The 64,632-nt window shown below is 48.2% G+C and overlaps 4 protein-coding genes and 1 non-coding gene across 21 annotated transcripts in view; 1 reads left to right on the forward strand and 4 right to left on the reverse strand.

Moving 5' to 3' along the window:
* Positions 1 to 2,895, reverse strand: part of igf2bp2a (insulin-like growth factor 2 mRNA binding protein 2a) — a 116,190-nt gene extending 113,295 nt beyond the window's left edge. For all 9 annotated transcript variants that reach the window (XM_056289239.1, XM_056289238.1, XM_056289237.1 and 6 more), the window contains exons 1-2: positions 2,721 to 2,895; positions 1,362 to 1,422 (exon numbers count right to left, since the gene is read on the reverse strand). In XM_056289239.1, coding sequence (XP_056145214.1) covers positions 1,362 to 1,422; positions 2,721 to 2,895 — 236 coding nt within the window. The remainder of the gene's footprint in view (positions 1 to 1,361; positions 1,423 to 2,720) is intronic.
* A 4,755-nt stretch (positions 2,896 to 7,650) lies between these two features.
* On the reverse strand, positions 7,651 to 12,372 carry tra2b (transformer 2 beta homolog). 7 transcript variants are annotated; one of them, XM_056289445.1, is made up of 10 exons: positions 12,180 to 12,368; positions 11,323 to 11,441; positions 10,908 to 11,131; positions 10,421 to 10,566; positions 9,916 to 10,078; positions 9,408 to 9,596; positions 9,193 to 9,308; positions 8,693 to 8,818; positions 8,463 to 8,536; positions 7,652 to 8,361 (listed from the first exon to the last, which is right to left on the reverse strand). In XM_056289445.1, the coding sequence occupies exons 4-10, from the start codon at positions 10,540 to 10,542 to the stop codon at positions 8,351 to 8,353; spliced, it is 801 nt and encodes a 266-aa protein (XP_056145420.1). In that variant the 5' UTR covers positions 10,543 to 10,566; positions 10,908 to 11,131; positions 11,323 to 11,441; positions 12,180 to 12,368; the 3' UTR covers positions 7,652 to 8,350. The 7 variants fall into 7 exon arrangements, with proteins under 7 accessions (XP_056145416.1, XP_056145420.1, XP_056145415.1 ...); XM_056289443.1 differs by having other exon boundaries at positions 7,653 to 8,361; positions 10,895 to 11,131; positions 12,180 to 12,367; XM_056289441.1 differs by lacking the exon at positions 10,908 to 11,131 and having other exon boundaries at positions 7,651 to 8,361; positions 8,463 to 8,533; positions 11,323 to 11,471; positions 12,180 to 12,372.
* Positions 12,373 to 29,789: 17,417 nt separating this feature from the next.
* On the reverse strand, positions 29,790 to 29,862 carry trnak-uuu (transfer RNA lysine (anticodon UUU)). The gene has a single exon. It is a non-coding gene; the product is annotated as a tRNA-Lys (tRNA).
* A 5,318-nt stretch (positions 29,863 to 35,180) lies between these two features.
* Positions 35,181 to 49,462, forward strand: ankzf1 (ankyrin repeat and zinc finger peptidyl tRNA hydrolase 1). Of its 3 annotated transcripts, none has more exons than XM_056288989.1 (16): positions 35,181 to 35,238; positions 41,437 to 41,593; positions 41,695 to 41,816; positions 45,874 to 45,976; positions 46,086 to 46,297; positions 46,417 to 46,526; positions 46,649 to 46,802; positions 46,892 to 47,111; positions 47,213 to 47,311; positions 47,523 to 47,717; positions 47,849 to 47,986; positions 48,117 to 48,426; positions 48,656 to 48,767; positions 48,859 to 49,026; positions 49,114 to 49,184; positions 49,323 to 49,462. In XM_056288989.1, exons 2-16 carry the CDS (start codon positions 41,467 to 41,469, stop codon positions 49,447 to 49,449), a joined length of 2,268 nt encoding a protein of 755 aa, XP_056144964.1. In that variant the 5' UTR covers positions 35,181 to 35,238; positions 41,437 to 41,466; the 3' UTR covers positions 49,450 to 49,462. The 3 variants fall into 3 exon arrangements, with proteins under 3 accessions (XP_056144964.1, XP_056144965.1, XP_056144966.1); XM_056288990.1 differs by having other exon boundaries at positions 47,547 to 47,717; XM_056288991.1 differs by having other exon boundaries at positions 47,550 to 47,717.
* Positions 49,463 to 49,516: 54 nt separating this feature from the next.
* Positions 49,517 to 57,375, reverse strand: glb1l (galactosidase, beta 1-like). The gene is made up of 16 exons (XM_056288992.1): positions 57,128 to 57,375; positions 55,978 to 56,147; positions 55,726 to 55,876; positions 54,747 to 54,807; positions 54,572 to 54,666; positions 53,797 to 53,977; positions 53,626 to 53,684; positions 52,544 to 52,665; positions 52,336 to 52,376; positions 52,079 to 52,197; positions 51,879 to 51,953; positions 51,646 to 51,735; positions 51,407 to 51,520; positions 51,027 to 51,158; positions 50,540 to 50,767; positions 49,517 to 50,278 (listed from the first exon to the last, which is right to left on the reverse strand). The coding sequence occupies exons 1-16, from the start codon at positions 57,191 to 57,193 to the stop codon at positions 50,075 to 50,077; spliced, it is 1,908 nt and encodes a 635-aa protein (XP_056144967.1). The 5' UTR covers positions 57,194 to 57,375; the 3' UTR covers positions 49,517 to 50,074.
* Positions 57,376 to 64,632: the final 7,257 nt, after the last annotated feature.

The following is a 64,632-nucleotide window of genomic DNA, read 5'->3' on the forward strand; positions in this document are numbered from 1 at the left end:
GGCGTATTAGCGCAGGTTCCCCTCATGTAAGGGCGCCGTGCAGCGCTGCAGCGCGCCGCGGGCCGCGGAGGAGCACTCCACTGGGCCGTGAGGGCAGCCATGATGAGGCAGGCTCTCCTAACGCTGCCGTGGCCTACGTGCGCAGTGCTGCGGGGAGTGGCGCAGGGCTTCAACCGTGTTGCGCCTGCACAGACCCACAGCGCACCTCGGCTTTTCCCGCAGAGCGCCTGCAGACGTCAGCAGCGTGCTCGCCGCGTCACGTCCGTGTCGCTGCGCCGTTACACAGACCACAGACAGCACAGCACGAGCGGCGGCGGGGGGTCACGTGTCCTCCATAAGGAGCCTGAATGTTTACCTTCTCGTCACGCATGTCGTCTTGTCTCCCTGACCCGGAAGGTAAACCCCCAGGCTGCAGGGCGCAAGAAGAACCCCAACTAATTAGCAGAGCTACAGCCTTGGGTTTAGGGCTCACTTCAACCTGCGTGCCCCAAATTACACGCCAGGGCAGAAAGTCATGTATTATTATTATTATTATCATCGTTATATTATCATTATCATTATTATTATTATTATCATTAAGGTGTGTGCAGATCGCTCGTTCATATAGAAATATCGAAAGACAAAACGGACAACGCTGGGTTGTGAATTTTGTTGTTTTTGTAGTTGTTGTCACCCCAGTGAATAGGTGACAACCTCCACCTCCCTTCCTCTCCTCCCTCCTCTCAACACTAGTTTCTCTTTCTCTCTCTCTCTCATACCACACACACACACACACACACACACACACACACACACCTACACATGTCCACACACCTACACATGTCCACACACCTACACATGTCCCCACGTGTACACATGTCCAGTGCAGGAAGCGCTAGCTTGAGTAGTATATGGCATCAGAGCTGCAGTAGCTGGCCGGCCATGCTCAGGTCGGTATGCAACGTGTCTCCGTCTGCTGCGCTGTCAGATGAAGACAGCTTCAACACGGGACGCTTCACTCGTGGTAAACTTTGCTGAGAAACACACGATGCATCACACCGGTCAGATGCAGGCCTGCTGTGGGCGCCATGTTAAAAATAGACCCGCTTTAATGCAAATCATGCGTTTTGGTCGACTATACGTGTGGTCTGCAGACGCAGAGGACGTCGTTATGACTTCCAAAAAAAATCACAATTAATCCCCAAGTTCATATCGCAGAGACAAACAAAACATTCACTTGCCAGTGGAGCAGCGGCTGAGCGCTGGCAGGGCGGAAGCCACCCATGCACAGCCTCAGCCCGCAGGGTCACAGGCCGCTAGCCTGCAGCTGCAGGACCAACATGTGTACCATCAAATGTATAGCAGATGTGTTCAGGGCCTACCTTAGCTTTTTGGGGACAGAGTAGTCTACTTCTATCAGCTTCCCGTGTAACTCAACTTTACCTGTGGGGGACGAGAGTGACATGGAGACATTAGCCCGGTCATGGCAGCGGAGACAAAGCGCGCACAGCGACAAGACATCCCCACACACGGCCTGCTCGGGGACCGGCCTGGAGGGAGGGAAGTCTCCCGCAACCTCACGGGGGTGGCTGGCGTTCAAACGTGCGACGCCGAAGAAGCGAGAGAGCAGCCCAACTTGAAGTCGACTACTCCGTGTGCCGCCGCCGCCGGGCGGGCGCGGCGGGCGGCGACGGGCGGCTAAAGTCCGTATGGACTCCCCCCCAGCGTCACTATGCTACACTTTGTGAGTCACATTACAGCAAATCGGCGCCAAAAGGCTGCTCGGCGTATGGCGGAGGGGAGCGGAGGGGAGCGGAGGGGCAGCCATGCTTCCCGCTCCCACCACGGCCCGGGAGCCGCGCCGACGCGAGAGGAGCCCGGCTCCCGGCCACAACGGCCGGTGGGCTTCACTTTCGGGCTCCCTGGTGTCGGCGGAGCCGCCACGGCCCGACGGAGGCGGCGGCGGCCCGGCGGCGGCGGCGGCGCGGCGGCGGGTGTCGGGGTTTCGTCAGCGCTCCGTGCGAGTGGCCTGGCGCAGCGCGGGTCGAGTCTCACCTCGTCCCCCCAGCTACCTGTTTATTAGCTCTTTCCTCCGGACCCCCGGCACCCACCTCCAAGACACCTCGTAAAAACATAGCCCGGCAGCACCGGAACACGGCCCCGACAAGTTTGTTCCGCTCACTTCGCTGCGTTCTGTTCAATAAAATCCGGATGAAAAATAAGTGAAAAATAATGATGCCTACCGAGCGGCGGCGGCGGCGGCGGCGGAGCATCCCATACATTCCGCGGCGGCGGGCGGGCGGGCGGCTCTGCGCGGACCCGCAGCATCGGAATCTCTCACTAATGACACCACCGCGACCCGTCCGCTCTGCCCGCCCGCCACGACACCCCTGCCCGGCTCCTATACACCTCATTTAGCCCGCTTTGTCGGCACCGGCACCGGCACCGGGACCGAGCTGAGCGTCAATCTCAAACTCTGGCACCGCCGGGCTCGCGGACCCAAACGCCGCGTCGCGAGCGAAATATCAACTGGTGTATGAAGTAAAAAAAAAAGCATCGATTTAATATTTCAGGTTTTCTCCCCCCCCCGTCCCCCCCCCCCGTCCCCCCGCCGGTGAGCGTTAGCGTGACCTGTCCGGCTCCGGAGTCGGTGTAGTGAATGTCTTGTCACTGCAGCAGCATCCACACAGACGGTCCCGCCGAGCCGCCGAGCCGCCGAGCGGGCGTCCGGAGCTACTCACCGGAGAGACTCTCAATAGCCTTTATGGCCCAGTTCTGGTCGGGGAAGTCTACAAAAGCATAGCCGGATTTCAGCAGGACCTGGTCGGCCACTGGCAGCTTCCTCTCGCCAAAGAGCTGCTTCAAGTCCTCGACGGTGACCGAAGGACTCAGGTTCCCAACATATAGTTTGTTCATGGTCTACAGCAAAACCTCGGTGCTGGTCTAGCAAACCTCTGGCAGGCAGGCAGGCAGGCAGGCAGGCAGGCAGGCAGGCGGTGTTCAGAGAAGTAGAAAATAATAACGCTCCTCAAGCAAAAAATAAAAAATAAAATAAAATAAAATAAAAAAACGAAATAGGGGAAAAGAAATCTGCTGGAAACAACAATCACCCCCCAGATGCAGGCTAGGCGACCCCCATGCAGCAGCAACTCTGCCCCTGGTCAAACTCTTTTAAACTGGGGCTGAAAAAAAAGTGTCGTACGACGCTGCTCCTGAGCCAGCAGGCGCCGCCTCTAAATAAAATCTCCCCTGAAAATATCAGAAAACCCAGCAGAAACCCGGCAGAAAAGCCACCCCGAAGAACAAATGTCTTTGGAGGTGCATGTGGGCCCGAGCTCTCGCGCTCTCGGTGCGGACAGAAAGTGGATCGGGGGGTTTGAAAGTGGCATGATGATCATTGGGTAAATTCGGCAAGGGCTGGGCCAGAGGAGGCAGAGGGGTTATTTCATCAAATCATAAGGGCCGTGCCTTGTGGGGCTCCGGGCTGCGGAATCAAAAGGCTACTGTCTGCTGCAAACACCGAGTCCCGTGCCGTCGTTGTCACTGTACTACTATGGATGTGGCTCTGCCCCCCCCTCCACCCCCCACCACCCCCCACGGTCCGGTCTGCCTCGCTGATTCTGGACGGAACCCTGATATAACACATGGCATGTTGGGAAGACATGGCTGGTGGCGGCTCCAGGATGACCACAGTCTCACTTCTGTGTTGGTTAATTGGCCCGACTGCGACGTTTCGTTTGGTGCCAGGCGGAGGAGGGGGGGGCGGAGGAGGAGGGGGGGTGACATTTGCCCCCTCGGCTGATCTCGGAAGTCGTCCACACAGATTAAAGGGGTGTTCGCCTTGCAGGAGGGGGAGCACCCGCACGCCGTGTCACCCATTTTGGCTTTGGACGTGTTCGTGGCACCGCAGGATGTTTCTCCTCCTCTGGGGGGGTCGGGAACGACCCGTGTCTTTCCTCCAAATCACGTGACCTCCATTGTAAGGAGAAACAAAACTAATTGAGCCTCCGGGTCCGGGCGACTGGGGGCAGACGGCTTCTGCGTGCAGCTGCACGGCGAGGGGGGGTGGGGGTGGTGGGGGGGTATAGTGATCGTCCATGATATGTGCTCTTCTAGTCGGAGGGTGGGGGTGGGGGTGGGGGTGTAGTGATCATACATGATATGTGCTCTCCTACTCCGCCTGGAAGCTAGTTGAGGGGAGGAGCCTTTCTGTGAGCAGCTTCCACACGCGACTCCCCTGCGCCCTGGTACGTTACTGCCACCCTGCTGCTGCTGAGAGCGGACTGCCCGCGGACTCCCGTCCCGGCTCCGGCTGCTTTACGTCACACGAGGGTCCGGCGCAGCCCGGTTTCCCAAACAGCCTCCCTTACCCTTCTGCTGACGGGCCACACGCACGAGTGGCCCGTCAGAACCCGCTCCGCTACGGCCCCGGTCCGGTCCGGTCGTGCCAGACTCGGCAGGTCCACATCATCTACACGTTTGGGTTAATGTGGCTCCTCACAAATGAAGGGAACAGTTGCGGCCCACACGCCCCCCGTCATCTGTTGACTCCTTCACATCCAGCCTGGACCACTGTTTTAGTCCTTTACGTGACGTCATACCGGAGTAGCCCGCTATCTGGGGGTTTAGTACTGAAATAGTTGTTTCACAAAGCTTTTTTTTTGGTCTTTTTTCTTCTGCAAGTTAATGCAACACAACACAGCGCCACCCTCCAGATGTGCTGCCATACACTATTTGATTTTTCATACCCGCTGACAGCAGGAAGTCTGGCACGTTTGGAAAGGAGGCCATGTTGAGGTCCACAGACATGAACCCCTGGCCAACCAACAGTCGTCATGCAGCGACAAAACAAAACAACAACACAAAAAACAAATTTGAATAAAACACACATAGGTCATAGCATTGTTGCACATAACGAGATTGGAAAACGAGACAAACAGGCTTCTGCAGACGCCAAGTCGTCACAGCTGCGCGTGTGTGTGGGGGGGGGGACGAGGGCCACTGCACCTTTAACTCTGCCCCAGATGTGCTGTTTCAAACACGGACTGAGCACGCGAGGGGCAGAAATAGCAGATATCTGACATAATGCAACTTCATTGATTGACTGATTGATTGATTGATTGATTGATTGATTGATTGATAATGTTCTCTGGATGTCTTCGTTTGGCTCGGTATTCAATATCCACGGTTTAACAGGATGTGAGCGCTTTGATTCTGAACCGTTAACAGTCCACATCTGTGTTTTTATCTTTACATCCCGTCTTTACAAACTCGTTCTCCCGTCACAATTTATAACGTTGCACTAAACTCTAGGTCTGTCAAACGTGGTCATTGGTGACCAGCAGGGGGCGATGTTGTCCAGTACACCGCAAGACTCGGCGTGCAGCGGCTTGAAGTGTTCAGTGGTATTTAACAATTAACCATGAGATCCTTTCATCTTCGGGCTTTTATTAATATCAGTAAATATGCATAAAGCGGTGTCGTGCTCGTGTAGCCCCCCTGAGGCGAGCCTCTGTGAGCGGCCAGAGTTGGAGACATGGCTTCGTGTCCACGGTGACGATGATGATGGTGTCCACTGGAATATGCAAACCCGTCATGTGGATCCACGAGAAGATCTACTGATGATGTGGACATTTATCTGTCATGTAGATCCACGAGAAGATCTACTGATGATGTAGACACTTATCTGTCACGTAGACCCATGAGAAGATCTACTGATGATGTGGACACTTATCCGTCATGTGGATCTATGAGAAGATCTACTGATGATGTAGACATTTACCCGTCATGTAGATCCACGAGAAGATCTACTGATGATGTGGACATTTATTTCATGTAGATCCATGAGAAGATCTACTGATGATGTGGACATTTATTTCATGTAGATCCATGAGAAGATCTACTGATGATGTAGACACTTATCCGTCATGTGGATCCATGAGAAGATCTACCGATGATGTGGACATTTATCCGTCATGTGGATCCACGAGAAGATCTACCGATGATGTGGACATTTATCCGTCATGTGGATCCATGAGAAGATCTACCGATGATGTGGACATTTACCCGTCATGTAGATCCACGAGAAGATCTACCGATGATGTAGACACTTATCCATCATGTGGATCCATGAGAAGATCTACTGATGATGTAGACACGTATCTGTCATGTGGATCCACGAGAAGATCTACTGATGATGTAGACACTTATCTGTCACGTAGACCCATGAGAAGATCTACTGATGATGTAGACACTTATCCGTCATGTGGATCCATGAGAAGATCTACTGATGATGTGGACATTTACCCGTCATGTAGATCCATGAGAAGATCTACTGATGATGTGGACATTTACCCGTCATGTGGATCCATGAGAAGATCTACTGATGATGTAGACACTTATCCGTCATGTAGATCCATGAGAAGATCTACTGATGATGTGGACATTTACCCGTCATGTAGATCCATGAGAAGATCTACTGATGATGTGGACATTTACCCGTCATGTGGATCCATGAGAAGATCTACTGATGATGTAGACACTTATCCGTCATGTAGATCCACGAGAAGATCTACCGATGATGTGGACATTTACCCGTCATGTAGATCCACGAGAAGATCTACCGATGATGTGGACATTTACCCGTCATGTAGATCCACGAGAAGATCTACTGATGATGTAGACACTTATCCGTCATGTGGATCCATGAGAAGATCTACTGATGATGTAGACACTTATCTGTCATGTGGATCCATGAGAAAAACTGCTGATGATGTGGACATTTACCCGTCATGTAGATCCATGAGAAGATCTACTGATGATGTAGACAATGACCCATCATGTAGATCCATGAGAAGATCTACTGATGATGTAGACATTTACCCGTCATGTGGATCCATGAGAAGATCTACTGATGATGTAGACACTTATCTGTCATGTGGATCCATGAGAAGATCTACTGATGTGGACATTTACCCGTCATGTGGATCCATGAGAAGATCTACTGATGATATGGACATTTATCAGTCATGTGGATCCATGAGAAGATCTACTGATGATGTGGACATTTACCCGTCATGTAGATCCACGAGAAGATCTACCGATGATGTGGACACTTATCTGTCATGTGGATCCATGAGAAGATCTACCGATGATGTGGACATTTATCTGTCATGTGGATCCATGAGAAGATCTACTGATGATGTGGACATTTACCCGTCATGTGGATCCATGAGAAGATCTACTGATGATGTGGACATTTACCCGTCATGTGGATCCATGAGAAGATCTACTGATGATGTGGACATTTACCCGTCATGTAGATCCACGAGAAGATCTACCGATGATGTGGACACTTATCTGTCATGTGGATCCATGAGAAGATCTACCGATGATGTGGACATTTATCCGTCATGTGGATCCATGAGAAGATCTACTGATGATGTGGACACTTATCTGTCATGTGGATCCATGAGAAGATCTACTGATGATGTGGACATTTATCGTGGGGGAAGTAACACATTACAGTCGCATAGGACATATTAAAACGACTGAGTCATTTGAGAAGCACCACATAAAACCAGTTCTCTCTATATTAAGTTAAAATGATCAGTGTTTATTTATTGTTTTAAACTGTAGCTCATCTTCTGCATTGCATTTGTTGCTTTTCATGTTTTAAACGGAGTTTAACAAACTGGTGGCACAGGAGTGAGCTTTTAACTCAAATGTTGCAAAATTCGGTAAAAACATCTAATGGAGGGGTAACCATGTAACATCTGACAGACTGCCAAGGGAACTGTAAATGTACGCAACATGCCAGGATAACATGCCGGGATAAATATATATGCGCTCATTTTAGCAACAGCAGTCCTCAGAGATAAAAGTACATTTTAATCATATTCAGACTCACAAATATCCTCAAAAACAAAATTGTCATATGAACAACACATGCCTAAAGCCAATTCAGATTGGGGAAGTACAGGGATCTTGTCTAATATATATATATATATATTAAAAAAAAACTGAACTAAGAAATTACTTGGATTAATGTAAAAACAACATGACAAGGACACAAGTCATTATGTGGAAAAACATGTTCCTTTAATAACTAAACAAGATGGAGAAAAGGGAACCATTCTCACTCGAACAAAGTTTGCATAAAAAAACAAGTATGGTTTGTGTGTTCCATATACGTATAATTAAAGTTGAAATCATGTCCACCGACACAGCTTTACAGTTCACTTTGGAAAATGATTACACAAAAAGTAACATCACCTAAAAAAGATCAATCAAAAACAACCACATATCCTAATTTTCAGAACGATTTAACCATGTACATGGGTGGATGGGGGCGGAAACTTGACATTGGTGTTCAGTAACGACCTGCAGAACAAAACGCATAGTTACTCGGGGAAACTTAGCAATACAGCCAGTTGAGATTCAAAAGAACTGTTTAAAATATTTACACTCAAATTCATACTTACGGGGAGAATAAGAACGGGATCGGGAGCGGGATCTGTAAGCCCCCCCTCTGTAGTATGGTGAAGGGGATCGTCTTCTGAAACAAAGGAGAATGTAAAGTTTATACGGTTACATCAGTCCAACTGAGGTAATGTCGGTCTAATTAGCATGAGCAGGGGTTCAAACTAAAAAGAGCAGAGTAGCCATGTCACCCACACTAATCCCTCAGTTTATCAGACAGAGTGACACTGACCTGTATGATCTGTTGTAGTAGTCCCTGTCATCGTAGCGATCATAGCCACCTCTGTCATACCCACGATCATAACCACGGTCATAGTCTCGAGAATAGCGGCGTGGACCACTTGGACCACCTCCACCACTAGATTGGAACAATGATGATGCAAGATTAGACCCACGGTTTAAGGTTCTTTCATTCAAAAAGTTTTAGGAGGTTTTAACAAGTGAGAAAATTCTGTTTATCAAAAAAATAAAATCCCAGGTCACCATCCACATTTGATGATGGCATTCTTTGTGTAATTTTCAACTTTTCAGGATGATCCTGCTTTTTAATTACCAATTTTGGGGGCTCACCAAGTAATTTGAACTAAATAATAATGCTAGCCATATGCCAGATCCTCTAAGCAAACAGTATTTTGGATAGATTCCAGAGAGCGGAAAATAGTATCTTCTTAAAAAAAAAAATGTCATTGTAGTTATTTTGTCACTTTACACACACATTTTCAGAGGACTTACTACGTGGGCCTGCCCATGTAGATTCCAGGGGTCGGGGTATGAGGCCTTTTTGTGATGGAGAAGTCCACCCTGATTCTGCGACCATCCAGCTCCATGCCATTGGCTCGCTCTTTGGCCTGACAATGAACATATATACCCATTACCTTTGCAAACTGGAAAATTGGAACTCCATGTTTCATATTTGTGGAACATGAGCCAAATTACAAGTCTTGTACCTCTTTGGCATCTTCTCTGGTCTCAAAGTAGACAAAAGCAAAGCCTCGGGAACGCCTGGATTGCTGGTCATACACTATGCACACATCTGAAAGGGGGCCATACTTGGAAAAGACTTCTCTTAGATCCCTCTCTGTGGTGTACAAGCTAAGGCCAAAAACTCCCAAGCAACAGTTTGGGTCTGGATTTGCCTGCAATTTAGAACATGACAGGTGATCTATTTTTCCCACTGATTAAAAAGAAAAAGAAAAAAAAAGACAACATACTTTCAACTGCCAACAACAAAATGCTTGCTTTGTTTTCACCATTAACATTCTGGAGACCATAAACTTTTGCCAAGCTGTGTGTCTTGGGTCTCATCTTTCAACAACTATTCAATAATTGGCAATAAGAATTTCTAAAATGAAAACTAAATGACTTTAAACAAATTAGCTTCTCATCTTTAAGTTCAATCACCAAGTCACAGCACCCAAAAATCTGTTTCTTTACTGACTAGGACAAAGTACATACACGGTTGCCAATGTGCCTACGGCGGTTGGACATGGGTGAGCGGCTATGGCTGCGTCGCCGACGGTCTCCACTATAGGACCGGCTGCGAGAGCGCCGACGGTTGGACCTAGAGCGGGAACGAGAGCGACTGTAGTGCCTGCGGGAACCGCGGTGTGAATGGGACCTGCACGGAAGAAATCAGTATTAGTGCTCTTTACCCTTCTCTGCAAGTTTGGCCTTGTATCTAGTCTCATTTGGAATGGAACATATTTTGCCAAAAGTAGCTTGGCGTAAACACACACACACACACACACACACACACACACACACACTCTAATGGCAATAACTGACTTTCAAACCAAATAAATCTTTGAGGATCATTAGAGCATAAGCATGTTGGTTAACAAGACCATTGTTCTGAGTGTAACTGAATGATTTACATTCATCTCCCAACTTTGATTTATGCACCTTGACAATGCTACAAGAATCCAAACGTCTTCTACCCCGCTAGTTAGCTCTTACTCACCCAGACTTGGACCTGGAGCGAGACCGGGATTTGGAGCGGGAGTGTCTCGAGCCCTCTTTGGAGTGGGCAGCTGAATGGGCTGGAGAGCGACTGGCTGACTTCCCCGAACCCCGTGGACTCATGCTCCTTGATGCAGAGCGTGACTCCTGAGTGAACCACACACACACCAACACACTTCTTGTCAGTCAGTGAACAATGAGACAAGGTGCAATTTGCCAATTAACTACAAATTTAAGAGTTAAGAGTTAGGCCTGTGAGGATTGGCGAACAGGAGGATAATTTAGAATTGCTGAGTTAGGAAAGAATATTGCTATTTTGACTAACCATGAATGGCATGACAGAAATGTAATCAAATAAGCCTAAACACAATAGTATATGATTATAAACTTGTCAGTTTCAATTATTTATGTTTAGATTTACAATGTACTCTGGAAAAAAAACATGCACGCATTTGACAAACAGACTAGAAATTACTTAGCGCAGTGACCTCATCCCCGATTACTTCCTTAACTTCATAACTTCAAAAAAATCTTCTTTCTTCAAATGTCTTAATTCTTCTTACTTCCCCCATCTCACACATTGCCCACACTTCTTCCCTCCTCATGTTATAGCATGCATTCACAAATTCAGCTTCACACATCTGAGCTTGATATTATTCAAAATAAACTTGACAAGAGACTTCTTCCGCATTTTTCTTCTTCCAACATTAACCTTAATGGAAAAGAAAGGATGAAGAATATATGACTACAATTATAACTGCACCCTCATTCAATTTTTAATGTTACTGTAATCTCATTACATGCATGGGAACATTTCAGATCACATAATTCAGAAAATAAGGATAAAATGCTAATGTGAGTAAACTTTATTTACAAATGCAGGAAAAATCAAACAGAACTTACATTTTTTTCCAATTCATTTTGGTTAAAAAGCAATTGAAAGTATGTCATTAGATTTGAAGCTGAAGGCCTCCATTAGTCTTGACTGACACAAGCGGCTGTTACCTGAGGAATTCGTCTGGCTTCCAATCGTAAGAAAATAACACTTCACTCTAAAATATAACATTGCATTTAAAGACAGCTAAAATAAAAATCTACATCTCAACGCATGATAGGATTCTGCAAGCTAATAAGCAAATCTTTAAGGACTTAGGAGGTGCCTTGTGACAACTGTCTGCATCGGGCCTCGTCTCTCCGCTCCGAGTAAAGGACGATCACAGCGGCTCGCTTGCTAGTTCACCTCACGCTAACATTAGCTAACGTCATTGAGTTGTGCCATCAATAACTCAATGTCTGCAGCCCCTTACTTTATCATGTACATCTGCAACAGGCACCATCAACAGATTAGTTTCTACTTTATAAGTTGGGTAATAAAAGCACTCAGATAAAAATGTAAATTAGCGAAGCGGTTCGTTCATTTTAATGAATAGACGGACGCTTTGGCCTTAGCTATGACGGTAACAAGCTAGCGGGCATTGCAACCAACGCTAGCTAGTTAAACGTGCAATCCCTGGCACTGGTGCCGGGCAACAGACAGCTTAACTGGTTTCTTTACTACGACTCGACATACTTAAACTGGCCGAGGCTAAATCTAACGTGAGCTAACTGGCGGTTCCAGCCTGAGCTGCTAGCTAGCCGGCTAACAAAAAGCTAAACCCAGCGGACGGAGCGTGGGAGCGCGCCTGGCTTAATTCAAACGGACAAAGAAAACTCGGCTGGACTGTGAAACCATAAGACGCCTCTGCTGAGTTCATACGTACCCGCTCGCCGTAACCTTTTTCGTTATCGCTCATGTCGTGTGACAATTAAATAAAGAAAACCGCTAACTTATATACGTTAGATAACCCGCTAACCAGCTAAGGCCCGACGACGTCCCGACAACGCGCAGCACGCGCCTGCACTAGAGCTTCCACCGCTTCGTCTTCTTCACTTTCTTTTTTGTCGTCGTTTTCTTCTTCGTTGTCGTCGTTTGCTGCTTCTTCGTTTTCTTCTTCTTCCGCTTCTTGCTCTTCTTCTTGTATCATGGTGCCTGGCATCAACCTTATCGGCGCATTACTGCCATCTTCTGCTCCGGAATGTGGATCAGACAATACGTTGAAATCCCTTCAAACACACGCTAGGGTGACCATACGTCCCGTTTCTCAGCCACTTCCAGGTGTCCCGACTTATTCTCACAAAGGGCCCTAAACGTCCCGTATTGACGTGCCCGGTGATTGGCATGGTTATTCTGTATGTGTGTTAGCAGCGTATACGCCCATTTCACGCCGCGGCCATCTTGGATTTTTAAAAACCAAGTGGTGGGGACTTGGCCACGCCCCCTTCTTACTCAATCGGAAATCAATGCAACCTGGGCAGAGACCGAAGAGGACTGTGCAGACACCGGCCATGGTGAGAGGAGTTGAGTTGGAGCCCGTTGCAGCTATACAGTATGAGGAAGTAACTGGACACTCGGTCTCCACTTGCGGTTTCGCCATCAACCCCAGCGCCCCACATTTGGGTGCCTCCCCTGACCGAAAGGTGGTGGATGACTCCGGTCAGCTTCAGGGACTGCTGGAAATCACGTGTCCTGATGTGGACAGCTTTGTGGAGTGCAAGCACCTTTCTCCAAGACCAGATGGATCTTTTGCTCTCAAACACAGCCATGGCTACTACATCAGATGATGGGACAAATGGGAATCACAGGGATGATGTGGTGGGACTTTTCTGTGAAGTGTCGAGATGACTACCACCTGGAGCGGAGCTATTGTGATGCGGAGGAATGGGAGAATATGAAAACTAAGCTGGATCTTTTCTTCTTCGAGTACTTTCTGCCTCTCCTGTGCCAGTGAGGAGAGACACACACACACTGGGCTGTATTCAAAGAAGCTGTTTAATCACAATAAAATAAAAAATAAGATACATTTCATTTTTATACTGTACATTCAATATTTATACATTAGATTGTCCCATCTACAATATTTTCATTCTTTGTCCTTTAACTTTAACAAAACTGTTGGTTCATTTTAAACTAAAATATGTTGGGTCAACTGTCATTCTGTTGTACCAATAAACTGGAACTGGCTACCAACTCAAATCACCAATTGTTTACTAAACTAAGATAGTGATTGCTCATCTCAAGGTGTGGGCTAAAAAATGGGACTGTACTGAAATGAAGTTAAATATGTTTCAATCTATCTAAGGTCTGTGTGCACTTTTTTCTTGTCAGCTGAATTTAACAAAGGTTTAAAACAGTGGTCCCTGAAAATTTGTTAGGAGAGCACACACAGTCCCCAGTTGGTTGACTGTTCCACTTAGTGAAAGGGGTATGACTCCATCAAAAATGTGGTACTCCTTTATGCGTCTTATTGACCGTTCGACGTGTATTCTCAAGCCAGCAATACTCTGTGTGTCTGTGAGCTCATCACAGCTTAACTGTCCACTTGGGCCTAAAAATGCAGGGATGACAAGTTTTACATCTATTTCATCGAGCAGGTCTTTGATAAGGAAGCCCTTATCGGCCATGACCTCATCACCTGACCTCTTAGTTATCTCCTTATCAGCAATACATCCTGTGTATAGATTACTTACCAGGCTAACTGACCCTGAGGGAGTGATCCCAATTAGGGATTTCAGTGTAGTGTTACTTTTATAATGGGAGTATGTCATGGTGTTCAAAACCTTCCAACTAGCTGTCTCGATGCGGATCTCTGTGCAGTCTAGTATCACTCTTGTGTTTGGGTAGAATTCCCTGAATACTGGTGGCATTAGCTCGTCTACTGCTCCTCTACTAGGCCATATTGGGAGGGTCCCTAACATAAAGAGCAAATAGTTGGCCCACGTCGTACAGTTCCTGCTGACTGTGGCCGGCGACACATTGAATCGTACAGATAAATCCAGAGCAAAAAAGCCCTGCCTCACCCGGCACAAGAACAGGAAAAACTGATCAATCAGTAATAATAATAATAGTAGTAATAATAGATAAATGCTCTGCATGGAAGCCAGACACAGAAATGGGTTCTAGGTTATGGCTGTTCCTTTGCATTTGAGTCCATCGCACCATGGACTCTGCAGTAGGCTGTAAAGCTAGGAAGAGGGTTTTGAGGGTGTGGTAATCCTTAAAACCAGTGTAAAACCTGATCAGATTGGGCCCACACTGGAAGCGTTCTAGACCAAAACGTTCACTTTTCAGCTTTTTATTTTCGTCCTCCAGGAAAGCGATGCGTTTCTTTACTGCGTCAAGCTGGTCTTCCACAGAAAGGGGCTTCACGTCGTAGTCATGATCAGGTAGAGTCGCCCAAACCTCACTGGACAAATGAGGATATGTCATACTTGTTGGAAGCAATATAAATCCACACATTTTCCTGTTATCAAGATGATGTGTCAGAACAGAGCTATCCACTATTGAAAGATTAGTGAATATATATATACATATATATATATATACAGATTTATCTCTTTCCCTTCTTTGATAGGAGTTGCAGGATGGTACACAGCAGTACGAAGTAAAAAGGAGGCGTGGCTAAATTCCCACCGCTTGTTTTTTTTACTCCAAGAAATGGGCGTATAATACCCGCTACAACCACCAAACGCTTTAGAACAGCCAGGTGTAATACCCGCTACAACCACCAAACGCTTTAGAACAGCCAGGTGTAATACCCGCTACAACCACCAAACGCTTTAGAACAGCCAGGTGTAATACCCGCTACAACCACCAAACGCTTTAGAACAGCCAGGTGTAATACCCGCTACAACCACCAAACGCTTTAGAACAGCCAGGTGTAATACCCGCTACAACCACCAAACGCTTTAGAACAGCCAGGTGTAATACCCGCTACAACCACCAAACGCTTTAGAACAGCCAGGTGTAATACCCGCTACAACCACCAACGCTTTAGAACAGCCAGGTGTAATACCCGCTACAACCACCAAATGTGTCCGTCCCACCTCGCGATGCCGTCGCTCTAAGCAACAACGGCCACGCGGATGCAGCATCGGAGGTTGCAGCAGTGTAAAAAAAAAAAAAAAAAGCAGTGTAGCGGACGTCACAGCAGTGTAGCGTGACGTCACAGCAGTGTAGCGCGACGTCACAGCAGTGTAGCGGACGTCACAGCAGTGTAGCGTGACGTCACAGCAGTGTAGCGGACGTCACAGCAGCGAGCATGTGTGTTGAGCGAAGGTCTTCAGAGACAGTTCACCTCCTCAGGAGCGACTCCTCCTCAGCAGCAGCGGAGAAGAGTAAGGCGTTTGCCAAACGCGTGGGGCTCGTTTTTCGATTGCTCGCGGAGGACGTACGGCTGTCACTCAACATCTAAAAAGCATCATCGTGTTTCGTGTTTCTGCCGCGGAGCCGCCGACAGACTGTGTGCTTGCTGGGTGGCAGCAGCGAGTGAGAGGAGGGTGAGGAAGGGTGAGGGAGGCTGAGGGAGGGTGAGGGAGGGTGAGAGGAGGGGTGAGGGAGGGTGAGGGAGGGTGAGAGGAGGGGTGAGGGAGGGTGAGGGAGGATGAGAGGAGGGGTGAGGGAGGGTGAGGGAGGGTGAGAGGAGGGGTGAGGGAGGGTGAGGGAGGATGAGAGGAGGGTGAGAGGAGGGTGAGGGAGGGTGAGAGGAGGGTGAGAGGAAGGTGAGGGAGGGTGAGGGAGGGTGAGAGGAGGCTGAGGGAGGGTGAGGGAGGGTGAGAGGAGGCTGAGGGAGGGTGAGGGAGGGTGAGAGGAGGGTGAGGGAGGGTGAGAGGAGGGTGAGAGGAAGGTGAGGGAGGGTGAGAGGAGGCTGAGGGAGGCTGAGGGAGGGTGAGAGGAGGCTGAGGGAGGGTGAGAGGAGGCTGAGGGAGGGTGAGGGAGGGTGAGAGGAGGCTGAGGGAGGCTGAGGGAGGGTGAGAGGAGGCTGAGGGAGGGTGAGGGAGGCTGAGGGAGGGTGAGGGAGGGTGAGGGAGGGTGAGAGGAGGCTGAGGGAGGGTGAGGGAGGGTGAGAGGAGGGTGAGAGGAGGCTGAGGGAGGGTGAGGGAGGGTGAGAGGGGGCTGAGGGAGGGTGAGGGAGGGTGAGAGGAGGGTGAGGGAGGGTGAGGGAGGGTGAGAGGAGGGTGAGGGAGGGTGAGAGGAGGGTGAGAGGAAGGTGAGGGAGGGTGAGAGGAGGCTGAGGGAGGCTGAGGGAGGGTGAGAGGAGGCTGAGGGAGGGTGAGAGGGGGTGAGGGAGGGTGAGGGAGGGTGACCCTCATCAGCGCGTCAGTCGCTGTTGGAGCGGGTTCGCAGCTGTAATGAAAAGGGCAGTAAACGCTCCTGTGTGAACCTGTCTCACCTCCTCTCAGTCCGGACACCCAGGGAGTTAAGGATGCTGTCATGCTGACAGTGCTGGATGCTGCTCTACAGCCTGTTGAACGTTAGCAAGACTTTAATGCCGGTGTTGGACGAAGAAGGAAGAGCTACATGAATCTGGGGTTAATATTGTGGGAATTGTAGTAGCCGCTATGTGTTGTAAATGGATTAGAGTTGGATACGTTATTTTTGATATATGTCCCGTAATCAGCCTCTGGCAATATGGTCACCCTAATACACACACACACACACACACACACACACACACACACACACACACACACACACACACACACACACACACCCTAAACGACATTTTATCCTCATGCTTTACAACCTATAAAATCCATATCACCCACCCTAGCACCATCAAAGACGGTTGAATCAGTTCATCTGGACTCAACGTTTATTGACAGATACGTCTCATCATCAACTAAGTGACCTCTTCAGTCTCACCTGACTGCAGGTGTCCCCACCCTTATAAACAATACAGTGACTGCAGGTGTCCCCACCCTTATAAACAATACAGTGGCTGCAGGTGTCCCCACCCTTATAAACAATACAGTGACTGCAGGTGTCCCCACCCTTATAAACAATACAGTGACTGCAGGTGTCCCCACCCTTATAAACAATACAGTGACTGCAGGTGTCCCCACCCTTATAAACAATACAGTGACTGCAGGTGTCCCCACCCTTATAAACAATACAGTGACTGCAGGTACCCCCACCCTTATAAACAATACAGTGACTGCAGGTGTCCCCACCCTTATAAACAATACAGTGACTGCAGGTGTCCCCACCCTTATAAACAATACAGTGACTGCAGGTGTCCCCACCCTTATAAACAATACAGTGACTGCAGGTACCCCCACCCTTATAAACAATACAGTGACTGCAGGTGTCCCCACCCTTATAAACAATACAGTGACTGCAGGTGTCCCCACCCTTATAAACAATACAGTGACTGCAGGTACCCCCACCCTTATAAACAATACAGTGACTGCAGGTGTCCCCACCCTTATAAACGATACAGTTGCATAACAACCCAAACCAACAACCAGTTCCATATGCAAATATGGGCCCATTAACTACAGTTTCAACGGCCATGTGTACTATTCACAGAGGATTTGGAAATGTTACAATCACAGCATCATGATATGGTGACAGAGGTTCTCTTAGCCTCGTTGGTTTGGGTCGTTATGCCTCTGTATTGTTTATAAGGGTGGGGACACCTGCAGTCAGGTGAGACTGAAGAAGTCACCTGGATGATGATGAAACGTATGTGTCACTAAACGTTGTGTCCAGATGAACTGATTCAACCTTCTTTGATTTTCTTACCTCGATTATTGAGCATGCATAGAGACCACCCTAGCACCCTTTCCCTGCTTATCCATCATATCCTATAAAAACCCCTGTATCCATTAAGAAATCTAAAAGTATTCTGATCTGTGCTCATGCTCAGTAAACCTTTTAATGTGACTTCCTGCACCCCTAATTCCCTCAGATTATTCCTCTTCATCTCTCTCTGTGTCCCACACTCCCTACAACTCAGAACTATATGTGCTCCACTGACTTCTGTTCCTGACATCCCTCACAAGAGCCTGTCTTGGGTTTCCCTAACATCACAGAATATTGAGAGAAACGTTTCATCACTCATCTAAGTGACCTCTTCAGTCTTCAGGAGGCAGTACTATAGGCAGAAGCATGGGTGGGCTATGGGTTCCCAGTTTCACCTATGGTTGCCGACTTGTATATCGGGGAAGTGGAAGAGGGCTCTGATGTCCTATCCAGGGACACCACCTAGCCATTGGTTCAGATTTGTGGACAGATTTGTGGATGACACCTGAACTCTGTAGACAACCACATCAAGTTCACCAGGGAGGATGTGAAAAATTACAGGTTGGCCTTCTTACACTGTGAAATTACAATTGATGATGGGGGACATTTGTTTGTCAATGTTTACCGTAAAACAGCACATACTGATGAGTACTTAAGGTCTGACTCTCATCATCCACTGGAGCACAAACTAGGAGTCATCAGGACACTGGACCACTCCATCAAACTGGGCACATTTGGGTCAAGTGCAGGTTAACCTGCCCTGTCTTTGCTGCCACAGGCTACACCCAACAGGGGAAACTGCAAGTCACCACAGAATCGCTGCAGATTTAGGTGGAATATGATGGACAGTAACACCAAGAAAAGGAAATGCAGCTACAACAAAGACTGGGAAACAACTTATGACTGGTTGAATTCCTAGAGAGGTTTTAGCTAAATTTGCCAAAGTTATTTTTCAGTTTAACACAGGGTGGGGGATACAACATGAAGTGACACGGGACATGTGAGTCTCACAGGAAACGTGCGACTCAAAAAGAGATGTGCCGATCTATGGACTCATACCTACTGAACCCAAAGATGATTGGCAGACAGATAAGGTAACAGCAGCGGACATAACTAGTGTTCACCACACTGTGCAGCACTCCCACTCATACAGCTCAGCAGACTGGCAGTAAGCTGGCACCGCTCATTTTTCCAGACTCGGACATGCAACAAAAAATGTCACGTTGTCGTACAAAAGTAAGTTCCTTGATCGAAATATATTACTTTTCTTTTTTGGATATACTACTCTGGGCTCACCCTTAATGTTATATACCCTTTTTTAAGCACCAGTAGTATACTTGAAAGAAGGGAAACCATGACTTGAATCCCATGTCAGCAACCTGTCTGTTGTGCTTTATTGTACACACTTTAGTCAGATTCAGTGTCGGTGAGAAGAAACAGTGTACTTTTAACAGTTATTGGGATAGAAAAAGGGAATACGTGGCTGCAAGCAGACTATCGCATAAGACCATAAGAACTGTGAGACTTCCTTTTATGCTTACTGTATTTACTGAGCATGGGAGTTGGGGAAGTTGCATTAAATAATATATATACTTAAGTCCTCCACATGCTGAAGGCCTAACCTGTAACCTGCGTAGTCTATTGTGTGCTACTGAATCAACCAGAGGGCATGCGTAGAGATGCTTTACAAGCTAAGGGGCAGAATAGAAATCTTTATTTTTTAATTTAGATAGGCATTATATCAAGATTTTGGACTACCTCTCAGCATTGGTAACGTGTCCCGCATTGTCCCACACAGACATACCCTTTGTCCCACATTTGGTTTGTTGGGATCTGGTCACCCTACCGAGCTGACAGCGTCCCCACCAACACAGCAGCCAGGGAAGGGGAGAAGTCCCACATTAAACAGGCCCTGGTTAAGTGTGGTTATCCCAACTGGGCGTTTGTCAAAGCCAGGAAGATCCCAAACAGTGCAGCAGCTGATCGAAGAGAGGAGAAGGACAACAGCTGTCTTATTAAGTGTAAACCAGCTGTGATTCTGTGTGTGGTGGGAGTGTCGGAACAGTTGAGATGCGTATTTTCCAAACACCGCGTCTCGGTTGCTTTCAAACCCCAAAACGCTGCACCAGAAGTTGGTCCATCCCAAGGATCAGGTCCCCCAGCACAAACAGCAATATAGTGTAGCTGTTAAGTGCCGGGAGGATTGCCGTGACTTGTACATCAGGGAAACTAAAGAGATGCTGGCCAAGAGGATGGCACAACACAGGAGAGCTACCACGTCAGGCCAGGACTCCACAGTCTGCACCATCCACAGGCCAGGACTCAACAGTCTACACCATCTACAGGCCAGGACTCCACAGTCTACACCATCTACAGGCCAGGACTCCACAGTCTACACCATCTACAGACCAGGACTCCACAATCTACACCATCTACAGACCAGGACTCCACAATCTACACCATCCACAGGCCAGGACTCCACAGTCTACACCCATCTACAGACCAGGACTCCATAATCTACACCATCTACAGACCAGGACTCCACAGTCTACACCATCTACAGACCAGGACTCCACAATCTACACCATCTACAGACCAGGACTCCACAGTCTACTCCATCCACAGGCCAGGACTCCACAGTCTACACCCATCTACAGACCAGAACTCCAGAGTCTACACCATCCACAGGCCAGGACTCCACAGTCTACACCATCTACAGGCCAGGACTTCACAGTCTACACCATCTATAGGCCAGAACTCCAGAGTCTACACCATCTACAGGCCAGGACTCCACAGTCTACACCATCTACAGGCCAGGACTCCACAGTCTACACCATCTATAGGTCAGAACTCCACAGTCTACACCATCTACAGACCAGGACTCCACAGTCTACACCATCTATAGGCCAGAACTCCAGAGTCTACACCATCTACAGGCCAGGACTCCAGAGTCTACACCATCTACAGACCAGGACTCCACAGTCTACACCACCTACAAGCCAGTGGCCACTCTTTCAGGGATGAGGATGTGCACATTCTTGATAGGGAGGAAGGCTGGTTTGAACGGGGAGTCAAAGAGGCCGTCTATGTGCAGAGGGAACAACCATCCCTGAACTGAGGGGGGAAGAGTACATCAGTCACCATCTTACAATGCTGTGATTGCAGCCATTCCCCAACCCTCTGTGAATAGTACACATGGCCATTGTAATTCTAGTTAATGGTCACACCCATATTTGCATATGAAACTGATTGTTGTTTTCATTCGTTATGCCACTGTATTGTTTATAAGGGTGGGGACACCTGCAGTCGGTGGAGACTGAAGAGGTCACTTATGTCCCATTACCGTAACAGAACCCCTCAGCGTAGCTAGTCTGTATTGATTCTGGTACCGCTCCAGTTTTTTTGGAACCTCGGCAAAGGTGGTACCAGAAAAGTGGTAGCAGTTACCATGATGCCGGTACTTTCCAGTAATGGAAAACGAAAAAGTGGAGTCGAGTTGAGCCGGTGCCATGTAGTGGAAAAGGGGCATTAGACGAGTGACGAAACGTTTCTCTCAATAAACATTGTGTCCAGATGAACTGATCCCACTTTCTTTGTTTGACTCTCTATTTCCTTTCTTTAAAGCCCTCTTTGCCAACTCATCCACCCTCTCATTCCCCCCTTACCCCTACATGTGCTGGAACCCACAGAAATGTTACCTGACCTCCCTGATTTGCTATTCTCGTGACTTACTGCGGGACTTCATATAGTGCATCTTGATGGCTGTTTGAATGAGAAGACCTTAAACTTGCTGAGGATGAATCTGAGCAGACAAACACCTCATCTGGTCTCGTTTCTTCCACCCATCGTAGTGCAACCAACACTCCCGACATCTCCACTGTGTAACAATGTCTTGTCATTCCTGTCACAGGTTTCTTAGCACCAGCTTCATAAACCTGTGTAAAATCGCTACACTCTTTCCATTACATGATAGTTGGACGCACTTACCTAATCAGGTTGATCTTTTTCTCCCCTCTTTACCTCTAACAAATACCAGTCTGTATCAGGCCACACAAGCTTCCATGGAGCCACCAGCGGATAAACTACTAAAGGGCTTATCCCCAGATCAAACACTCCAAATCCTTTACCATGTCATTCCCTACCCGACCAAAGGGATCCCTCTCACACCTCCCATTCACCCAGCACTCCTGCAGCACTCCTTCTGTAGGGGGAGGATTATTGTGTCCCTGCAAGTTAGCCCAGTTGTTTGCCATCAGTTGCATCTTTCCTGATTCCAACGGCCTTCCTACCATATCTACCTGCAGGGCAGGTGCTGGCGATGTTTTCAAAACCCCACCGCACGCTCTCTGCCTGTGGCTGAATCCACACCGTGTCCTTACAAGAGGGCTGGCTGCTGACGCATACGCCGCCCTGCCGTCATCCAGTACAGATCTCCTCCAGGCCACAGACCTTCTCTTCCGTGATGAGCAACTTGCTCCCCGTTCCCTACCGGTCAAACATCTCGTCACTTTATTACTTTTTTGCATTTTCCTGATATGTCTGCCCATGTTAACCGCGAATCAAGAAGAACCCCCAAATTAAATGTTTGAAGCAAGTCAAGCCAAACTTTATTTAAACAGGACATTTCATACGCGAGGCAACACAATGTGCTTTACATATAATGACAATACAATTGCAACTTAACCATAAAATTGCAAATGCAGGAAATAAATATGCATATCAGCAGGTGTTAGTGCAGAATATACAAATACCAAAAATATACAGAACAAACACACACGCCTGGACGGTCCTTTTCCTCTTTAGCCCAGAGGACACGACGTCCATGATTTCCAAAAACAATGTGAAATGTGGACTCGTCAGACCACAGCACACTTGTCCACTTGGCGTCAGTCCATCTCAGATGAGCTCGGCCCAGAGAAGCCGGTGGCGTTTCTGGGTGGTGTTGATATCTGGCTTTGGCTTTGCATGGTAGAGATGAAGATGATAAGATTTTCACTGGGAGTGATGAAGAAGGACAGGATTAGGAACGAGTATATTAGAGGGACAGCTCAGGTTGGATGGTCTGGAGACAAACCAACAAAAATCATGGGTAACTTGCACATCTGTGAAGGCAGCATTAATGCTGAAAGGTACACACAGGTTTTGGAGCAACATGTGCTGCCATCCAAGCGACGTCTTTTTCAGGGACGTCCCTGCTTATTTCAGCAAGACAATGCCAAGCCACATTCTGCACGTGTCCCACCAGCGGGGCTTCGTAGTAAAAGAGTGCGGGTACTGGACTGGCCTCTGCATCTTCCTCTGTCCCACCAGCCACCTGCATGTCCTCCCTCACCACCTCCATAAACCTCCTCTTTGGCCTTCCTCTTCTCCTCTTCCCTGGCAGCTCCATATTCAGCATCCTTCTCCCAGTATACCCAGCATCTCTCCTCCACACATGTCCAAACCATCTCAATCTTGTCTCTCTTGCTTTGTCTCCAAACCGTCCAACCTGAGCTGTCCCTCTAATATACTCGTTCCTAATCCTGTCCTTCTTCATCACTCCCAGTGAAAATCTTATCATCTTCATCTCTGCCACCTCCAGCTCCACCTCCTGTCTTTTCATCAGTGCCACTGTCTCCAAACCATATAACATAGCTGGTCTCACCACCATCTTGTAAACCTTCCCTTTAACTCTTGCTGGTACCCTTCTGTCACACATCACTCCTGACACTCTTCTCCACCCACTCCACCCTGCCTGCACTCTCTCCTCCACCTCTCTCCTGCACTCCCCATTACTTTGGACAGTTGACTCCAAGTATTTAAACTCATCCACCTTCGTACCTCCACTCCTTGCATCCTGACCATTCCACTGTCCTCCCTCTCATTCACTCATATGTATTCCGTCTTGCTCCTTCTGACTTTCATTCCTCTTCTCTCCAGTGCATACCTCCACCTCTCCAGGCTCTCCTCCACCTCCACCTGCACCCTGCTCTCACTACACGTCACAATGTCATTCAGCCACAAACATCATAGTCCACAGACACTCCTGCCTGATCTCGTCCGTCAACCTGTCCATCACCATTGCACACAAGAAAGAGCTAAGAGCCGATCCTTGATGTAATCCCACCTCCACCTTGAACCCATCTGTCATTCCAACCACACACCTCACCACTGTCTCACTTCCCTCATACATATCCTGCACCACTCCTACATACTTCTCTGCCACTCCCGACTTCCTCATACAATACCACACCTCCTCTCTCGGCACCCTGTCATAAGCTTTCTCTAAATCTACAAAGACACAATGTAACTCCTTCTGGCCTTCTCTATACTTCTCCATCAACATTCTCAAAGCAAACATCACATCTGTGGTGCTCTTTCCTGGCATGAAACCACACTGCTGCTGCTGATCATCACCTCTCCTCCTCTTAACCTAGCTTCTATTACTCTTTCCCATATCTTCATGCTGTGGCTGATCAACTTTATACCTCTGTAGTTGTTACAGTTCTGCACATCACCCTTGTTCTTGAATATTATTATTATTATTATTATTATTATATATAATATTGATCCACATTTTGCTCTGAAATGTAGTAGTAGATTTTGATCTGAAATATGCGGATCAATATTTTTCAATAAACAAAATAATTACCGACATATTTACATTACTTGCATAATAAAGAGCAGTTATACTGTACCACAAAAGAAGAAACAATGATAAATTCTCTCAGATACCTACCTGAGTATTTCCTCTTCAGCCTCACCTTTTCCTCATGCACATCAGTTGAATTCTGCACTCAAAAGGTGAATGTTAATATATGTTGTTTGCAACCAGAGCAAGACACAAACAAGGCACCACACGAGAGACCTTGTCTTGTCACTGACCTTGACAGGTAGGGAGCATGAAGGGGTCATGATTCCACATAAGACCAACAGCAGGATCCTGCTAGAAGGCGTTGCTTTGTGCTCAGGCTGCTGTTGAGGGTTTCTGCACCCTGTCTTCTTACCACAGCTCAGCTGCCAGGTAAACTTCCTCTCCACCAGCTCTATATACCCACCTCTGCTCCTGCGCTCTGTACCGACTGGGCACATGCTCTGCAGTGAACCACGATTAACAGCCCTTATCATCCAATGTATGCAATTCAAAATAACCCCATCGCTGATCCAGAACAGGTGGCCCCAATGCCGACCTCTGGTTATGCCCTGTACTTTACCGCAGGCAAGCTTCAGCACTTTCAGGGTGGGACACTTAAAAAAGTGTTTTACTCTCAGTTGTACTACACCTCAGCAGTTGCTATCCAGAGAATGACTGTCCGCCCAGTGTCACGGACCCATCAATTTGTGTCTGACTGAACCAGCAACCGGTCATCGTGTTACAAACTACCACTCCTGACAGCAATCCTACAGGTAAATATCTACAACACTCATCTTTTCCAATTCCAAATGTTATTTCCCTTCAAATGAAGGGGCCAGTTTCAAATGTCGTCTCCTAGATATGTAAAGGACTGAGAAATACTGGCATAATGAAAGCTATTACATATCTGGGTTGAGAGGGTTTACTGATATGGTGTATTATACGATTACTGGTTGCCCCGTTAATTAAGTCATCTTGGTGAATCTGAGTAACTACTTTGTCTCTCGACCGTCTTCTGTGTTTGCTGCAGAAGAAACACAGATTTATCTGCTCAATGAAACTTTATCGAGCGGTCTTTCCAAACAAATCAAATTGGCCTAGCACAGTTGATGTGCTCTGGATGAAGTCTTTTGTCAGTGCTCTGTGTGTGGCTTGACTTGTGTCATGCTTACAAACGCTGCCGGAGCCCCAACATTTTGGTTTTTGGTTTTGTTTTGTTTTTGTTTTGTTTTTGGTTTTTGCACAACCAAAGCTTATTTTGCTGTAAAATCCCAACTATCTTGTATTTCTGTGGTTTCCATGTTTTCCCCCTCAGGATCCTCAAACTTAAATAATGCACACCCCTTAACCCTCACTCCGAAGCCTTTGGAGCCCACCTCAAAAGTGAGGACCACGCTACACTTGAATATTCAGTTTATGCATTAACACGGGCAAAAAAAACCTTGAAATTGTTTTGATTGAAACGATTTGATGTGAATATGATTTGACACCAGTTTATTATCATTTTCAGCAGTTTCAGGTTGTCCCGTTGTCCTTGTAGTCACCTGAGAGAAAGAAACCAAACAGGAACAAGCAGGTAAGAGTGAGACTGACATCTCTAGTATGAGAAGCCTCTTTATGGTGATACTTTGTGCAACGCCATGTCAGTCGTCATCATCATGTTGTCAGTTCTCAGAGCATCTGTGATGTTGGATACCTACTGCACTTGTAAAGTCTGTTGATTTTCAGCGGGTCAGTAATGCTAGGAGTGGATGCCTTGCCCAGCTGAATGTTTCTGTTCTTAGGAACAATGGTTGGCTGCCCATCCTTGGAATAGGCATACCTAAGAATATAAGTCAAAATATTAGCATGCTTGAGTTAAATTAAGCAAGAATTTTGCAAAAAAAACCAGCTGAACTTCACGTTGGTGCTACTGCAAATAAAGAAAATAAAAAAATACGGCATGCACAAACAGACAAATGGAATTGTGAGAAACAGTAAGACAAATGTACTCAGCACGAGACCTGTTTTCAATACGTCATTCTGCTTGCCACACAAGGCCGGTTTTACCACCTTACAAGGTAATAATAATTCAGTGACGGGAAGCTAACGTTCCTCTTACTTACATTCCAAAGTGCATGATTGAGCCGTAGTCGTAGGGCAAATCCAGAGTGTCGGCCCTGAATTTTTCAAAGTTCCTCAAACGATCTGTTGGAATTAGACCAGTGCAGTAATTATCGTATTGTTCAACATCTGGAAAAGAAATTTCCTTTCAAAGAGAGTGGGGGCCGTTTATCCCTTTCTACCCCGGTTGATAATTACCCCGCCAAATGTTTTGCCTCATGATGGTGACATAATTAGCCCGGTCCGCCCGGGACTGCTCGTGCACAAAGCCCAGCGCATGCATGAGCTCATGGGAAGTCACTCCCGTCCAGATGCAGTGTGGGGACGCAAGGGATACGGTCTGTCTCCCACCACGCAAGCCAAGGTAGGACCAACACCTAAATGAAGACATCAACACAGAACGTACCACGTCAGCAGTTTCCATGAGTGACGCCACCTCACTGCCGTAGCAGCAAAACAAATGTTCTAGTATAATGATCTGGAACGATATCTTATGAGTAAATGGTGATTTTTTTCCCCCAAAACTTCAATTCCGTTGTATGCGTTGTTGGGAGGAAAAGCTATCTGATATTCATTACTCTGTATCTGAAGTATACATGGAAATAACATTCCACGCTCCTCCATGCCAGCAAAGTTATGCTTTTAGAATAAAGGATAAGTCCGAACCCTTCCAGTGCGGCCTCTCACCCGGACTTTGGCTGGATGTCAGTGTAGTCCCTCTGATGGGTCCACTGAACAAAACGAACACAGGTATCCTCTTCTATGTTCTCCATCCCTTCCTTCATCACTTTCTTCTCCTTGTCAGCTTTTCAATGGTGGAGAGACAGAGTGGGCAGGGGGAGACACGATAAATGGTCTTTATAGGCATCCTTTTGACTGAAGCAAGGAGCTGAACCTCAAGGATGGAAAAACACTAGACTTACTGTACTCAGGGGACAGTCGATATGCAATGTAGACATGTCCATCAACCGACTCGGACCACAGACAGCTCCTTGCAAAGCAGGCTTCTGTGCGTCTTCCAGTTGAAACAGCTATGGTCGCCCTCTCTGAGACTGGTGGTGCTATCTGTGATTCGGGTAGCTGAGGCAGGGAGCAAAGTTACATAGTGGATGGCGGACCCTTGATTCTCAACTGAGCTGCAGAATCAGATGACTTGGAATTAAATGCAAGCTGCTCACCTTGGATCTCATTGGCTTTAATGATTTCGTCCATCGTTGTCGTGTAACTCTGCTCAGCCTGCTCAGCTTGGGAAAAAAAACCCATTTGATTTCAGGGCTTCAGTTTCAACAATTACAGAGCTGTGTTTTGATATTTGACTATTTGTCGCACTGGATATTCATAAAATATGCTTTGCATTCCATGTAGTTGCAAACTGCAGTTACCTGGATAACCCCTGGGCTGATATCCTCGGGGGCTCCTTTTTGGATTGTGTCCATAATTCTGCACAAAAGAAAGAAAGAAAAGACAGTGATAAGATAAGAGTTTTGGCTTTATCTAAAACAGTTCTAAGCCCATGCATATGTACCTGTGCATGTGTGGAAAAACACTTGCAGCAGCAGCAGCAGTAGGTTGCAGCAGCAGGTTGCAGCAGCAGCAGCAGGTCGCAGCAGCAGCAGCAGCAGCAGGTCGCAGCAGCAGCAGCAGGTCGCAGCAGCAGCAGGTCGCAGCTGCAGGTCGCAGCAGCAGCAGGTCGCAGCAGCAGCAGCAGCAGCAGCAGTAGGTTGCAGCATCAGGTTGCAGCAGCAGCAGTAGGTTGCATCAGCAGCAGGTCGCAGCAGCAGGTTGCAGCAGCAGCAGCAGCAGGTCGCAGCAGCAGGTCGCAGCTGCAGGTCGCAGCAGCAGCAGCAGGTCGCAGCAGCAGCAGCAGGTCGCAGCAGCAGGTCGCAGCTGCAGGTCGCAGCAGCAGCAGCAGGTCGCAGCTGCAGGTCGCAGCAGCAGCAGCAGGTCGCAGCAGCAGGTCGCAGCAGCAGGTCGCAGCAGCAGGTTGCAGCAGCAGCAGCAGCAGCAGCAGGTCGCAGCAGCAGGTCGCAGCAGCAGGTCGCAGCAGCAGCAGGTCGCAGCAGCAGCAGGTCGCAGCAGCAGGTCGCAGCAGCAGGTTGCAGCAGCAGCAGCAGCAGGTCGCAGCAGCAGCAGCAGGTCGCAGCAGCAGCAGGTCGCAGCAGCAGCAGCAGCAGCAGCAGCAGCAGGTCGCAGCAGCAGGTCGCAGCAGCAGCAGGTCGCAGCAGCAGCAGCAGCAGCAGCAGCAGGTCGCAGCAGCAGGTTGCAGCAGCAGCAGCAGGTCGCAGCAGCAGCAGCAGCAGGTCGCAGCAGCAGCAGCAGGTCGCAGCAGCAGGTTGCAGCAGCAGCAGCAGCAGGTCGCAGCAGCAGCAGCAGCAGCAGGTCGCAGCAGCAGGTCGCAGCAGCAGCAGCAGCAGGTCGCAGCAGCAGCAGCAGGTCGCAGCAGCAGGTTGCAGCAGCAGCAGCAGCAGGTCGCAGCAGCAGCAGCAGCAGGTCGCAGCAGCAGCAGCAGCAGGTCGCAGCAGCAGCAGGTCGCAGCAGCAGCAGCAGGTCGCAGCAGCAGCAGCAGGTTGCAGCAGCAGCAGCAGCAGCAGCAGCAGCAGGGTGCACCGCTGCACCGCTGCACCGCTGCGTGTCCACGGTGCTGCCATTCATTACCTGTGCCATAGCTCGGCTCTATAGGTGCTCCCTGCCGCACTCCTCTGAAAATACCCACGATTACATCTGCTAAATGACAGGTTTTCTGCTGTTTGTTACCGGGCGAGTTTAATACCCTAACTGGGTTGCTGCCTTCCTGAACAGCAAGCCCAACAGCAGAATACTGGGGTGTCTTACTCCGTACTAACAGCCCAGTTCAACGAGCAGCTTTGAAACTGCACGGTGGCAGTTTCAGTCTTTACAGGACACGGGCTGTTTGCCACAGCGCTGTCTCCTCGTCAGTAAGCCATTGCTTATTAGGTGTGCATTCGCGGGGGTATATTGCTCATTTCTGAAGTGTTGCAAAAATATTTTTCCGAAAGTAACAAAAACTACCGCCCGAACAGGGACTTGAACCCTGGACCCTCAGATTAAAAGTCTGATGCTCTACCGACTGAGCTATCCGGGCTCTGCTCATGCCGATGGAAAGGATCCTTATATAGAATGAATTCCACACAGCTGCCCGGGTCTGAGGGATGAGACCCGCTTAAACCGAGGGCCGGAAGTACTGAGACGAACCCGTTCAGCTGGTGAGGGACGCAGGTAAAACCTGCAGCGCTGGTTGTCGAGAATAAGCTGCCCCCCCTCCCCCTCCCCCCCCACCCATACATCAACTCTCCCGCATCGATTCAGTCAACACCAAGCCATGTAAAACATTTATTTTGTTTTATTTTTTTAACCAGTCTCCATTGTTTGCCATGCTTTCGGTAATACACTGGTAATTAGGTGACTTGCCACACCAGCCGTGGATTCTGGTTGGCGCGAAAGAGCCGTTTCCTGTGCCGCGTGGACACGCCCATCCGGTACACGCAGGCGGTTACGTCCATCTGCTAGTCGTCTTTCCCCTGGAGAGCCCGGCGGCTCAGTGCCACTAGCCTGCTGAACCAGCAGGGGGCGTCATGCCACCGGGTTCTGGACACGTGTCTACCCCACAACGAGAAGACGTGGAGGTAACCCGGGCATAGCCGACGCAGGGCCCAGAGCTTGACGCTGTAAGCGGCGGCGCTGTTTGGCTGTGTCCGCTCGTTACCTTGCCGAAGCTTAATTCCTCAATCAAGCCGATCTGTCTTTTCTCCCTGCAGCTGTCAGGCTGAAAAGAGCCAGTGGCCGGGATGCAGACGGGATGCAGACGGGATGGAGACGGTGTAGCTGGGATGCAGACGGGATGGACACGGGATGGAGACGGTGTAGCTGGGATGGACACGGTGTAGCTGGGATGCAGACGGGATGCAGACAGGATGGACACGGTGTAGCCGGGATGCAGACGGGATGGACACGGGATGGAGACTGTGTAGCCGGGATGGACACGGTGTAGCCGGGATGCAGACGGGATGGAGACGGTGTAGCCGGGATGGACACGGGATGGAGACGGTGTAGCCGGGATGGACACGGTGTAGCCGGGATGCAGACGGGATGGAGACGGTGTAGCCGGGATGCAGACGGGATGGAGACGGTGTAGCCGGGATGGACACGGTGTAGCCGGGATGCAGCCGGGATGGACACGGTGTAGCCGGGATGCAGACGGGATGGAAACGGTGTGGCCGGGATGGACACGGTGTAGCCGGGATGTAGCCGGGATGGACACGGTGTAGCCGGGATGCAGACGGGATGGACACGGTGTGGCCGGGATGCAGACGGGATGGAGACGGTGTGGCCGGGATGCAGCCGGGATGCAGACGGGATGGACACGGTGTGGCCGGGATGGACACGGTGTAGCCGGGATGCAGACGGGATGGACACGGTGTAGCCGGGATGTAGCCGGGATGGACACGGTGTGGCCGGGATGCAGACGGGATGGACACGGTGTGGCCGGGATGCAGACGGCACATTGCTTCACCAGCTGATGCTTCACCTGCAACTGGCTTAGTTTGTTGTCTTGTGTCTTTTCTCCCTGCAGCTGTCAGGCTGAAAAGAGCCAGTGGCCGGGATGCAGACGGGATGCAGACGGGATGGAGACGGTGTAGCTGGGATGCAGACGGGATGGACACGGGATGGAGACGGTGTAGCTGGGATGGACACGGTGTAGCTGGGATGCAGACGGGATGCAGACGGGATGGACACGGTGTAGCCGGGATGCAGACGGGATGGACACGGGATGGAGACGGTGTAGCCGGGATGGACACGGTGTAGCCGGGATGCAGACGGGATGGAGACGGTGTAGCCGGGATGGACACGGGATGGAGACGGTGTAGCCGGGATGGACACGGTGTAGCCGGGATGCAGACGGGATGGAGACGGTGTAGCCGGGATGCAGACGGGATGGAGACGGTGTAGCCGGGATGGACACGGTGTAGCCGGGATGCAGCCGGGATGGACACGGTGTAGCCGGGATGCAGACGGGATGGAGACGGTGTGGCCGGGATGGACACGGTGTAGCCGGGATGTAGCCGGGATGGACACGGTGTAGCCGGGATGCAGACGGGATGGAGACGGTGTAGCTGGGATGGACACGGTGTAGCTGGGATGCAGACGGGATGCAGACGGGATGGACACGGTGTAGCCGGGATGCAGACGGGATGGACACGGGATGGAGACGGTGTAGCCGGGATGGACACGGTGTAGCCGGGATGGACACGGGATGGAGACGGTGTAGCCGGGATGGACACGGGATGGAGACGGTGTAGCCGGGATGGACACGGTGTAGCCGGGATGCAGACGGGATGGAGACGGTGTAGCCGGGATGGACACGGTGTAGCCGGGATGCAGCCGGGATGGACACGGTGTAGCCGGGATGCAGACGGGTTGGAGACGGTGTGGCCGGGATGGACACGGTGTAGCCGGGATGTAGCCAGGATGGACACGGTGTAGCCGGGATGCAGACGGGATGGACACGGTGTGGCCGGGATGCAGACGGGATGGAGACGGTGTGGCCGGGATGCAGCCGGGATGCAGACGGGATGGAGACGGTGTAGCCGGGATGGACACGGTGTAGCCGGGATGCAGCCGGGATGGACACGGTGTAGCCGGGATGCAGACGGGATGGAGACGGTGTAGCCGGGATGGACACGGTGTAGCCGGGATGCAGCCGGGATGGACACGGTGTAGCCGGGATGCAGACGGGATGGAGACGGTGTGGCCGGGATGGACACGGTGTAGCCGGGATGTAGCCGGGATGGACACGGTGTAGCCGGGATGCAGACGGGATGGACACGGTGTGGCCGGGATGCAGACGGGATGGAGATGGTGTGGCCGGGATGCAGCCGGGATGCAGACGGGATGGACACGGTGTGGCCGGGATGGACACGGTGTAGCCGGGATGCAGACGGGATGGACACGGTGTAGCCGGGATGTAGCCGGGATGGACACGGTGTGGCCGGGATGCAGACGGGATGGACACGGTGTGGCCGGGATGCAGACGGCACATTGCTTCACCAGCTGATGCTTCACCTGCAACTGGCTTAGTTTGTTGTCTTGTGTCTTTTCTCCCTGCAGCTGTCAGGCTGAAAAGAGCCAGTGGCCGGGATGCAGACGGGATGCAGACGGGATGGAGACGGTGTAGCTGGGATGCAGACGGGATGGACACGGGATGGAGACGGTGTAGCTGGGATGGACACGGTGTAGCTGGGATGCAGACGGGATGCAGACGGGATGGACACGGTGTAGCCGGGATGCAGACGGGATGGACACGGGATGGAGACGGTGTAGCCGGGATGGACACGGTGTAGCCGGGATGCAGACGGGATGGAGACGGTGTAGCCGGGATGGACACGGGATGGAGACGGTGTAGCCGGGATGGACACGGTGTAGCCGGGATGCAGACGGGATGGAGACGGTGTAGCCGGGATGCAGACGGGATGGAGACGGTGTAGCCGGGATGGACACGGTGTAGCCGGGATGCAGCCGGGATGGACACGGTGTAGCCGGGATGCAGACGGGATGGACACGGTGTGGCCGGGATGCAGACGGGATGGAGACGGGATGGAGACGTTGCTGCGACATGCCGTGTTCCGGTCCTGTTATGCTGCGTGAGACACGTCAGTCAGCCGGGCCCTTCTTGTGACTAAATGGTTTTACTCAGAGTTTGTTTCCTGTTATGTTTTGATCTGGATTGAAAGTGATTTTCCCCAAAATGTAGTTGGTGGCGATGTGACATAGCTACTGATTCCTCCGGACCCACTCTGGGAGGGTTTCCCCCATGGTATCATGACGGTGTCGTGGTATGAGCCAATCAGGGTTGAAGGAAAGATGGCAAACGCAGCTGGAGGAAGGGAGGACAGGACGATGGGTTTACACAGTTCAAAGGAAAGTGGGAGGAATGAGGTGTGCAGGAAGGACAGGACAGATGGGTGGATGGCGACACACCACCTGAAGCTCAGTCTGGACAAGACAGAGCTGATGTTCCTCCCGGGGAAAGGTTGCCCGCACCGAGACCTGGCCATCACCATGACAACACCGTGGTGTCACCAACTCGGACTGTGAGGAATCTGGGTGTGATCCTGGGCGACCAACTGTCGTTTGCTGCAAACGTTGCATCGGTTGCTCGCTCCTGCAGATTTCTCCTCTATAACATCAGGAGGATTCACCCATTCCTCACCGACAAGACGGCACAGGTGCTCATCCAGGCTCTGGTCATCTCCCGGCTGGACTACGGCAACTCCCTCATTGCTGGCGCCCCGGCGTCGGCCATCAGACCTCTGGAGCTTGTTCAGAAAGCTGCAGCTCGTCTGGTGTTCAACCGCCCTAAGTTCTCCCACACAGCTCCCCTTGTCATGTCCCTACACTGGCTCCCAGTAGCTGCTCACATCCAGTTTAAGACTCTGGTGCTGGCCTACAGGGCAGGGAAAGGAACAGCTCCTTCCTATCTCCAGGCCATGGTCAAGCCCTACACCCCCGCCCCACCACTTCGCTCTGCTGCCTCGGGACGCCTGGTTGCCCCGTCGCTCAGAGGCCCCTGCTGCCGATCGACCCGGTCCTGGTTCTGTTCTGTCCTGCCCCACAGTGGTGGAATGAACTCCCCACTGATGTCAGGACAGCGGAGTCGCTGCCCATCTTTTGGCGCAGGTTGAAAACTCACCTCTTCAAGAACTACTACCCTGTTACTTGTTCTTACCACTTATTGTATTCACTCATTTAAAAACAAATAAAAATCTCTTTCTTGCTCTTTTACTTTAGCACTGGATTTGCTCTTAGATGCTTGTTTAGATGCACTTATGACCTCTGATGACTAGTAGTTCTCCTGACCTCCTACGTTAAATGATGCACTTATTGTAAGTCGCTTTGGATAAAAGCGTCGGCTAAATGACTGTGACGTCATGTAATGAGACAATTCCAAGGCTCCGATTCGGACACACTGGACTAAACAGCTCACTTTTCAAATTAGGCAAACACGACCCGGGCAGTTGTGACTACTGTGGGCAAGAAGCAACAACAGAGCATGTTATAGTATTGTCAGAAATATGATGCAGAAAGAAGGCGTCGACTCAAAATCTCAGGAAAATAAAAGTACAGTTTGATTTAGTAGATATTCTACAGAAGAATTCAGCTGAGTGTTGTAAAGCTTGTTTCAGTTTCTTAGAGTAACTCATTTAATTAAGAAGATTTGAGGGGATTTGGGGGGGGGGGTAGCGTAAATAAACGTTCTGATCCACACTCCATACCAGCTGGTGGCGGTAATGCGCCAATTTGTTGTTTGTCAACCGCCAAAAAACACCAAGAAGAAGACAAAGAACCGCCAGTCAGTGACGTGCACGGAAACGCGTTGTGGAAAGCTGAGCCTTTAGGCTTCCGTAGAGGTTTCCAGGGATCGTGGCTAGTTTCGTCAGGTGCGTGTAGTGCTACATTTGTGGTAAGTAGCTTCCTTTTTAAGAACGCCCACCTTAATTACGATCTGACACGTTGAAGTAATGAACTAAAAGGGCTGCCAAATCAAATGAAGCGTAATCGCTGCGCTGATTCCCGTCAGGGTTTTGGCTAAAGCTCCGGTAGCGGTGCTCTCTCACCTCAGGAGCTTCATGTAGACCGACGGCTTGCTCTCAGCTTCATCTCATATCGTCAGTGGTGCTCTCTCACCTCAGGAGCTTCATGTAGACTGACGGCTTGCTCTCAGCTTCATCTCATATCGTCAGTGGTGCTCTCTCACCTCAGGAGCTTCATGTAGACTGACGGCTTGCTCTCAGCTTCATCTCATATCGTCAGTGGTGCTCTCTCACCTCAGGAGCTTCATGTAGACTGACAGCTTGCTCTCAGCTTCATCTCATATCGTCAGTGGTGCTCTCTCACCTCAGGAGCTTCATGTAGACTGACGGCTTGCTCTCAGCTTCATCTCATATCGTCAGTGGTGCTCTCTCACCTCAGGAGCTTCATGTAGACTGACAGCTTGCTCTCAGCTTCATCTCATATCGTCAGTGGTGCTCTCTCACCTCAGGAGCTTCATGTAGACTGCCGGCTTGCTCTCAGCTTCATCTCATATCGTCAGTGGTGCTCTCTCACCTCAGGAGCTTCATGTAGACTGACAGCTTGCTCTCAGCTTCATCTCATATCGTCAGTGGTGCTCTCTCACCTCAGGAGCTTCATGTAGACTGACGGCTTGCTCTCAGCTTCATCTCATATCGTCAGTGGTGCTCTCTCACCTCAGGAGCTTCATGTAGACTGACGGCTTGCTCTCAGCTTCATCTCATATCGTCAGTGGTGCTCTCTCACCTCAGGAGCTTCATGTAGACTGCCGGCTTGCTCTCAGCTTCATCTCATATCGTCAGTGGTGCTCTCTCACCTCAGGAGCTTCATGTAGACTGACAGCTTGCTCTCAGCTTCATCTCATATCATCAGTGGTGCTCTCTCACCTCAGGAGCTTCATGTAGACTGACAGCTTGCTCTCAGCTTCATCTCATATCGTCAGTGGTGCTCTCTCACCTCAGGAGCTTCATGTAGACCGACGGCTTGCTCTCAGCTTCATCTCATATCGTCAGTGGTGCTCTCTCACCTCAGGAGCTTCATGTAGACTGCCGGCTTGCTCTCAGCTTCATCTCATATCGTCAGTGGTGCTCTCTCACCTCAGGAGCTTCATGTAGACTGACAGCTTGCTCTCAGCTTCATCTCATATCATCAGTGGTGCTCTCTCACCTCAGGAGCTTCATGTAGACTGACAGCTTGCTCTCAGCTTCATCTCATATCGTCAGTGGTGCTCTCTCACCTCAGGAGCTTCATGTAGACCGACGGCTTGCTCTCAGCTTCATCTCATATCGTCAGTGGTGCTCTCTCACCTCAGGAGCTTCATGTAGACTGACAGCTTGCTCTCAGGTTCGTCTCATACGTCGAGAGAAACGCAGCCGATGTTTCAGCCTTGTTCCGTTCAGCCTTGTCAGTGGTTGTGAAGGAATCACGGCTTTGTTGGATGTCAGTCTGTAGTCGGTCTATGTACGGGAGTGTGGTAATGGGGACCGCCACAAGTGCTGTTCACCTAACCTCAACTTGGAATAACTAATTAAACAACTCCGACCAGTTGTGCTATGACTGTTTCTCCCTCTGCCCATCCCAGCCATTGGACTGCAGCCAGCTTATGTTTTGCATATTGTATAATGCTCATTATATATATTCCAATGGGCTTTTGTAACAGTGGTCACTTTCAACATCAACGTCAAACCACCTATTAACTTTAACATCTATGAGTTTTACTGGCTGTTTAAAAAGCCCAAAGCCAGACATCAATTCAATAACCCCAACTTTTGACTGTTCCTTACATTTTATTTTTCAATGGGATGGCTTTCAGTTCAGAAGAATATGACATCACCTCGTGTTACTCAGGGCCTCAACTTTCCCAGCTTTGTCAAAAGGGGTCATAAGATCCCTCAGGACAGTGGTGAGTCTTACTGCCTTAATTATGATTTTCAATTCAAAATATATCAAGTCACCTTGTGTTATTCAGGTCCTCTGAAGACTTTTATTAGTTTGTATAAAAAACCAAAATGCCCTCGAGTGCTTCCTTATTATGTTAAAGAAACGAGTTATTTTACAGCTTTGATGATATTCATCATTATTCAGATTCCGAGTGGTCTGAAGGGCCTCTTTAGAAATGAGAAAGGTAAGCTGAAATTAGATGCATAGAGTTGTCATAATTAAGGAATTATTACCCTGAGGTCTGGGTCAAGCCCTTTTTGAAAAACTAAGCTGTGAAAGTTGTAAGAAGACATGAACAATATGAGAGGTGATTTGATTATCTTTTGAGTCGCGAAGGCTAACGACAATAAAACTGGAAGTTCTTATAAGACTGACCTCTGTCCTGAGGGGATCCTATGACACTTGTTAAGGGCTTTTTCACAAACTAACAGCTATGAGGGGATTGGACACCATCTATTGAAGTGGAAAATGCATTGAAAATATAAACAGGAAATCATAATTAACGCAATAAGACTGACCTCTGTCTGGAGGGATCATATGACACTTAATAAGGTTTTTTTTTAACAAACTAAAAGGTGTGAGAGGACCTGAATAACATATGAGAGGCGATTTTAAGTCTATGTTTGTGCAATGAAAAAGCTACTGACAATATAAATTGGAATTTCCCTCAATTAAGGCATAAGACTTACCTCTGTCCTGAGGGCTCTGATGCCACTTAAGGGCTTTTTTTTTTGGACAAAGTAAAAGCTGGGAAAGTTGTAACAGGACCTGAGTAACATACATAAGAGGTGATTTGATATGAATACTTTTTGGATTGAAAAAGCTATTGAAAATACAAACAGGAAATCACAATTAAGGCAATAAGACTGTCTGTCCTGAGGAATCAAAGGACACCTAATAAGGACTTTTTTGGCAAACTAACAGCTGTGAAAGTTGTGAGAGGACCTGAAAAACATGAGAGGCAATTTGATATCTTTTGACTTGATAAGGCCATTGAAAAAAAATGCAAGGAATAGTCATAATTAGGGATTATTGAACTGATTTCTGGAAACTCATAAAGTAAATGTGAAGTGGTTAAGAGGTGGTGAAGTTTATGTTGAAAAGTCACAGCTGTTACAAAGGCCAATTGTAATATATAGATGTAGGACATTTTTTTTAATACATTGCAGTACAAGCTTGTTTTGTGCGTCGCACACACATCAGCTGCTAATGTGGTTCAACAAAGAAGACACACAGTTTATGTTGCCCCGCATCACGCCCCTAATTTCGGTGGACAGCAGCCAATCAGAGGAGAAGACATTTGAACTATTACAACCAATGGGGTAGGTAGTTATGATGCACAGCAACCAATGGTGGGATAGAAAACATTACAACCAATGGGGTAAGGGGCTGGGGCTGGGGCTTGTAACCTGTGCTTTTCTGCCATCACAGGTCACATCTTTTACCCCTAACTGAATATGCATTGGTCTTTGTAAGGATTTTCCATGAGACAGAATAACTGATGTTCTTGTCTACCAATGACCAAATATGGCGGCTTAAGGCCGCTGCATGTCTTGCATGTTCATGTCTGAAGCTACTCATATGGGCGTTAAACCTCATTTTAAAAGGGCCCTCTGTTAGTCCCACGTAAGCGTCCATATTGCAGTTGTCTTCTCTTGTCACCGATGCCTGGTAGATGACTCCCTCTGTCTGGCATTTTCCTTTGAAGGGGACACGATGCCTTAACACGGCAGTTGCAGTTGGAGGTGCTTGGTTGTGGTGAGGGGGTGTGTGTCTTGGCCATGGTGCTTGTGTTGTGGGATGAAATAACCAGCTGATCATCTGGCCTGCAGCTGTAGCTCAGTTTGACTGTGTTCCTGTTGAATATTTTCCTCAATTGGTGGTCTGGGGTAAAGCACTCATCCAAAAGCTTGAAAAATAGTTTTCCAATATTAGAGGCCACACGGTGTCACTGTAGGGAGGATTATACCAGGTGATGCTCCGCCTTCTGCTGCGCTTTTTTTGTTGTTGTTGCTGGCTGTCGCTAACTGGTGGTGGATTGTACTTAAGTCTGAAATCATATCCACATGTTTGTAAAGCTTCCTGGTACGGGGGGGCTGCTTCATTGAAGATGGCTTCACTGGATGATAAACATGGGAGTCTCTTATTTATGCTCACTGGGATATTTTTATATGTATATATATATGTATGTATATGTGTATGTATATATGTATGTGTGTGTATATATATATATATATATATATATATATATATATATATATATATATATATATACTACCGTTCAAAAGTTTGGGATCACCCAAACAATTTTGTGTTTTCCATGAAAAGTCACACTTATTCACCACCATATGTTGTGAAATGAATAGAAAATAGAGTCAAGACATTGACAAGGTTAGAAATAATGATTTGTATTTGAAATAAGATTTTTTTTACATCAAACTTTGCTTTCGTCAAAGAATCCTCCATTTGCAGCAATTACAGCATTGCAGACCTTTGGCATTCTAGCTGTTAATTTGTTGAGGTAATCTGGAGAAATTGCACCCCACGCTTCCAGAAGCAGCTCCCACAAGTTGGATTGGTTGGATGGGCACTTCTTTGAGCAGATTGAGTTTCTGGAGCATCACATTTGTGGGGTCAATTAAACGCTCAAAATGGCCAGAAAAAGAGAACTTTCATCTGAAACTCGACAGTCTATTCTTGTTCTTAGAAATGAAGGCTATTCCATGCGAGAAATTGCTAAGAAATTGAAGATTTCCTACACCGGTGTGTACTACTCCCTTCAGAGGACAGCACAAACAGGCTCTAACAGGTACTATTTAATGAAGATGCCAGTTGGGGACCTGTGAGGCGTCTGTTTCTCAAACTAGAGACTCTAATGTACTTATCTTCTTGCTCAGTTGTGCAACGCGGCCTCCCACTTCTTTTTCTACTCTGGTTAGAGCCTGTTTGTGCTGTCCTCTGAAGGGAGTAGTACACACCGGTGTAGGAAATCTTCAATTTCTTAGCAATTTCTCGCATGGAATAGCCTTCATTTCTAAGAACAAGAATAGACTGTCGAGTTTCAGATGAAAGTTCTCTTTTTCTGGCCATTTTGAGCGTTTAATTGACCCCACAAATGTGATGCTCCAGAAACTCAATCTGCTCAAAGAAGTGCCCATCCAACCAATCCAACTTGTGGGAGCTGCTTCTGGAAGCGTGGGGTGCAATTTCTCCAGATTACCTCAACAAATTAACAGCTAGAATGCCAAAGGTCTGCAATGCTGTAATTGCTGCAAATGGAGGATTCTTTGACGAAAGCAAAGTTTGATGTAAAAAAAATCTTATTTCAAATACAAATCATTATTTCTAACCTTGTCAATGTCTTGACTCTATTTTCTATTCATTTCACAACATATGGTGGTGAATAAGTGTGACTTTTCATGGAAAACACAAAATTGTTTGGGTGATCCCAAACTTTTGAACGGTAGTGTATATATATAATGGCCATTATATAATATATAAAACATAGGCTAGTTGCAATCCAATGGCTGTGAAAGGTAGAGGGACAATCCAAAGCCAGTCAGACTAGCTTGGTCTAGTCAGAAAGGCAGAACTGAGGAAGCCTCTTGGATGAGAGGTGAAACGTCTTCACGGATATATACCAAGTCCAGTTGCACTTGATTCAACTCCTTTGGAGAACCATGACCTGGATGAAGGAGAACATTCACAGACATAGAAGGACAATCATTAATCACAGAATTGGTCTGGGTTGTTTTGATAAAATAAAAAGCTATTCCAAGTTGAATATAAGTTAATAGCACGTATGACGGTCCCTACACCCCCTGTAGAGAAGCGCTACATAGACTGATACTCAACGTAGTTCATTTGCGATTCCAAAGTAAAAGTCAAAGTAAACAGGTCTGTGAAACATAGGCTGCATTTTCCTCTACAGTGTAAAAGTAACCTGAAAATCGTTTCCATCTACACTAAGCTATTGAGGGTAGAAGGGGAAACTACCATGGAATATGACACTAATTTCAACGCGGTTTGTCATCGATGGTACGTGTTGGCTGATTGACACTACCAGCTAGTGTATTATTGATTTGATAAGTGAAATTCATCACAACCAAACAAGATTATAGTATGTTTCTCTGCTTATTTTGGTTTTTAGGTCGCACGTAAGCGAACCCACATCCCTGCAATGGTCTCAACTTGTACAGAGTACTGTTCTGTATTCGATTGCTGTCTCCAAGGCGAGACGGTATGCGGACTGAGAGAAGTAACTGCTGACCGGGAGCAGTCCGTTAACAATGAGCCGGCCTCAGATGGTACGTACTGCAGCGTAATGTCTACACCCCTTACTGTTGTGAGTTGTTTTTGTGATTCCTGGTTATGATTTTTATCCTTGCCCAATACACCATCCCAACAGGAGGATTAGAGTCGGGTGCAGAGGATGATGATGGGCAGAGAAACGGCAGTCTGGTTCGGGATGTGCCTGACAGGATGGTCTGCTCGGCCTGCCGATGCTGTTTCAACAGTCGTGAGGAACAGGTCATTGAAGTCGATATAATACAATTCACATAGCCCTAAATTAGTTTAGTCCAAGAAGTCTGTAGTCACATCACATTATGTACAACACACCTACAGCGGTGAAACTGGTAACTATAATCAATAAACTTTATCTACCAAGCACAGTTATAAAGTGCTTTACAGTAAAGACAGAACACATTTAAAACATGAGATTAAAATGACCTAAAAAACATTATAAAACACAAAGGGAGTAAAATGCAAATAAAATAATAAACATGAAATTTAAAACAAATAAAATCAGGTAAAATAAGCTGACAGCTCAGGTAAAATCAGGATATGCTTCCCGATAAAAGTATGTTTTAAGACGAGACTTGAAGGAAGACACTGACTCGGACAGCCTTTATTGCTCAGGCAGGTCGCTGCAGAGCCTTGAGGCCCTGATGGCAAAGGCTCCGTCCCCTTTAGTTTTCCGCCTGAACTCAGGAAGAGACAGAAGACCTCTGCCCGACGATCTCAGACGATGCCAAGGTTCAACTATATGTACATGGAGGGACATGAGTGTCCAGGATTTTATTCAACCCAACCAGCTGGTTTCTCTTGCTAGTCCTCTGTATGGCTGCAGATGTGTTAATCTGTGAAATCAGCAGGTGTTTACCGGGTTGGAAAGAGAATCTGCATATGCGGACTGGGGATGAAAAAGAATGAAAAATGGCCCTGGACTTTTTGACTCAGACCGGCCCCCCCCCAGCGATACACCACCATCCACACAAACCACTGGGAAAACTCCCGATGCCCAGATGGCCAGTCCGCCATCGTGTATGGCCCTCCATGGCACGTAGCTGAGTAGCACTGCCTCACACCCGCAACTTGGATGAGGGGAAAACGCAAAGTATTGCTGCACGATTTGGTGAAAAAGTCATATTGCAATTGTTGTGGACAACATTGCGATTGCGATATAATAAACAAATGTACCATGCTGGTAAGTTTACAATGCTGAATATGGAGCTGCCAGGGAAGAGGAGAAGAGGAAGGCCAAAGAGGAGGTTTATGGATGTGGTGAGGGAGGACATGCAGGTGGCTGGTGTGACAGAGGAAGATGCAGAAGACAGGAAGAGATGGAAACGGGTGATCCTCTGTGGCGCCCCCTAACGGGAGCAGCTGAAACGATATTATGTCCTGTCTAAACCTCGAAAAGATCCGCTACTCAGTCTGTAACTCCAAGGCCAAGTTTCAAAAGGTGTGGGGACCGTTGCTGGAATACTTGAAGAATCTCCAGCCAAAGAGTTGTTGCCCTATTCTCTTTTGCTTTTTGTTTTTGTTGGTTTATGTCAGTAATACAACCTGTGAAGGTCTACCAGTTTCTAACCCCCGTCTTCTATTTACTGATTTGCCTAGTTTTCTCTCTTTTCTCAATCCTAAACCCGACTTCCAGCGCTTTCCTGTTTCCCTCCAGGGACCAAGTATACCCTCTTACATAGCACATCCCGGCTTGTAGATGGGGCTACTGGGGTGGGGTGATAAGATTATGTCATGTTCCTATGTCATTTTTATATCGTGTAACTCTGACATATATCATGCGCTTGTTTTAAAGTCTTTGTAAGTATTGCTTGTTGTTTAAAATCCAATAAAAATATCTTTGAATAATTGTGCAATTTAGGATTTTTTGTTTTTCAATTTAGGAGCTATTAAGATGTGCAAAGATAGAATAATAGAACTCAATTTATTTGTTTTAAAGCCCCTTGAGGCAAATTTGTGATATTGGGCTGTACAAATAAAATGGACTGGACTGGAGTAGTAGTAGATATAATAAACAAATTTATACATATACAAATAATACAAATTCGTCGTGTTGCAACTTTCATTTTGCATGTTTTACACAACACCTCTTCCTGCTCAGTGTCGCTGAGCTAGAATCCGAAGTATCGCCACGTAACAGAGGTCGCGTGTTTTGTTGTTTTTTTTCCCCACTTTTCCCCAGCATTAACCTGCTCATTGTGCTGAGTCACAGCCTTCTGCGGTTATATAATTGATATATTTATATATAATTGTGCAGGCTGGCAGCACGATTGCGGTCAGATTAATCATGCAGCACTAACGCAAAGCTCCTCAGGAAAAAAAAAAGAGGCAGACCTCAAGATGAGCACCAGAGGTGAGCCAGGGATTAAAGTTCTCCGTCGCTACAACGGATGTCCATCAGTTGGATTCCAGAGAGGCCGTGCATGAGCTGATGCAGGGTTTTCCTGAGAACGAGGGCCCAGGGCCTAAACATCTGTGTGCAGCGCCTAAACCGGATGAATGTAAAAAACCTATGCGGGGCGATCTCTACCTCTCTGCAGACAGGATACCGTATTGGCCCTAACATAAGACCGTTTTTTTCTGAAACTTAGGCTAAGAAAATGGGGGTTGTCTTACATTTCATGACTAGATGTGTTCATTCATTACAACAGATGTTCTGGATCGTTGCTCATTGAATTGACCCACCCTTGTAGTCCAGTTTAACCTGCAGCAGCTTCTGGAGGCTGCTGTAACGTGTTTTGCTGCCAGAGAAGAAATGAAGTCATGAGTGAGAGCAAGTCCTTACCATGTCCCGACGTCTGTACTGCAGAAACCAACCAGTGAGAACATCTGTCAGCGATGATGAGCTCAAAATGACAGACTGAAAAATGTTAACTGTCAGAGAAAATAACAATGTGAGAGAGGGATGGACTCTACAGTAACTGTCAGCTGACTCGGGGCTGCTGGGAAAGTGAGACGTCTGCTGACGTCCAACCCAACACAAACTTTGGGAAGCAGCCAAACGCTGGTACAGTCACATGGCTGTGGGAGGATGAGAACGTTGCAGTTCAGATCCATTCATCACAAGCCTTGGTTTACCAGTGTTGTCTTGTGTGGTGCACAGTGCCATCACTCACAGCAATGAAGGATTACTTCAGGACGTAGCGCCTCCTTCAGCAGTAGCATATTTGTTTCCCTTTCCTTCTTGCAAATGTCTCAGTGAGCTGTGGACAACAACAACCTGTGTTGTCCTTCTGTAAATATTATAATGATACTGGTCCAAAATGCATATTTTCGGGTGTCCGGGTGGCGTAGCGGTTGCCTACCAACACAGGGATCGCTGGTTCAAATCCCCGTGTTACCTCCGGCTTGGTCGGGCGTCCCTACAGACACAATTGGCCGTGTCTGCGGGTGGGAGGCCTGATGTGGGTATGTGTCCTGGTCGCTGCACTAGCGCCTCCTCTGGTCGGTCGGGCACCTGTTCAGGGGGGAGGGGGAACTGGGGGGGATAGCGTGATCCTCCCACGCGCTATGTCCCCCTGGTGAAACTCCTCACTGTCAGGTGAAAAGAAGCGGCTGGCGACATGTATGGGAGGGGGCATGTGGTAGTCTGCAGCCCTCCCCGTGTCAGCAGAGGGGGTGGAGCAGAGACCGGGAAGAGTGGGGTAATTGGCCAGATATAATTGGGTAGAAAAGGGGGGGGGATGCATATTTTCACAATGCCCAAATGCCCTGACAACCCCCCTCCCACCCCACCCCCCAAGCCAGCACAGCGTAGCGTCTCCAGAAGCTGGTGCTGTTAGGGGTGGGGGTTTTGGTCTTTGTCCAGAGGCTCACTTAAAAAAAACATTGTTTTGTTTGGTGTTATAAGATAAATGAGAGACATATGCAGTGAGTACGATGTGACTTGGCCTGAAAAAAAATTTCAGTCATTTTTTTTTCTTGCTTTAATCCTGCAGCCCTCTTCCAGTATAGTGAGGATGCAGTAGGTGTTAGGTAGGCAGAGTTGATAAGCAGTAACAGTCTTACAATAACCACTCAACAACACACTTGGCTATAACACAAGTCACAGCAAATATGTGCTTATCAAAAAGGATCAGCAGAAAGGATCAGCAAGAGAGAGTTTGTGATCATCAGTGATTGTGTGTTAAAGCAGAGCAATGCCAGATATGTATAACAACTTGGAAAGTTCTTTCTGAAGTTCTGAGTGACTATACTGGTAAAAAAAACTCAAGACACGTCTTTAAGCAATTTGTCTTATGACTTGCATGGAGTGACTGAAGTGGATGTCATCATCTTTCAGATGGAGCACTATAAACTTGACTGGCATCGGTTTAATTTGAAGCAGAAGCTTGGAGGACGTCAGCCAGTCACCGTGGAGGAGTTTGAGAGGAAGACGGGAACCGGTGAGCAAACTGTAGTCCCTTGCACTTAACGTTGAGTCGATGAGGGGGCACAGGTAGGAGAGCCAGACTTACAATGACTGTAATAACTGAATCATTTGTCCCCTCACAGGAGATGTGTCAAGTTTATCGGGCTCCGAGTCTGACTCGGGCGGAAGTGACTCTGATGGTGATTGGGACGGAAAAAGAAGGGGTCTTACCCACACAGATAATGGGGGTTCTGTTGAAGGTGGTCTGATCCCTAGCCGCCGCTCCAGTAAAGTTGTTTTCAAGAACTCAGAAGGACAATATCTGGCAGTCTATCGATGTGTCCTTCAGGGCAAGGTGAGCCTTAACAGGGGAATGTGTTAACCCAAATGACCAAATGTACCATGGAAAAACCGTGACCTTCACATTAACATCTTTCAGTCTCAAAGAAAATGGTGTTGTTCTGATATTTTAAGTCAGATGGTGAGGACGATCTAGTGGCGTCCCTCAAGACCATAAGTAACAAGACCGTGTGGGTGATTCTGATGACTGGTGGAGGGCACTTTGCTGGTGCTGTGTATCAAGGGTTAGTAGCTGTGTCTTCTCATATGTGAAAATGTAGCATCTCAGATTATGTGTTAAGGCTGGAAGTGGAAAAAGGAGGCGGCCCGCTGTGCTTGGAAATAACTTGGTTTTTTTTAATTGTAGGAAAGAAGTTCTTCAGCACAAGACCTTCCACAGGTACACAGTGCGAGCGAAGCGAGGCACAGCTCAAGGTCTCAGAGACGCTCAGAACCGCAGCCACGCACCCAAGTCCGCTGGCGCTGCGCTGAGGCGACACAATGAGGCAGCTTTAGCGAAGGTGAGCCAAAAGTCTGCGCAGGGCTTCTCTTTCATTCAGTTTACCTTCAGTGTCTTGTATCAACACAATATTTCTGTTTTCTTTTACAGGAGGTTCAGGATCTTTTAGATAGCTGGGCTGATCACTTGAAAATGGCCTCTGCAATATTCTTACGTGCTCCCAGCTATAATAAAACCATTTTTTTGGGGGGGCGGGCAGCCCTGGACAAAAAGGACCCGAGGATCCGGACACTCCCTTTTGCTACACGCAGAGCAACCTTCCGGGAGGTACAGAGAGTACATAGTTTACTCTCCACAGTTCATGTTTATGGTAAGATTCAAAACATGTACTTCAGTAAATAACACAGTGACTGTGATTCGTTGTCATGTAGCTATACTAAATGATGTTTTGGGGTCACTCTCTTGTTACAGAGAAAGACACAGCAATTGCCACAATCCTCAGTCCCTCTAAGAAAGTATTGAGAAAAGCACCCAAACCTACAGCACAACCAAGCCCTGAACAAGAGAGTGGTGAGCTTTGTATGCCATTGGATTAATAAATTGGCTTGACGCTATCGGTGTCGGAGTAGATACAAATGATTTGTGAATTTGTAGATTGTAGCCCGCCGTTGATAGATCTCTAAAGGTGTGTTCAAGTTCACTGAAAGAAAGTTCTCTGTATATTGCTTTCAACTGACCCAAATGTTTTTATTTCATAAATGTTCTTTGTTTGGTGGGCCAGAATGTCTCCTCTCTTTGCCATCAGCAGAAGCTGATGAACATGATGACTCGGGTAAAGAGGAGGACGGTGAGACATTGTTGGAGATAGTGGAGGTGACCCTGGGAACCCTTGACCTGAGGGAGTATGAAATCCAACCCTCCAGACATAAGAGGAGGAGGAGGAGAAAGAAGGATGGCAACAAAATGGAGAGGGAGGGTAGGTCCACACAGACATCTCTACCCCCTTTAATCCGCTGTCTCTTTGCCCCTCATGATTTTGTTCTAATTTGCTGGCAATGCTAGTATAGTGTGCCGATGTCTACAAAATGTTGTGTCCCTCTCTGCCAGAGGTGAATACAATGGAGAGAAATAAGCCTGATGAGGCAGTACTGGAAGCTACACCAACAGAGGACTCCCTCGCAGACAAACCAACCAAGACTAAGCCAACGAGGATGGCACTAAGCAAGAAGATGAAGCACCTGGAAGGTAAGACTGTTTTCTCTGTGGCTTACAGTGTTTCTTTTGCTGTAACTGCATCACATGACATGCCAACATTTTAATCATGACATTTAATGTGTAAACAATTAATCAACTTTGCTCTCTATAAAATCTGCAGAAGAGGTTGATGAGTCGTGGGAGTATGGTCTTAGGGATGCACTCTATACAGCCTGTAAAATCGGGGATGTGGCCTCCCTATGCAGACTCCTACAGCTACCTCAGGAAGCCGACCTAAGGGAGGGTCCAGAAGAGCAGGGGAGCAACACGTCCCTTAAGCAGCAGCCTTCCCCTGACGGCATCAGTCCGCTGACGCACCTCAATAAGCCCATAGATTCCTCAGGCTTCACTCTTCTGCATGTTGCCTCTGCCGCAGGACAGGGTGCTGTGGTCAAGTTGCTGATGGATGCAGGAGCTGACCCAAGTTACCGGTACAATGAAATGATGAGGTTGATACAAATTAGAGTATTGGCGCCATAAAGCATACCACTAACACTGTCAGAGTTAAAGGTCTGATTCCTTAGATGAAAATGGGTAATCCCATGCTAGTATGTAAGGCACTTTGGCTAAAAGCATTCATCAATGAAGGTTGTAAAACTTACGAATCTGATTGATTTTGAAAGACTAAATGTGCTCATCTGTGCAATATTTCCCCTTCAGAGACAACAAAGGTCAGACTCCATATATTGTTGCCCCTGAGAAGGACACAAGAAACGTTTTCCGTAAATACATGGGTGAAAATCCTGACAAATACGACTACAGCAAAGCACAGGTAAACTTCTCAGTATGAACCCTCTGTGACACGTCTTTAATGCAAAACATATTAGTCAAATAGTATGCTCATTTAATTGCTGCCTTTTGAGGTCCCTGGGCCACTCACGGCAGAGACTGAATCCAGAAAGATGGAGAAGAAGAGGGCCCAAAAGGCTGCAAAGAGACAGCGAGAGAAGGAGCAGAAGGAGGAGAAGCGGAAGCAAGAGCTGGAAGCGGAGGAAAGGAAGCGGTTTGCGTCTCTCACTGATCGTGAAAAGGTGTGGTGATGTTTCTATTTTAGACATTTCATGGGTTGTTTTTCCTGTTAGGGTTAAAATCTTAATTGTATTTCCTGTTGACTACAGAGAGCCTTGGCAGCAGAGAGAAGGTTGGCAGAGAAAGTGGCTATGACAGACATCAGCCTCTCCAACATCCAGTAAGAACCACCCTCTCCTTGAGCCTTGTGGCAGTGGGTTTGCAGAGTTGGCATTAAGCCTCACCTGAAATTGTTGGCTAATCAAATTTTTAGCTGCGTTTCCTCTGAATTCTGTTTGTGTTCTCCTATCTTTACCAGGAGGTGCTGGCTTTGTGGGGATTCTCTGCTTGGGAAGATCCCATTTCACTACCTGGATTATTCATTCTGCTCCCCTCGCTGTGTGCAGGCACATCGTAAGGCCAGTGCTCCCACTGCCAGGACCTGACAACCACAACAGTCTTACCAAGTTACCTCAAAGAAACGGACAAGTGACTGTGAATAAGGGGCTTTGCGCGACTAAAAGCGTCGTTGTGGCTCCGCGGCTTGCTAAAATACTGATCTCCATTTCAGTCAAAAAGATTTAATTGTTTTAGTCAGCATCAAGGGCAGACACTTGAAATGAGCTTCTTTTTATGTGATTCTGGGTAACAAAGCACCATTTTAAAACAAAGCAAATAAATCAGATGTAATAAAAAAATCAAGTCAACAATTCCTGTTAAACTTGTCAGTTATTTTGCAAGCTCCTATGTAAGTCTTGAAAGCCAAACTGCTGCTTTTTTACACAACAAAACATGTTGACTAAAACAGCTACTAACCAAACACTGATTGTCAAAAAAACTCCGAATGCCAAATAACACGGATGCAGCAAAAGTTGTGCTGGATCAAGCGTTTGTTACCCTGAGCAATTGGCTCGTTCTTCAGCTGGATTTGGCTGACTCTTTGCCTTCAGTCAGAACTCATCTTCAGTAGGGTTGCTATGGACTCTGCTGTGTAAACTGCTGATAACTGAATGTCTGTCATTTCTGAAAGATGCCATTTCATCTGATGCCGATTAAGATACAAGGTGCTTTTCAAGACCATGTTTCTGTGTTGCTGAGCTGGGGCCGATCCATGAATAAAATGTGCAAGTTTGACGGGGCCCTCTCCAGCTCTAGCACTGTGATGTTATTGGGCTGGGTGGTGCTGAACAGAAGTCCCGGGACGTATAGAGTCTGTTGAGGGCCCCTGGCTGGCCAGTACCGGCCCAGATTCACACCATTTATCCACACTTGACCCTGAGGAGAAAGAAGACAACCATACCATACATATTATCAGTATTATGGGTGTAATGTTTAATGTTTTTTTGGGGATGCAGTTGCTATTTGCTTTCACTGTGACATTACGATTTAGCAGTTTAATTGAGCAGAATCATGTTTGTAATAGATCTGCAAAACTTAACAAAAATGAAGCAAGCCAAGGCAGGAATGTAGAGTCGACTGAAAGATGAGCTGGAGTGTATGTCAAGTAGTCGGAGGGGGATATATGGATGAGCTTACCTTGGTCCATTCTCTGAGCTTTAGGAAAGTATCCCATGTGAGACCATTGGGCTGTAGGGTCCCCATGTAGAAGGCCGGCCCAGCGGAGGGCTCTGTCTGAGGACCAGGGGGGGAATTCTGATGGTCTGAATGAGGCCATCCATGCTCTATGACTCCATCAATGTCCAGAGGGTAGATCTCCCAGTCCGTCAACACATCTTTACCCAGGATCAGGTTGCTCAAGAGGCCCTGCAGGGCACACAACAGTCATCATCTGTTCACGAAGTTGGTTCAGTTTCACAACAAAATATGGGAGCGGGGAGTCTGCTTTCCCCAGACATTCCTCATATTACCTCAAATTTCAGCAGTTTTACAGCCTGTCTGACAGCTCTATACGGCACACCGTCGGACACGTAAAGCGTTGGCATTAAACAAAACGTTATCTTGTGTGTGTATGTGTGAAACAGGATTGTGATTGCTCTCTGTGGAAATTGGCTCGGTTTCTTGCCTTGTAATCATTGATCTTGCTGCCAAAGTTGACCCTGCCCATGTTCTCCACGAGAATGTCCAGGATGTCTCCCTGCTGGCCGGTGACGTTTATCACTAGTATGGTGTCTCTCTCCAGCCGGCCCAGAAACACCTGCTCGAAGGTGCACAGGGGGAAACCTTGATAATGGCCTTAACAGCACACACAATTATGCTCACACTGGGTAGATGTCTTGATTATAGCAAAATGTATAGATAACCCATATTTTGCCCGTTAAACTGTTTTATATATGTGTTCAACTTCATGTGTATGTACCCCCACACCTGGCAGTTTAACAGACAAAAGATAACAATGAACTTTTGTTGTTGGCTAGACAACAAAAGTTCACTGTTATCACCTACCCCGTTGGTGGACACATATGCGCGGTCATGAACCCCATTCAGTGGTGAGATGAGTGGCGTGGGCTCTGAGAGGTCCCTGGGCAGTTTGGTCCTATACAGCATATACCCATAGTACTAGAAACAATGGACACGATGTGGTAACAGTCAACAGTCTAGAAGTTCTCCACGATTCAAGAGATGCACGGTCATTAGAGTGCAAGCTCTCCTATTTTATTTTTGCCTTCAGAGAGGCACCATACCTGCTTCATCTCTTCAAATGTCAGAGGGTACTGGGAATGGACAGGGCCCTGGGGCGAGAGAGTGTTCAACAGACTGCTGATGTTTCCAACCTGGAAAAGGGAATAAATAATATATGTGATATCTCCCTCGGTCTTTGATGCAGCTGCCATATCTGATGGTTTTTGATCAGAGAAGTTCTGTGTTGCGAAACTCATTTAATCTCATTAGCAAGAATGCCGACAATTGACAATACCTTTTTCAGAGTCACAAACCCATAAGCAAACTTCGGAGTTGCAGGTGGCATGGGACCGGAGGGAACTTCTCTGAACTGTATAAAAACATTTATAAATGTCGTAAAATCAACAAAAATATCTTAAATACCTTACAACAGAGACACGGTTAGCAATATGAGGCTTTAATAAGCTTGAAGGGGGGCTATGTTCAAAGCGGTACCAGTTTAATGACTTCTCTGAGGGCCAGCAGCTTCTCTGTGGGATCTCCTGCCTCAGACAGCGGGGCGTTGTAGTCATAACTAGTCACCACTGAGCGATATCTGGTGTCATGATCCGCACCTGTAAGCCAACATAACAAGAGAACATACAAGCGGAAACTCAAGCCAAGGTTTGTGTGGGTTTTTTACCCCTGTCTCAATGAGGTGAAGATGACTGAACAGCAAAATGTAAACACTGAAATAAATCACAGGACTTTACCATTCCAGTAACCAAAGTTAGTCCCTCCTTCAAACATATACCTGAAAAGAGAGAAGCGGTAGAACGTTTCACGTGTTTTTTTTTCATCATCACATCGCTTGTTTTGAGGTGCGCACCGGAGGGTTTCAACAACAATTTCAGCTGAATATGGTCATTCCCAGGCCGTGACTGAGTTTGCTCCTAGATGAGTTAAGTTAGGGGGACATACATGTTGACGTTGGCCCCCATGGACAGCATTTCGCTCAGCATGCGGCTGACCTTCTGAGTTTCAACCACAGCATGCTGGTCTCCCCAGTGATCCAGCCAGCCGGTGTAGAACTCCGAGTTTACCTGCAGCAGCAACAACCATGACAACCATTTCACACCACAGAACACTTGTTTGTTTTGGTTTGCAACATGTGAACTGCAGAGGTTTTGGCTCCTGGTAGCGCTACGGAGCAAAGTGGGTCCCCGTGTCACAGCTAAAACACTAACACAGCTAACCCCAAAGCCGGATGTCAACACTGGAGCCTTCTGAACATCAAAAACGGAGATTTTATAAACTCTGGGGGTAATGTGACGGTAATAACTTAGGTGATGACACAGTCAGTGGGCTCTAACTACACGCCCCATGTCTGTGCAAGTGAAATTCTGAATGCGTTTGTTTGCATGGAAAACTCTGCAGTTCAGCTTTAAGCTAGATTTGTTCTGTTTCGTACGTTTCTGTAGCCATTTGTGACTCCGCCCCCCCACCCCCACACCCGTTTTCTCCCCAGTTGTACTTGGCCAATTACCCCACTCTCCAAGCCATCCCGGTCTCTGCTCCACCCCCTCTGCTGATCCAGGAGGGCTGCAGATTACCACATGCCTCCTCCCATACATGTGGAGTCACCAGCCGCTTCTTTTCACCTGACAGTGAGGAGTTTCACCAGGGGGACGTAGCACGTGGGAGGATCACGCTGTTCCCCCCAGTTCCCTCTCCCCCCTGAATAGACACCCCGACCGACCAGAGGAGGCGCTAGAGCAGCGACCAGGACACATACCCACATCCGGCTTCCCATCCACAGACACGGCCAATTGTGTCTGTAGGGACGCCCGACCAAGCCGGAGGTAACACAGGGATTCGAACCGGCGATCCCTGTGTTGGTAGGCAACAGAATAGACCGCCACGTTACCCGGACGTCCGTGACACCGTGTGAACGTCGTGTAAATAACGTGAGTGAAACGAAACAGTCTTTTTTCTCTGATATGGAAAGAATAGTTTACATTTGCTGCAGGTTAGCTCAGCTTGTGAATTCACGTGTAACTCACCAGAGGGCCCCGTGGTTCAAATCTCCTTTGAAGGCTGAAGGCTTGTGTTATATTTGTGTCTGGGTAAAGAAAAAGACGTCATAGGTTTTACATCGCTATTTAAACACTTACAAGTAATCACAAAGAACTAGATGCTGATACTTCTATACCCTGTCTGCGAAAAACACCAACCTGTGCCAAAATCTACAGTGGCGTATATTCCTTCCAGAGTCCCACATGTCATTTCCTTGTCTGTGTTTCCATCGGTGGTGAACAGGACCGTGTCTTCACCCAGGAAGAAACGGAACAGAGTCCGCAGGTGCCGCATGTAGTTGTAGTCACAAGCAAAGTAACTTCCATACTCATTCTCAACCTGAAGATAAGGGACACGAGTAATTCAACTCACATTGTTGCTCTATGTATGTGTGTGTGTACATATATATATATATATATAGAGAGAGAGAGAGAGAGAGAGAGAGAGAGAGAGAGAGAGAGAGCGACCCCCCCCTTTCTCCCCAATTGTATCTGGCCAATTACCCCACTCTTCTGAGCCGTCCCGGTCTCTGCTCCACCTCCTCTGCTGATCCGGGGAGGGCTGCAGACTACCACATGCCTCCTCCCATACATGTGGAGTCACCAGCTGCTGCTTTTCACCTGACAGTGAGGAGTTTCACCAGGGGGACGTAGCATGTGAGAGTATCACGCTATTCCCACCAGTTCCCTCTCCCCCCAAACAGGCACCCCAACTGACCAGAGGAGGCGCTAGTGCAGTGACCAGGACACACACCTACATCCGGCTTCCCACCCGCAGACACGGCCAATTGTGTCTGTAGGGACGCCCGACCAAGCCAGAAGTAACACGGGGATTTGAACCAGCGATCCCCGTGTTGGTAGGCAAAGGAATAGACCGCTACATTACCTGGATGCCATACCATAGAGATTCACATACACTTGTGCACTATTCTACCTGGACACCTATGATGTTACCGCCGTTCGTATAGAGCCATGGCTTCACTTTTGGGAGGAGAACAGCCAGCCAGTTGCTTACTGCCTGCAAGTAATCTGACACAGAGCAACATGAGTCAGCATGACAATGAAAGACAAGGCAAATAAGAGAAGTGAGGGGAATGTTGAAATTGTACCTGGGTCAGCAGAGCGGAGTATGATGTTGGGTTTCTCGAGCAGCCAAGCTGGTAATCCACCCTGGAAATGGAGAAGAAAGACTGGTTTTTCAGGTGATTTAAACAACAGACATGTCAATATCCCAAGTGGGATATTGTATGAAGTACAAAGCAGCAGTAAAATGATGCAAATATCCAGACAGGATGCATTTAGAGGAATCGATTTAGATTCCTGAAGATCAGGTGACTGTCAGAGAGCCAGAATAGGTTGTCATGCGATAAGGCAAAATCTGCTACCCAATGATGCTTGGGACAAAAATATCTCCAAGTGGTTTCTCTATGCCCTCATTAAATGTTGTTTTCTGTTTATTGAGGCAAAACAGAGAAAAATATCATTTACAGAATCACTGATTGATAACTATCAGTTCTGAAATAATAATTTTGAGTTCAAATGCAAGTCAAAAGCAATGAAAAGTAATACTAGTACTTTGCATCCCAGATAGCAAACTTGCTGTGGCCCGGACCCGTCCCACACCCGACACTTCATCCGGCTCCACACACCGCGTGGAATGATGGTACTTGGGCGGTCCACTCCTGTTTGCCAGATCTGGGCCAGAACCAAGCCATAGCAATGCCACATGTGCCACATATTTGCCAAAGGTGGCCCATATTTGTTTTGTGATATTTGGGCCATATTCACCATTTACCGCACGGGCCACTTCAGGGTCACATCCAGATTACATGTTGCCCAGAGCAACGCATCTTTGCCAAAAAAGGCCCACATCTGATTTGGCATCTTTGGGCCATATTTGCTATTATACATGTGGGCCACTTCAGGCTCACATCCATTTCGTCAGGGCCAGAAGAAGGCCACCAGCGTCACATCGTTGCCTGAAGTGGCCCTCATCCGGATGCCATTTGGGATCAGCCCTGCACAAAGAGTAAGTGATAAGTCTGATTCTTGACAAAAGAGAAAAGAGTAAAGGGTAAAAGAGCTCACCATTTCCCATTCTGCACAGATATAAGGTCCTGGACGCAAGATTACCAGAAGGCCAGTCTGATTGGCTAGATCCAGGAAGTGCTCCACATCACGGTCCCCTGAGAAGTTACTCACCCCTTGTACCGACTCGTGGAAATTCCAGGGCACGTATCTGTATGGACAAAAAGTGTGGATATCTGTTATCAGCATACATCAGCGAGTCCCTGGCCCGGTGATGAGAAAGGTGTTCATCCACCTGAGCCGTTCACTTACATTTGGACTGCATTGAGGCCGGCCATGAACATCTTGAAGAGACGATCCTTCCAGTAGTACCGGGGTATTCTGGAGTAGTGGATGCTGCCTGATATGTATTGAAAAGGCTGTCCATCTTTAAGGAAACAGTTGTTTTTGTAGTCTATAGAAAATGTCCTGCCCCCAGAGATCTGTGAGAGAGGAACATTTCATCGCATAATTGGTATGACGTGACAGTTTTTATAATTATGATATGCCATGTCTTTTTGTCACCAACTCCAAGTGCCTGCTGTGCAGTAACATGCCACTAGCAGCTGTAGGCCCTGTAATGTATGTAATGTGGTTGCCCTGGTCCCAGACGTGCCCTGAGCACATGGTTCTGTGACAGACGGTCACAGGGGCAGTCATGCATCAGGAGATGTGGCTCACTGAGCAAAGCACATGCTGCAGAACATGGAGCACGACGCACTGCTCACACGAGCGGAACCAGGCCAGAACCAGGGCTTGAGGGTTGCCCCAAACGCTGCTTCTCCTCGTCCCATGTATGTATGCCCTGCTCTCCAGCGGGCCACCCGCTCTCCAGCGACCCCCCCCCCCTCCATGTATACCCTGCTCTCCAGCGACCCCCCCCTCCATGTATACCCTGCTCTCCAGCGACCCCCCCCTCCATGTATACCCTGCTCTCCAGCGACCCCCCCCCTCCATGTATACCCTGCTCTCCAGCGACCCCCCCTCCATGTATACCCTGCTCTCCAGCGACCCCCCCCCTCCATGTATACCCTGCTCTCCAGCGACCCCCCCCCTCCATGTATACCCTGCTCTCTAGCGACCCCCCCCTCCATGTATACCCTGCTCTCCAGCGACCCCCCCCTCCATGTATACCCTGCTCTCCAGCGACCCCCCCCCTCCATGTATACCCTGCTCTCCAGCGACCCCCCCCTCCATGTATACCCTGCTCTCCAGCGACCCCCCCCCCTCCATGTATACCCTGCTCTCCAGCGACCCCCCCCCCTCCCCCCCTGCGGACTTCATGGCCCGGTGATGGGAAGCCAAGACCGCTCGTTTCCCCTGCAGCCTTTCACAGAACAAACACGTGACTCCAACCCAACTTTGTACGTCAGCCTAGCTAATTAACGGCACCTCATCTGAGCGTCTGATTTGCGTCCCTTACCAAGTTTCCATTTACAGTTAAGTAGGCAAAGTTCACTGCAACGAAGAGCAGGATCCTCGCGTCCATGTCCACCGTGTCCTTCCTTGGGAGCACGACACCCGCAGCTTCCTCCACAGCTCACGGGTCCCCCGAGCTCATGCCGTCGCCCTGCTGCCCGCGGCCTCCTCCCTGACGACCACCATGGACCAGCCGCCCGCCCGGCTGCTGCTGCTGCTGCTGCTGCTGCTGCTGCGACCTCCGCACTTCAAAATCACTGTCATGTGACGGCCACGCTGGGATCCGCTGGGTCCTAAGCCCCGCCAGATAACCACCCGCCCCGCCCCCCGTCCAAAACAAGCGCACCCCTCCCAAAGCAGTACTGCATAAACTAACTCCGTGTTAACCAGAAAACACGCGTGTGTGTGTGTGTGTGTGTGTGTGTGTGTGTGTGTGTGTGTGTGTGTGTGTGTCTGACCTTTCCTTTCCCTTTTCAGATCTGTTTTCCTTTTCAGATCTGTTTTTATTTTCAGATCTGTTTTTATTTTCAGATCTGTTTTTATTTTCAGATCTGTTTCCCTTTTCAGATCTGTTTTCCTTTTCAGATCTGTTTTTCTTTTCAGATCTGTTTTTGCAGTGTGAAGTCCTCCGTGATGACGAGGCATGAATGTCCAGTGTGTCAGAGGAAACTATAGATGTACTGTTAGCCTGTCTCTGTAAAGAAGACACAAAGAAAAGAGGATTGCTGTCAAATAATAACAATAATGATAATAATAATAATAATGATAATAATGATAATAATGATAATGATAATAATAATAATAATGATAATAATAATAATAATGATAATAATGATAATAATGATAATGATAATGATAATAATAATAATGATAATAATAATAATAATGATAATAATGATAATAATGATAATGATAATAATAATAATGATAATAATAATAATAATGATAATAATAATAATAATGATAATAATGATGATAATAATAATAATGATAATAATGATAATAATAATAATAATGATAATGCTAATAATAATGATAATAATAATGATAATGATAATAATGATAATAATAATAATAATGATAATAATAATAATAATAATACTAATGATAATAATAATAATAATGATAATAATGATAATAATAATAATGATAATAATAATAATAATAATAATAATGATAATGATAATGCTAATAATAATGATAATAATAATGATAATAATGATAATGATACACACACGTAATGTCCCAAACGCCGTCTGACTTCCCACACAAAGTAGGCTGAATGTGAGCAGCTGCTATTGTGCCTGACACAGCTGCAGAACAAAGCAGCCAGCTCACGAAGGGGTTTCTTTATTACGCTTAGGAGCCACGCAACGTAAGCTTCTCTCCCCCTGTACCCCCCCTGCACCCCCTGTAGCCCCCCCGTCTCTCTCCCCTGCCCCCCCCTGCACCCTCCCCACCCCACCCCGTCTCTCTCCCCTGCCCCCCCTGCACCCTCCCCACCCCACCCCGTCTCTCTCCCCTGCCCCCCGCAACCCCACCCGTCTCTCTCCCCTGCCCCCTGCACCCCCCGTCTCTCTCCCCTGCCCCCCCTGCACCCCCACCCCCCGTCTCTCTCCCCCGCACCCCCCCGTCTCTCTCCCCTGCACCCCGCACCCCCCGTCTCCCCCCCCTCTCGCTCTGTGTGTGTGTGTGTGTGTGTGTGTGTGTGTCTTTCCCTACATGTTGAACGACGTATTCATGTGAGCACTGATCCTCACCCTTGACCCCTACAGCGGGCGTCCCCGGTCCATTCAGCTGCCGGGCCGTCTGCAGACTCTGGGCTCTGCATCCGCCGCGCCACTTATTTATCACATGGTCATTTCATTTTCATGCCATTATTGATCCGAGTATTTCATCCATCCTATAGCGGTATATGAGAACATTAATATTAAAGGACACCAGATGGCGCTGTAACACCGGAGTGTAACACAGACACCCGGATGAGAAGGGTTGCGTCGCCGCGACCTAGGACACCCGGTGCGGGTCTCCCCCCCCCCCCCCCCCGTGTGGGCGACGCCGTGTTTCCTTCCCTGCTGCTTATGGCTCCTGGGTGGCTGCTGCTTCGCTGTTCCTTCCTTTGTTTCCCTTCGTAGTCTTTTCAGCCTTTCTCAGACAGACACGTCATTCCGCTGTTCACATGGGAAGCACACGTGTGCCGCGGCGGCTACTCTTTTATCTTGCTATCTGTTACTTATTGACATGTGGATATTTCACTGTAGTATTGTTTGCCTGGCTGTCTATGGGAGAGCACATGTATTCATTAATATCTCAAATACTATACGTGCTGAAGTACTCGTACCTGCTACACTGGTGCCCATGGAGACGAGCTGAACCTATCAGCGCCGTGTATAGAGCCGGCCATCCTCTCAGCTTTGTAACACGCGCTGTGATTGGCTGAGAGCCTGTCTCGTGGCTGACGGGCGCCATGTTGCCTACCAACGTCTGCCTCCGTCATCGTGACGTTTCAATGATTGTTCCTGCGTTTTCGGCCCATTTGAAGGAGAACTGGCGTGTTGTGCGGCCTGGGGCTGTTCTGTTCGGCCGGGACAAGGCCACGGGATGCACAAAGGAGGGCAGTTTGGACCGGGAGGATTCGCAGGCTGGGCTGGTCCCCCTCAGCTGGTTCCTGCTTGTGCTCGGCGAGTGTTTAGGATTTCTGGATAAACTAACTTGCCAACAGCAGTCCGAGGGTCTGTAAGTACTGATGTGTGGAAATCAGTTGTGTAGCACATCCCAGCCACGTGTAACCGCTGACACATGTAAGCAGCGTCAGACTGTCATGTGGGATGGACTGAGTGACAGGCCTGAGCCTGAGCCTGAGCCTGAGCCTGAGCCTGAGCCTGAGCCTGAGCCTGAGCCTGAGCCTGAGCCTGAGCCTGAGCCTGAGCCGAGGCAGGGTGTGGGTCGTGTGGAGGTAAACTAGACCAGAGCCCCGATACAGAACTGACGCTGCACTGGCTAGACCTGGAAACAGCTAGGCCTCATAGGTCCCTGATATTATTGCTCACTATCATTCACTGGTAGCCCGCTGAACGTTGCAGAATATTGTACCGTGCATGCACCAGTAGACACGTTGGCCACTGGCTGACGGGTCGGACCCTTTAGTCGAGCGGTCAGCGATGTCTCCCGCGGTGCGGGCGATACGGGTTCGCGTCCCGGCCGCGGCAGTTCCTGTGGTTGCTCCCCGAATTCGCTATAATATGTAATACTGGTACTGACCACCAGTTTACCCACCACACCAGTAGTGTGTAGTGGATAAAAACTAACGTCTCTGGGGTAAATTCTTTGGGTTGAAATCTACATTGTATGCTGCAGGGGCCTCTGCAGCAGGGGCCCCCGCTGCAGAGGCCCCTGCTCAGTGCCTGCGACCGCTGGTGGGGTTCTTCCTGATCTCATCACCTTCATCATGGACTGAAAAAGTGAAACACGTTATTACCGCAGCCTCTGATCCTGATCTGGTGTCAAACCACCTACTCTGACTACTGGTACGCAATGATAAAACAATTTCTGGTTCTCTGCAACTGGGATTGAAATGATGGAAAAGCCATAATTTCTGGAACCCTGAGTACTGCTACTGAATGATGCAAAATACATAAAGTGCCTCTCACAATTATTTACACAGCTTCAATATGTCGTCTAAATGTTTAATCTAATAAATTCTGGTTTCCTCTAACTTGGGGGTCAAAGTCTAGTAATACAAATGAACAGAGTGATCCGTTCATGTTACATTACACCCACAAAACGGGGTCAGCTGTGAGCCTCATTTTGCCATGTGACCAATTAATAAGGTGACAGACACAGTAGTCATGTTACGTTCTTATTTAACAGTAGACAAAAGTGAGGCGACTTTCGGTCCGTTATCTCATTAAGCTGGTCACACGACATAACAAGGCTCATAGCTTACCCTATTATATGGAGTGCTTCAATTGTCCAACTGATTTCTATCACTGCACTTGATCTGTGACCCCCGGCTTACAGGAACATGAATCTATTAGATTAAATAACTTGGTCAACCTTTTGACATTATTCAGAAAGGGTTTTGAGCTTTTCTGAGGCTGTCATTAGCATTTGTAAGACTTGCATACCACTGCATAAATACTTTTGAGAGGCACTGTAATTTCTGGTGCATACTGGTATTGAATGATGGAAAAGTCCATTTCTGGTGCTCTGACTACTGAATATGAGTGATGCAAAAGACTCATTCCCTCATGTCTGTGAAAGTGCAGCTTGAGAGGTCATGAAGTGAGCGCGATTTTGAATAGCTCGCACATGGTGCTGCCTACCAGTTGGTAGGCAATATGGCGCCCGTGTAGCCAGTTGGCCTGACTCGCTCTATACACGGCGCTGGAACATATTTGTCAATAGCGCCACCATATGGTTGGTTATTAAGCATTTTATGTTTTGCCTAATAACTCACGAACCGTTAGAAGTAGAAGTAATCTTTTTGTACAGTGGGCTCCACGGATGACTGATTCGGCGGATATAGGCCACACCTATTTGCACCTATAAACATTTTCCATCATTTTTCATTTCAGGATCAGGAACACTTTTTAATGCCGTTCCCCCAACCCACAGCAGTGTAACATACAGACAAAAACACACTTAAGAGCTACAAGAACACACATATCCAAACCAAAAAAAATCTTGGTAGGATCCCTCGAACAAGCGCCCCTGCCGACCAGAGGAGGCGCTAGTGCAGCGACCAGGACAAATACCCACGACCAGGACAAAAACGCCAGCCAGGATGACCGCCGGTCTGCATGGGCTAGCAATTAGCCTAGCCTGCCCCGATTACGCGTCCTGTCAGACCGCCCTCCGTGTTTCCTCCTCGGGCGCAGCTCCAGGCAGGGGCCGTGGTCCCTGTGGCAACCGGACGAAGCAGACCAAGCCCTCCCAGCCACACACCCCTGACACACCTCCCTGCACTCCACACGACGACATCAAAACCACCAGTCAACGCCAGGTGAGGCCGCCGCCAGACCGCCCTCGGTGTTATCGGAACTGCCAGAAGATCGTGCCGTGACACCTGTCCGCATGGGCTAGCAGTTAGCTTAGCCTGCCCCGCTTCCGCATCCTGTCCGACCGCCCTCGGTGTTACCTCCTCGGATGCAGCTCCGGGCAAGGCCGCGGTCCCTGGGCCCACAGATATGAATACACCTGGGCCCACAGCGCAGCAGACCAAGCTCTCCCAGCCAACAAACCAAGACACAAACTTAGACGCAGACATGGACAAAGACACTGCGTGGACGGTCTGGGGGATGCCGCTGCGAACGTGAATTCGCGCCGCCATCTTCCCACACCAGTACTGAGTGAGGCCGCTGCAGATGGGTATTCACGCCGCCATCTTCCAACACCGGTAGCGGAAGAAGATTTTTCGGTAAATTATTTTATGCCTCTTTTGGCACACGTTTTGCGGAATCTTCACGTCATTTGTGACATACCATATTTAGATGAGCCCAATCAAAACTTATGAGTTCGTTATTCGATATCGCTTATCGCTTGTATTTGGTTATAGCAATATTAAAGGCGTGGCCTGATGCACTTAATGGGTCGTAATTGGTCAATGCAAAACTGCAACCAGTTTTATAAATGTTCTACATACAGCCACAAAGCTCAAGTTTGTCTCATTTGATACAATTCTACGAACAGGGGGCACTACAGTAACCATATAACGTGATATTTCTACATTACACAGCTTCTCCATGAGCATCTACTACTACTACTACTACTTTCAGCTGCTCCCGTTAGGGGGCGCCATAGCGGATCATCCGTCTCCATCTCTTCCTGTCCTCTACATCTTCCTCTGTCCCACCAGCCACCTGCATGTCCTCCCTCACCACCTCCATAAACCTCCTCTTTGGCCTTCCTCTTCTCCTCTTCCCTGGCAGCTCCATATTCAGCATCCTTCTCCCAGTATACCCAGCATCTCTCCTCCACACATGTCCAAACCATCTCAATCTTGTCTCTCTTGCTTTGTCTCCAAACCGTCCAACCTGAGCTGTCCCTCTAATATCCTCGTTCCTAATCCTGTCCTTCTTCATCACTCCCAGTGAAAATCTTATCACCTTCATCTCTGCCACCTCCAGCTCCTCCTCCTGTCTTTTCATCAGTGCCACTGTCTCCACACCATATAACATCATTTATGAGCTCACCTTCAACCACACAGCCGAGGACTAATCAAGGAAATCAGCTGGTGTAGGGAAAACTGGTGCACACTCGCCCCCTTTGTGGCACATGTTTGAATATCACCGCTACACTGAGCAACAAAGATCATTCAGGGTCATTGTGTGCACCAAGAGTAATCTCAGCGATAAACGTAGTGGCATCGGTGTTCCTGACTTCTGAAGTCCCAAAGGAAATGGATTTGGAGTGAGGTTTGGACACACCTGCCTGAGTAGGGGACAGTAAATAAAGCGTTTGTTAGGTGGGGGATTGGAGTACAGGGCCTTGTTCTGGTTAATTACAGACTCTTGGGGGAGGACTTCATTCAAGAGACGCCTTTCCCCGAGGTGACTCCACCCCCCCCCCGGGTCTCCCATCATGTAAAGGACAGGCCCTTCCAGCAAACGAGGGCAGGTCTAGTCAGAACCTTTGAGTCGTAATGAAAAAGCTAAATAAGAGGACGTACCATCGGAGCCAATGCTCCCAGTACAGAGCCATATGCAGTAGGAGACAATGAGTTATATGGACAGTGGCCTAATGTCTGCTATTGGCAGTCACTGCCACTAAAGTCATTAGAGGTAAGTAGTCTGGTGTGCATATTAGTCTCAATCACTTCCCCAGACTCCCACCGTCTTTAGAAGTGGTGTTATCCTCCGTGCATTAGGCAGTCACTAAGAGTTGTTTTGTGGTCAATATTCCGATTTTCCACAAGCCTGGTCTGGGATATTGATGAGCTCTTTAATGCTTATCAGCACTCTCACAATCATAACACAATTACCCCCCCCCCAAAAACCGGACCAGTGAATTTCATCTTTTATCCCATTCCCGGGAGAACTGGCAGGCTAATGAGCCAGAGCTGCTGGGCATTTGTGCTATCTGTACTTGGGATCGGCTGCATTAGGGATTATGAGGCCACCCCTCTCAAAATGGAGATTTATGAGTAGAGGGGCAGCAAAGCAAATGAGATCATTGTAGAGGCTAGTCGTTAGCCCTAGCAGGGCGGGCCAGGAAAGGTTAACAGCCTACTGTGTCTTCATGCACATGTGTGTGTTTGTGTTGACCATGCGGGCATCACTCCACAGTGCGGAGTGGTCTGGCCTGCCTGAATCAGCAGACTCACATAGACCTGGCTAAGCACACTTGCAGCATGACTTTGTGCTCGCATGATGAATAAAGGGAAAGAAGTTGTGCCACATGCAGGGCTGTTACCCACCGCAGCATCTACTCAGCAGCACAGCGCCCCCTGTCGGTCAGCAGCAGCTGCCCACGGCCCCAGAGCGAACACGCCCAAGAAGCGCCTCGGAG

This window comes from Lampris incognitus, chromosome 11 (assembly GCF_029633865.1).
Source record: "Lampris incognitus isolate fLamInc1 chromosome 11, fLamInc1.hap2, whole genome shotgun sequence".
Taxonomy (NCBI): domain Eukaryota; kingdom Metazoa; phylum Chordata; class Actinopteri; order Lampriformes; family Lampridae; genus Lampris; species Lampris incognitus.

Excerpts from the sequence above, each read along its gene's own strand:
- glb1l (XM_056288992.1), bottom strand. The coding sequence starts at position 57,193 with ATGGACGCGAGGATCCTGCTCTTCGTTGCAGTGAACTTTGCCTACTTA. Across the intron at positions 55,877-55,977 it reads GGCCTCAATGCAGTCCAAAT|ATACGTGCCCTGGAATTTCC; the intron begins GTAAGTGAACGG and ends TTGTCCATACAG. Across the intron at positions 52,377-52,543 it reads ATGGGGGCCAACGTCAACAT|GTATATGTTTGAAGGAGGGA; the intron begins GTATGTCCCCCT and ends CTCTCTTTTCAG.
- ankzf1 (XM_056288989.1), top strand. The coding sequence starts at position 41,467 with ATGGTCTCAACTTGTACAGAGTACTGTTCTGTATTCGATTGCTGTCTC. Across the intron at positions 47,112-47,212 it reads CTCCACAGTTCATGTTTATG|AGAAAGACACAGCAATTGCC; the intron begins GTAAGATTCAAA and ends CTCTTGTTACAG. Across the intron at positions 47,312-47,522 it reads AAGCCCTGAACAAGAGAGTG|AATGTCTCCTCTCTTTGCCA; the intron begins GTGAGCTTTGTA and ends TTGGTGGGCCAG.
- tra2b (XM_056289440.1), bottom strand. The coding sequence starts at position 11,370 with ATGACATACTTTCAATTGCTTTTTAACCAAAATGAATTGGAAAAAAAT. Across the intron at positions 9,309-9,407 it reads CCAGAGAAGATGCCAAAGAG|GCCAAAGAGCGAGCCAATGG; the intron begins GTACAAGACTTG and ends GTTCATTGTCAG. Across the intron at positions 8,819-9,192 it reads TACATGGGCAGGCCCACGTA|TGGTGGAGGTGGTCCAAGTG; the intron begins GTAAGTCCTCTG and ends GTTCCAATCTAG.